This window comes from Bombyx mandarina, chromosome 22, assembly GCF_030267445.1.
Source record: "Bombyx mandarina strain Sakado chromosome 22, ASM3026744v2".
In the NCBI taxonomy this organism is placed as follows: Eukaryota; Metazoa; Arthropoda; class Insecta; order Lepidoptera; family Bombycidae; genus Bombyx; species Bombyx mandarina.
The window spans coordinates 6,785,112-6,840,305 of NC_143228.1; the positions used below are offsets into that span (position 1 = coordinate 6,785,112).

The following is a 55,194-nucleotide window of genomic DNA, read 5'->3' on the forward strand; positions in this document are numbered from 1 at the left end:
ATAATTTCATCTGTAACGCACGATCTCTTCTTATGTAGTACCTATACCAAACTATAACCCAATAATATAACCGTATAACTAAACAAAAACTGGAACTGTTATGCGGAAGTATTAATGCAATAAACCTAATTGCATGTTGTGATGAATAAATAGATAACTGAATAAATTCTGCTCGTGTGCTAGATGTAGGAGACAAAGTTACGAAAATCCAGCTTCGATCTTCATTATTTACGGTTTTAATTACAGCAATATGCCGTAACTAATCGATTTCTATGCAATTTCAATTGGAATAAAACATGACATGATGCGTAGGTACCTATCTACTTTACTTATTTGTATTTTGGTGCCACTACAAAGCTTTGTATCTATTGTGATGGTTGTATCTTTTGAGTTGTAGATGCATTGGAAATTTCTTTAATAGAAAAATATTAAATATAAGGTGGTAAAATGTAGGTAAATTAGTTTTGATTTCCGGGCTCACCAGGATGGGTGGGCGTAGACACAGTCTTGTTTACAACTAACAACAGGACCAATCGTGTAAAAGTAGAATTTTGAAGATAAATTAACTGTTCGAACGCCTTAGGAATAACAACCAGTGCATCTCCCACAAGATCGGAATCGCGACCCTCTAAGATCCGCCAAAAAACTCAGTGGGCCGATACTATGAACTGTCATTAAGCTCTTCGAAGATCAAGGTGACATGTGCTTGGTTTACTGTTAGGGTTCGAACTATGATTAATTAGTCAAACGGCAATTAGCGGCGGCCTTGTTAAGGACGTTATCATGTCGCTAAATAATGCTCACTTCATGTATTTACAAATAGATTAATGACCTGAAACGTTACGAAGATCTATATTTCCTACCTCCGCATTCCAACGGCTACTCTAGAAAATAGAAATTGCAAAATTTGGAGAGTCTATTTGACGGGACATATTACTCCGCTTGCAGATACCGATTGGAAAATTCAGAAACAAATAAAAACAAACATTAAATTTTACTTTCACTTTTTATTTACAATATATTAATATTCTCCTTTTTTTTAAATTTTGTTTTTGTTGTTCAGGCACTAAATAAACATCCACTCCATTTATAGGTATGCTCAATTATAGGTATGCACCTAATCGAAAAGTCAGTGACCTCACTTTTTAAGGACTATATTATTACTAGTGATGAGGTAAATACATAAAACATATTGAATCTAAAATACTCTTCTTTACGCCTTTGGCGATCAGAGATCATAACAGCAAATCGATAATCTCATTATAATATGGCTAACCTAACCTAATCAAGAGCGAAACCTTTTCATCTAAAATTGCACACACAGCACGATACACAAACACGACGATCCTTTTGATATTCCACCAAAGCTCTTATGAAGCTAAAACTACGCACTGCTCAAAAATTAACTAAGCAGTTAGTTACTAAACACATAATCCATTATTCGAAAAATATAGGTTTTTTTTTTTTAAATTATCACACTAGATATATTATTATGATATAATCTAAAGTGACGGTTAAAAAGTGAGGTCAATGAACTTTCGTGATGAATTCAGTAAATCGATTCAAAATTATTGCTGATTTAGTATATATAGCTCCGTATTTCTGAACTCATAATACTGTAATTAATTGAACGACGTTGCCCTATTTATTATGAGCCACTCAGTACTTTATCGTTTAGTTAATTAAAAAACACTCACACAAATTTGTACTTTTCGTTACAATTAAAAAAAAAAAAGGATAAATAATTCGTATCGGTTCGCCAATGTAAATATTTTTTGCGATTTCTGCAAGGTGTAGCTCGATTTTAATAAATAATCGAACAATACGATGCCCGTAAATTTGCATATCAAAATAACGTCATTTATTATCCGACTTTAGTACTGAGCGGTCGGTCGGCATTATGCAAAACATTCAAAATGCAGTCGAACAAACAATAATACTTAATAAATTTTAGGTATATATTCAGATATGTATTCGCAAATTAATTCACGCATCGATTTAATATGTAACTAATATGAATTAACGTGATCCTCAATGTTCGGCAAGTGACAAACTAAGTCCTATGTAAGTATAAAAATATTTATATCTCTTTATTGCCACTGTAATTTGAGATCTACTCAATTACGCTAAAAAACGCTCTAATCTTATACAAACGCGCCAACAATAGTTTAAAACAGGTACTACTTTACAAATGTATATGTCAATTGTAACTAACGCACTATATTAAGGGTGCAACAAAATCTCTATACATATAAAAAAGACTTATAAAAAAAAAGTACATTAACAAACAAAACGACATTCAGAAATGAATACTAGTGGTATGTATGTATATACTAAATCATATGATATACCGAGATACCAAATAATGTTTTACAAACAAATTCAAACTAATACCATTAAGTATTCATACCGTAGATGAACTCATCATTAAGTTAAAATAGATTCTGTAATGTAAGTTCACAGATAAACGACACGGGGTGCAAACATACGTCGTAAATACTATGAAATCGAATGTTTAAACAATAAACAGCAGAAAAAGTTGGCAACGCTAACAATCCGGAATATATTTTAACAAAAGCAACACTGAACATAAACTTGCTGTATTTCTAAAGTCGAAAACAGTTTTGTTTACGTAAACAAATATTCTATTCAATTAAAGTTTTACGACTTAATTACTAGAACACAGTTCTTCCAAGCAGCATATTTATCATATGTCGAAAGGATTTAACAGATTTTACATATTTTCAGTAATATCAACAAATTTATTTTACATAACAATATTGTTTTAATATTTCTTTAGCACATTTCTAAAGTATCGTTACGTTATTTCTCGACACGTAAAAGCCATTTTCAATTACTCATTACATTTACTTAAAGGAGAAACCCCATTTTGGGCCTAAGCGTTACACGAATGGGATATGTACCAAAAAATTCGTCTATTTTGCTTGATTAACCTATTAAAATCTTAGCTTCATTGACAATGGCCAAGTGTAGAAAATAAGTTGAATTAAATTTTTTGTTTTAAACAATCTTTGTAAACATCTGCAACACTTATTTCAATATACGTAACTAGCTCCACAAACGTGCGGATTAGAATTAGAACATCCATAAAATAGGATCGATTTAGTGGAAATCAAGTGTAAAAAATAATTAATACTCTTTTGCTTTAGGATAAATGACTGTTTTTATAGGTATTTTAATCAATGTAAATAGAGTATGGCCATCGAATCGTGACACAACTACTTAAAATGGCGGCAATTCAAAATATCTACAACTGACAACATTAAATATAGCATGAAAGGGTAGTTTTGCATTTTTATATTAATGTGACTATGCCATAGAAAAACACAAATATATCAAATCGTGTTATGTTATCTTTAATGTTGCCAACTGAAGATATTTTGGATTTTGCCGTAAAGCAGTAATGCGTTTCAGTTTGAAGGGCGGGGCAGCCGTTGTAACTATACTGAGACCTTAGAACTTATATCTCAAGGTGGGTGGCGCATTTACGTCGTAGATGTCTATGAGCTCCAGTAACCACTTAACATCAGGTGGGCTGTGAGCTCGTCGATGGGTATCTAAGCAATAAAAAATAAAAATAAAAAAGGCATGAACTAAAATGAAATGAAATGTGATGAGATAATATGGGAGCACGTAATGATTTATATTTTATATAAAAAAGCTATCATATAAATATAGTTTTTCATATAAAAAAGTTTTCATTAAAATTAAAATAAGACTGACCTAAAGGTCTTAGTTACCAGGTCATAAAATCCCTTAAAAAAATCATTTCGTGCGCAGCGCGTTTCGCATTACGTTGTTTTTAATTTTTGGCTTTCGTTCGTTTTCGTAAACAACCTAACGCGCGATTTCTCGTAACAGGTTCCATTTTTATTTTAAAGCAACCTGTTGCTGCAACAGGTTTCGTAAAAAATTACTCATCTTTAGTAGGAAATAGCCTCAAAAATATCGTTTTTATTAAAATATCTCGAACAATAAACATAACCTAAAATGTAAACATTGTCTGATTTTACCAATTTGGCCATTGCTGGGAGACCTGAAAATTGGGCTCATGAAACCTTCTTAGGTATTGTAACTTATGCCCAAATTCTAGCACTGTAACGCCAGGCCCAAGTTTGTATGGATTTCGGGTTTGTCCTTTTATTGTTCTAATACATAATCTGCAAATGAAAAATGCAGTTACGGTGGGATAAATACAGAGTATTATAATTATATATAAATTTTAACAATTCAACGTAACGAGACGAAACGAGATGTACTATTTTAGAATCAGGCACTTTTTTTCTTCAGTTGGCAGTACATTTATATTCGATTATTTTCATAGACGTCTTGGAGGTTTGAGTTTTGGTGATTTGGATCATGTGTCAAGTAAATAAGTCGTAAAGTGATCGTAAATAATCGGGTTGGATCTTGAGCGTTTGTTGTCATTGGTGCGTGGGTAATTTTTATAGCTGTTTGGTTATATGAAGACGAACACGATATCGGGACGATTCATTCTTGTTTGCATCGATTTACATTTTTGGACAGGACGTGTTATAATCGCATCGACAGATCAGACAATATTTTTAATATATTTTAGAGAAAACAACATATCAGCTCTTTGTTTAGGTTTTTTTTTAAATTAAACAATAGCTTCTTTTTTAAATAATAATTAGTAAATTATTAAATAATAATTAGTATGTATGTAAGATCTCAATTACTATTTACAAAAGCTAAAGTTGGAACATCCTTAATGTGTGTTTATCAGAATAATTAGAAAGTTTGACCTCATTAAAAAAACAGTTACGGGCAGTTCTTCAAATCGCGTCCGCGTTTCCATGGACAACTGCGCCAACAACGAACCGTATCCACTTTGACAAGGAAACTGCCTTCTGTCGCGAACCGCGCATCTGTCTTGCTCGCACCCGCCAAGCAACCATGCTTATTCAAAGTAGCTTATTCAAGGTAGCTTCACGATTAATTCTACGGGCGGTAACAAGCATACAAACAATTGACTACAACATTTTTACTGCTCTTGTATAGTCCAGATTCCATATTATACACGAGTGGTTACCGGAGCCCATAGACATCTACAACGTAAATGCCGCCACCCTCCTGGAGTTCTAAGGTCTCAAGGATTGTTACAACGGCTGCCCCACCCTTCAAACCGAAACACATTACTGCTGTAGAAATAGACAGGGTGGCGGTACCTACCCGTGCGAACTCAAGATGTCCTACCATCAATAAAAAATAATCCAGATTCCGTACTATACATGAGACCTTGTATGGAAATATTACACCGTTACTAATTTTTTTTCTGAGCCGGTGCTGTTATTTTTTTTTTTTTTTTGTAACCCATCCCCAATATTATTTCGCCGAACGTTCAAGATCCGAGCCGGTGCTGTTATTATTATGATTATTCTTTTTTTCTAACCGATCCCCGATATTAATTCGCCGAACGCTCAAGATCCGAGCCGGTGCTTTATATTTTTTTTTTTTTTTGTAACCGATCCCCGATATTATTTCGCCGGACGCTCAAGATCCGAGCCGGTGCTGTTATTATTATTATTCTTTTTTGTAACCGATCCTTGATATTATTTCGCCGAACGCTCAAGATCCGAGCCGGTGCTTTATATTTTTTTTTTTTTTGTAACCGATCCCCGATATTATTTCGCCGGACGCTCAAGATCCGAGCCGGTGCTGTTATTATTATTATTATTTTTTTGTAACCGATCCTTGATATTATTTCGCCGAACGCTCAAGATCCGAGCCGGTGCTTTATATTTTTTTTTTTTTTGTAACCGATCCCCGATATTATTTCGCCGGACGCTCAAGATCCGAGCCGGTGCTGTTATTATTATTATTCTTTTTTGTAACCGATCCTTGATATTATTTCGCCGGACGCTCAAGATCTGAGCCGGTGCCGCGGTGCTGTTATTATTATTATTATTTTTTGCAACCGATCCCCGATATTATTTCGCCGGACGCTCAAGATCCGATCCGGTGCTTTTATGGAGGCAGTTTATCTGCTGCGTCACGCGTCCATCACGTGAGCCGGCACGAGGGCAGCCGGCCGCACGACGAGTGCCATCGCCTCTTGTGCTGCCCCGATCCTCCGTCAGACAGTTCCGCAGTCGACATCGTCCGGGAGCCGCCGTCACCCAGCCCTGGAAACGATTAAACAAACGATTAAAAAATTAACGAATCAATCTCAACTCTTTTTTTTCTACCTACTCTCTAGTAACCTCGAGGGGTTATTCTAGATTAACCGAGATGGTAGGTGAGCTCACGGGGCTCAAGCATATTTTTTTTATTGCTTATGATGGGTGGACGAGCTCACAGCCCACATGGTGTTAAGTAAAACGTAAATGCGCCATCCACCTTGAGATATAAGTTCTAAGATCTCAGTATAGTTACAACGGCTGCCCCACCCTTCAAACCGAAACGCATTAGTGTTTCACGGCAGAAATAAGCAGGGCGGTGGTACCTATCTGCGCGGACTCACAAGACGTCCTACCACCAGTAAAGTACAAATTATTCGCTCAATCGAAGAAACTACACACTTTATTTGATTTAGCGATTTAAATTTGAGTCACTAAGAAGTATTTGATACTATGGAAGAAAACAAAATTGGCTCTTACTGCTAGATATATACATACTCTTTTTTTTTCGTACCTTATCTGATAGCCTTGAGAGGGTATGTCAGCGTAACTCTAACGTGTAGGTGAGCTCTCGGCGCTCAAACCTGGAGGCGTTGCTAACACTGGCCCTAGCAAGAGCAGTGCTTCGCAGAATCTATCACCGGATCGAAAACGCGACCCACTGAGAAGATCCGACGAGAAACTCAGTGGACTGTGTCTATGGGTTAATTTACTCGTCGAGCCCTTCGTCGGGAGAGACGGGTTCGACGAGGACGGTGACCGGTAATCTCACAGTGCACTTTTGTATGTATAGACATTATCTTTTTTTTTATTGATCTCACGGCGAACTTGTTTTTTCTATGGGACAGTTTTTCGAATACATGCGTTTAAGACGTTTTTTTATTATAACGCAATCAGTGGTAGGAGATCGCCTAGTATATCGCGAATTCGTCGTTTGTATTCGAGAAACTATGTACATATTCAGCATAATATAAAAGAAGTTTTTATTAAAGCGATTTTTTTCAGTAGCGGGCTCTTTGTTAATAAACTCTATTTGGATTTAATAACACGATTAAACAAGATATTAGTGTTTATTTACTTGTCTTGGGATGTTTCTGACACTTCTACGATATGCAAGCATTACAGTTTTTTTTCATAAATGTTATTTTATTATTATTTGTTATTGTAATTTTTCGGGCGATTGTAGTATATCACTCTTCATGCAACGAACCTAACTGAGAGAACAAACGCGTGCTCGGACTGTTCCAGAAACGCGCGACCCATCGCTCTCTGCAATATCAACAATTTCATTTTTCAAAAAATATTATGTTAGTTTTTGTAATATTTTAATCATAATAATGTATGCTTAAACAACTGTACATTATTACGAAACAAAGATATAAAAATACTGTTAGAGACTAATTGAATATGCAATTTCGAAAAGGGCACATCTCTGAAAAAGTAAAATGTTCAGGAAATGAAAAAAAACTGTTTATTTTCTAAAGCAGTGTAAAATTTAAAATATTAACTTTTGAGATATATTTTAGTGTTAATTGGCAATTGAAAATTACTGGAATTATTATAAAATGGGTGTAGGTACATCTATATGAAAAAATGTATTTGACAAAATATACGACATGTGCCTTTTTCGAAATTGCATAATATTCAATTAAAGGAGTGACCGGCTGTGGCGCCAGTATCTCAAATGAAGCGGAGACTCGACGCTACATACATTGATTAGGTAGGGTAGATAAGTTTATCTTCACTTAATTTAGAAATTGGGGGAGATGGAGGACCTTAGGCCTCCTCGTCTCCCTCTTTTTCTCTGGAGGCGCCGGGGTCCGGACATAGCCCGGTCCGTAAATAGATTCTCCAGCGTTAAAAAAAAAAGGTAGATAAGTTCATGGTCGCCTACTTTGTCTCATCAGATTTATTGTTATTACATTTATTTGTGCATCGTGTTATACATTGCCATATTAGTAATTTTGTAAATATATTGTTACAATTCTCTCATTTTAGAAGAGAATCTTAAATTTTATTAAAATTATAAATTATATAAATTAATTGATATTTTAATCCTGAGCAACGATATTAGTTAATCACGCATTAATATCTTGAACTAGCAATTTGATTATTTTTTTCTGGGAAATTTCCTGTAGTTTGGATCTTCAAATCTATGAAAATCAGCGCGCTATCAATTCTTCTGTTTATAGAATAAGAGTAATTTAATCGTGAACAAATACAGCGCAAACATGCGTGAATAAAGTGAATGATTAAAACGAAGGATTTGTAAATTATAATACACATAAACCTTCCTGGTCAAACAAAATCTATTATTTACATTTCGATAATGGGCGTTACACACGGTAAAGAGTTTCACCAAGATTTTTGTGACGATAGCATAAAATAAAATTAAGTTCATTGTAAGGCCTAAATTATTAGACGCCTGCGTGCTTAGTGCGAGTTTTTTAAAAGCACACTGATGTACCTACTCGTGTTGAACGATTTACGAATTTTTTTCAATGAAATACGTACTTAATCCAATGTTCACAAATGACTTACACAATGAAGGAAGGATAAATCAAATCCGCAACAAATATTATTTGTGTTATTAGTGATAATAGGGCGTATTGTGAACCGACATGAGCAAGTACCATAACTACCTACCTACTACTGCCACAAAGCAGAGATCCGATTCAATTTAAAGCGTGCGAGAGCCTAATTAGAGAATCATGTTTCAAAGTGTGTCTCCGGTAACTACTTAATATATCAATAATAATAAAAATATACATAATAAAAATAATGAAAAAGGATCACAAATAACTGTATTTAGTAGCTCACAGTTTATCCGGTAATTGACTCACGATCCTAAGCTACATTCACTTATGAGATGTACAGTTTGGGAGGTTTAACGACACATTGGACACTTTGCCAAAAAGCGAGATGATTAGCGGTAGGCAGCGGCTTGGCTCTGCCCCTGGCATTGCTGAAGTCCATGGGCGTCGGTAACCACTCGGGTGGGCCGTATGTTCGTCTGCCTACAAGGGCAATAAAAAAAAGTGAGATGACAATTTAGAAAAGCTGCTGGTAACAGGCAAGGTTTGCGGAAAAAGGCCCAAAGGCAGAAGCCCAATGCACTGGTCGGACCAGATACACTCTACTTTCAATACTTCAGTTCATGTTGCCATAAGCTCGGCCAAGGATAGGAAGGGCTGGCGCAGGATAATCCAGGAGAAAGTTATTAAAGGAGCCTGCGACCATCAGCATTTAGGATTATCGACGCAAGGAGGAGGAACGACAAAAGGAAGAGTTTATACCGAGCGGTTCAAATTGCTTGGTAGACAGGCCTTTCTTTTCCTATACTTTTTCTTTTACTATACTTGAGACCTTAGAACTTGTATCTCAAGGTGGATGGCGCATTTACGTTGTGGATGTCTATGGGCTCCAGTAACCACTTAACATCAGGTGGGCTGTGAGCTCGTCCACCAATATAAGCAATAAAAAAAAAAACCTAAGCTGATAGCCTTGAGAGGCTATTTCAGCGTAACCTTAACTAGTAGGTGAGCTCACGGGGCTCAAAGCTGACGACGTTGCTAACACGAACCCTAGCAAGAGCCGTACTTCGCAGAATCTACCAACGGTTCGGGTCGCGACCCACTGAGAAGATCCGGCGAGAAACTCAGTGGGCTGTGTCTGAGGGTGTAGACAGGCCGTTCGAATGTTGTTCTTCGGAACTATAATTAATATGAAGTCTTATTTTGAAAATATCGTTAGGGAGATTCAGGAATCTATCAAATATCTTGTGTTGTACGATAGCTACCGCCATAACAATAAGAGAAGTCTAATAAATAACACTTCTATGAATTTTATTTTGTTCGTGATTATTGATGGTTCTGTATCGTATTTAAAAATTTGCCATTTACGCAAAATTACGTAATTGATTTCAATCGCTGAGTTCATAAAAAACAATACATGTATTTTAGTCACGTCCTAATATTATCACATTTCAGATATTATGTAATAACGATATATCGGTATTTTGTGAAACAGTGAAACTGCTATGGCTTCCGTAAACATTTCGTGGCGTAGACTTTACACAGTCAAAGGAAAGTGCCAACAAATTGACATTATTAACGACTTTTTTTTTACTTTTGCGGCAATTATCATTATTTAGTAAGACAATCCGTTGAATACATTTAGTTAAATAAACCGGGGTTTATGATTTCCATTGTTGAATTGAAATAGGATTAAAAATGGCGGCATTGAAGTTTTTTTTTAATATGTCAACTCGACAAATTCGTTTTACTAGTGGTCCGTCCCGCGGTAGTCGAAATTCGACTTTAATTAATTGAAATTATAAGTTTGAACATTATTATGGTTCTATTATCAAAAAAATATATTTCTATAATCACAAATTTTGCGAAGACTACACTATAGAAAAATGATATTAAAAATAAACAATATTAATCTGTTCGCAATTCGACCATTTGCTACAATTTTTAAGCGGATTTTTTGGCGGGATAGCCAGGAGTGAAGTTGTGTGATTTATTTTATTTTGTCTATTTAGTGTTTCTTCAGGTTTAAATGTGTAATTACGGTGGTTTGTTAACTGTTTAATCTCTGTGAAAGTGCACAAATGTGGGAAAATGAAACAAAGCCGCTAGACGTAACTTCTCGGGATCCTCCAAAAAGTCCACTGAAAAAATATCAGTAAATGACCACCATTTTACTGAGATTATATTTCATCCCATATCATCTCATCTCATTTAATTTCATCCGAGTTAATTATTGTCTCAAATTAATCATCTTTATTTCATTTCACTCCATATTATCATTTTTCATAAAAATAAGAATAAAAATTCAAATAAGACATGACTTAAAGGTCTTAGTTACCCATAGTCAAAAAATTCCTTAAAAAAATACTTTAAGCAATAACAGAAAGGACAATGCCCAAAGTGGGCCAACTTCATGACAAAACTATTTGTACTTGAAAAACTATGCCTTATTTTTTCATGTTGTTTAGTTTATGTATCAACATTTCTTTCACCCTGGCATTGTTTTACAAAAAAATAAATTACTTATTTGATAACATCCCAAAACTGAGTGCCATAGTTTTTAAATTCGCCAATAGACAAAGGGAAAATTAGCCCATACAGCCTTATAGTAAACTTATATGCTGACAAACGAAAGAGTTGTCTGTGACTTGAACAACAAATTTAAAAAATTGCTAATGGTTATAATTCACAGATTTTTTAGTTTATTGTTGTTCAATTCAATATTTATGTATTGTAATAATAATTATTACTTAAAACCATGAATTATTTAATATTTTTAGATATTAATGATTCCATTAGTAAAAATCTCAATGGCCTACCATTACTCTATTCTTATTATATATGATCAGAGAGTTTTGGCAGCAACCCGAGTGAAGCGTCACTTGAAGTTATATTTTATGTTTTTTTAATAACTTATTGTGATGTATAATATACAAATTGGGTGTTGTTTTGTGTATTAAATGTCAATAATCGTTGTTCACGATTATTGAGGCACTGGAATAAAACTGTGGCTAACATAGCAGTGACTGTTTTTTTTTTCAAGATAAAAGGTTGCGGAAATTCACTCTCACTCAATGTGCTATTCATCAAGTTGACGTCAAAACTCCCAAAAAGCAATAAAAAGAAATACACCGGATTTTTATTAACATAAAAAATATATAAAAAATATAACTATGACAGACTAGGCTGTATAGGCTACGCTCTTTGCCTGCTTGTTGGCGAATTTAAAAACAACAACAACAATATCGTTGCCGGCTTCCGGATTTCATTTCATTTTATTATTATTATGAGGATATAATAATAATAAAATGTACATAAGGGCTTATTTCTAGCAACATTAACCACAATTAACTTATTTAATACTGTAAATAATGATGAGAGCGATTATTGATTTCGAAGAAAACAATTAACAACTTAATTTTAGTTGCAGAAAAAAACAGATTTCTCTTAAACCTGGGTGAGAATATAAAAATAGTTTTCTGAATATGAAACGATATTTCTTTGTCTATCAAATTAAGTTAAAATCATCATCACCCGACAACTTTTTTTAGGGGCCCAAACGCCCATAGAAAATGGGCATTGTCCTTTGACAACAAACACAGAGTTTATATATGTGTGTGTGTTAAATACATGGTAGTGTGTGTAATGTTTTTTTTTTTTATTTAATGTATTTTTGGGCATAATTAAAAAAAATATTAGCATTCTGCACTCCTTCTCTATTTTCTCTATAAGTGTTGGAAATTTCATACCCCTTCCGCACAATTTTCGTAAAAAGTTTTGCTTAAGTATTAATTTACAGATTAGTGTAAACCAACCTTGTCGCAGGTCCCTTTCGGTGAAGTATTCCTGCGCCGAAGCGTAATGCCTCTCGACGAGATACGGTATTACAGTCGAAGTGTGAAGCTCGTCGGAACGTCGAGATCTCGGATTCACTAGTTTCTCGCCCGGTTCGAAGGGCGGTGTCGCCTGCACCCATCTGAGGAATTTATGTCAAAATGTTTTTTTTAACACGTTGACCAGGCCATGTAGGTCACCGGTACCCTACGCGGCGCACTGAGGTACCTAATTATATCGATTTTGTGTTACTAAGTTATTTTGTTTGTTATTATATATTTTAGTCTTTTAAGTCTCTTAGAAATAAATTTATTCTCAGTATCTTCACTTTCGTCTTTCTCAGCGTCTATTAGAGATTTCCGGCGCCTTAGTAAGATAATCGAAGAGATAAATCGATATAATTACTTCAGTGCGGTCAACGTGTTAAATCATAAAATTTCTTATCATCATTATTAACGGGAGTCGTTTCGCTTCAAGTTTTACGTGATGTGCTGTCATAATTTGAATTTGATCAAGATTTACGTGATGTATTTCAATGATTCTTTTCTATGAGGTACATATTATTATGAACTGATTTCTGAAATAAATGATTTTATAATTTTAATTTAATTTCATAAACAGATTTTTTTTCTGTAACAGACAACAAAAAACGTTCTTCACAGAAATTCTTTGTATATTTACATTGTATAGCGTCAAGAACACAAACACACAGTTTATTGTTACAATTTTATTGTTACATACTATCCAATTCCGACGGTTTTTAATTGTAACCGTAACATCGAACGTGAAGGACACCCAATCGAAGACAATCTTTTGTTTAGTGCGAGTTTTTTAACGTTCTCGATAGCGTAAAAGTTAGCTCATATTTGTATGGAATGGGATCGTTTGCATACGTTTGCCGTTAGGGGCGCTGTTTCAACTGCATACAAAATTGGGATACCTTTTACGCTATAGAGAACATTAATAAACTCGCACTAAGCACACAGATCTAATGCATTACTTCTATAGCTTTTTATCTTCTTTGGTTTTCGCGAGTCGAATACATAATTAAGACTACATTTACGATCTTAATATAGTGTTTACCATATTTTACATTTGACATAAGTACATAATATATAAACAGTATTCAAATGTCCACGAATAACACCTTAATAGTCCGTGATCACGTAAACTGTAAAGTAACCAAAACATCGGAAATAATAAAAAGAAAATATAGGAAACGCGAAATTGATACGTAAGATTTTGATAAGGGATAAATACTCGTATATTGAGTTGTAACATTTCAGTTAGACCGTATTCGGTATTAATTAACATCGGTCACGCTTCGATTTCTTCACACATTTATTGAAACGATTCACGCGCAAAAAAGAGATATTTCTAGTGGTTGTAGGACTTCTTGTGAGTCCGCACGGGTTAGGTAACAAATACCACCCAGCCTATTTCGGCCGTGAAGCACTAATGCGTTTTGTTTTGAAGCCGTTATACTGTAGAAACTTAGAACTCATGTGTTAAGGTGAATGGCGGCATTTACGTTGTAGAAAAAAAAAAAAACAAAGACATGCCAACTTTTGTGTAATGCGAACCAACTGTACAAAGTTCCGACTCATTTATATATAAATGACGCTCAAACGGATGTAGCACAAACAAAAAAACAACACGCTCATTAATTTTTTAACATTACAAGATTGTACGCGTGTATACAAAGCAATAATCAAATGCTTAACCAAACAAAATTGTTAAACTTTGTTATTCTAATGTCCAAACACATTTTCTTCTCGAAACGATTCAAGTCGATCGCAATGTGATCCACGAACAAACATTAATTTACGAATTTCAAGTACCTATCGTCGTGCATTAAAATGTGTGTTCGGTTTGTTAACGTAGAATAATATTTACATTACGGAATATCCTTGAAATTATGTCATCATTTGCAGCGTGTTCAATGTAAATTATTATTATTCCTACCGTTTTATTGCAGTAAATGAAATCATAGCAGCGTTTTGTTGCGTTAGGAATTCACACACATTTCTGTTCTTTACACTAAATTTACGTTACGAGTTTGTTGATGAGGGGAGTTTTTACATAACGAACATAATTTAGAACCGAATAAAAGTCGCTTCGCGTACGATTTTAAATAAATATTACATATTATTATGTATAACCAATAAAATAAACCTTTTATTGGACCGATGCGAGTCATTTGCGTGATTGCAAATATTTCAATATTTTCATTTCATGTTTATTAATTATACATTAAGAGGGACATTATATTTTGTAAGACTTCGAAAACGCAAATCGTAACAAATAACATAGTGAAGCATTAATTGTAACGATTTTAATAAAAAATCTCGATTAATTATGTCCACCGAAGAATCCTTTTTTTCTTGGTTACATCACTACCCCATTGATGGCGATCTGCAAACAGCTGCAGCTACAGGTTGCAGAGAATGAAATTTTCGAATATAGAGCCGAAATTTTCTGATTCTGATTAATTGTGGGACTCGTCAGACCCACAGACATAATACGAAATACTGGACGAGATAGGGAATTTAACCGATTTTATTTCAAAAACATATCATTCATATCCGATTACACAGACTACACTAGAAATACAAATACAAGAATATCTTGTTATTTCGTATTTATAAACAGAATCTAAAACATACATATTTCAAGCATGTGGTCTGTGTAAATTGATTGAAAAGTCAAATAGGATACGTTTGCTTCCATATTAACTAACATAAAACAGACAAAAAACTGTCACTATGGTGAAAAAAGATATATCATTCATATTATGATGCAATAAATGACGTAATGTGAACACGTCATGGAATTGAACCAGACTTGGTAATTAAGAAAAATAGTAGATGTTACATAACAAAAACTACAGTGGATGATACGTACGCGTGTCTCCTAATCTCGTGGACGGTGGGCCTTAGTGTAGGGTCTCGGTTGAGCATGTGCACGAGCAGAGCGCTGAGAGCGGGGCCCACGCTCGCGGGCGGGGGCGCGGGGGGACCCCGGCTTATCGCCTCCAGCAATCGGTACACGTTGTCACCCTCGAACGGATACCTCCCTGTTGTCATGTTGTACCTATACAATTTAATATCGCACATCTAGTACACTCTATCAACTAAAGACCGACACTTTGATTTTTTCGTTCGAATCGAAAATAAGTTTATCATATATTTTTTTACTAACGGTCAAACGGGTAGGCAAGAGGTAGAACCCTCACGGTATACCTTATGACCAAGCACAAGCAGGTACCACCACGTGGAGGTAGAGTCCTCACGATATACTGGTTGTAAGGCCTTATGACAAAGCACGAGCAGGTACCACCACGTGAAGCGGTAATGCATTCCAGTTTGAAGGGTGGCCCCACCTGCCCTGGTAAAACTGGAATAGCCTCCGAGCCACCAGTAATCCCTCATACATAAAAAAGAAGAGTGGAGATAGTCGTTTTTATTATAGAAATGATACTTAGAAGTCATATCACAAGGTGAGTTGTGAAATGTTCACTGTCTGTGTCCACTGAATGCCCGGTGGCCATTAACTCACTCAACAACAAACAAATATAAAACAAAAAACAAGTTAGCACACAAAGCAGTCAGGCAATCCGATTTGAATATGGTAAAGCTGTTTTTGCGAGTCTATTGAGTAAATCTCTTACATATCAACCCTATAGCACACCTTATTAATGAAAATTAGGGATTCCATCACAATATTAATAATAATAAAAACTGATAGAGCATCATAATGACATTATTAGTTCAAATAGGTATAATTATTTATTTTAGATTTGGCAAATATTTACATTAGTTTCAATTAATTAATACCAGTATTTAATTGTATTTAAATAGATTCAGGTCAGTTCCCACATGAAATGTAAATTTTCCTTTATTATTAGTCATACTATGTTTTATGTGAGTCATGTATGTACTGCAAGTTGAGGAAATCAATTTGTAGGTATAATAGTTGATATATATTGCATGAAGAGATTCCACTATTTAGTGTAGAATAGTTATTCTGAATGCTTAGTTATTCTGAATCCTTATTGACAGACAGGATAACCATTATTCAATACATTAAAAGCTTTGACCTGTGAGGCATGAAGTAAAATCACAATCTTTATGTTACAAATACAATACAGGATATAATACCACCAGATAACACATCATGAAACTTGTTCATCAACATTTGTAAGGGACTTATTTTACATAGTAACATTGATATTTGACCCAGGATCAAAACCATAACATAACCACAGGACTTAAAACTATTTCATATCAATTTTTTAAGGGTATTTGCCACTAAGGATATAAGTCAACTTACAATGTAACTCCACTGCTCCATATATCAACTTTAGTTCCAGAAAATTGTTCAGCACCATTGGCTATCTCTGGAGGCTGGAATGCAGGTGAGCCCTGTCCTGTGTAACATATATCCTCCTGTGAAAACATGTCTAATGCCTGAAAGAATATATTTTTTATATATAATTATCAGGTAAAACTTTAAGATTAATTTAGTTTTAAATAACATTAAGAGAAACTTTTATACTAATTCTGTACTGTCAGAATTGTGATTTAGAATTTTCAACTAGTCTAATTGATTCTTGTAGATTGTCTATGAGATTTATAATTTCCTACATTGTTTACAAACCATATTATTGTATACACTAACAATTCAAATTGAATAATATAAATTTTCTTTAAAATGAAACACATTTAAATATAATTTAAATCAATATTTATGCATAATGGAATAGTCGTCGTGGTCTAAAGGATAATATGCTTAAAATCCCGCCAGCAAGTACCAATTTTTCTAATGAAGTACGTACTTAACTAATATTCACGATTGACTTCCACATTGAAGGAATAGCATCATGTATAAAAATAAAATCCGCAAAATTAAAATTTGCGTGATTACTGGTGCTAGGACCTCTTGTGAGTCCGCATGGGTATGTACCACCGCCCTGCCTATTTCTGCCGTGAAGTAGTAATGTGTTTCAGTTTGAAGGGTGGGGCAGCCATTATAACTATACTGAAACCTTAGAACTTATATCTTAAGGTAGGTAGCGGCATTTACGTTGTAGATGTATATGAGCTCCGATAACCACTTAAAACCAGGTGGGCCGTGAGCTCGTCCACTCACCTCAACAATAAAAAAAAAAAAAAATTATCGACACTGTGACAAAGTTTTATTTATTTATTATATTGATTGGTGAACAAGCTCTCAGTCCGCCATATGTAAAGTGGTCCATTGAGAATATAGACATCACGACACGGATACTACAATCCACTTCAAAGTGGTAGCTCCAATTTTCAAAATCCCCAAATTTTCTTTTCTTATTATCTTTTAAGCATCAAAAACCAATGACGAAAATGGCTCAATCAATAATAACTGTATTAAGGAAACATAAACCTTAAAAAACTCAGTATATATTGTTAACAGTAGTATTCAGTAAACGTGAATATTAAAGGCTGGTCTTAGTTATATTTGTTATTGTAGAGGTCCTTGACCAACAACAATTAAAGATGTTTTACATTTTATTATTTACACTTTATTGTTCACAACCTAGACTAGTGTAGGTCAAACACTTTATAGTTATTTCAATGTCTGTTTATTTTAACATTCTTGTGAATAATAATCATATGTATGTCCTCGTTCATAATTTGCAATCCTTGTATTGATGGTCACAGCTATCACCTACTGAGAACCTTTATGATATTTCCCTACTATCCCGTAAACTCAGCAATATGTAGTACATTACATACTCATCGGACCAGAGTAATCAAGTAAAACCTTGGAAAATTTTACCAACTTTTAAAGTGTGTTAAGTTTCCTGGCAAATTTATTGGAGAATATGTTGTGTTCGTACGTACATTACAAAGCCTCATAGAAGCTTATTGTATTTCTAACCCATCAGTATAATTAATTGATTGGGCACATCACGAAATTGGGTATGACCAACTTCATTTTCAGTTTTCTGATGTAGTATGATCTTAGGGATATCCCAGCATTAGTTGACAGTTGGCAACCTATTAATGTTGTATTTAATTTGTTAATGTTTAAGCAATTAAGTGTTTGCATTGCCTATCAAAATAAACAAATGTATCAAAATAGTTTCCACACTATGAAGAAATCATTAGTTAGTTAAGTTATCAAGATTGTTGGGCATATAACAAACATACCTCAGCAACACCAAAATCGGTGATTTTGAGAGTTTGATCCAGTGTCAGAAGTAAATTTCCTGGTTTAATATCTTTATGTACAACACCCTGCCCATGCAAGTAATCTAATCCGTCCAGCAGCTGTAGAAAGTAATCATGAGCTTGTCTTTGAGGAAACTTTTTACCGGGACTTGACTCCAGCATGTCCTAAAATATAATCTGTTTATTTAGTTAAACAAGATTAAAATACATAGTGTAGGTACAAAAGGCACACACACACACACACAAACACAATGAAAAATCAATAATTCAAATAAAAAGTTACAATTTAAGTAGCGACCTCATGTCTCAAGTTGTGACATCATTCACAATGTGATGTCAATGAACTCTGGTGACCACTTTGTGACCAGGTGGAGAGTGAGGTGATTCACAAATTAACACAATAAAAAATTTCATTTCCATATTGATTAGGACACTAGGATGATGATGACATGTATTTCAAAACTGCAAAATTTCACAACTTCTTTGGCTTTACATATGATATGAATTTCAGCATATTGTAAAACTAGTAGATACTTATTTGTAATATCAAAAACATTAAAATAACCCTTTTTTTTTTCTTAAACTAAAAATTCTGTAGGTAAACATAGTAGTAGTTCTGAAAATATATAACAAATAAAAATTGCCAAAAAGAATTTTTTGTACTATTATGACAACTATGATAATGGGACTGATATTTGTAGCCATTCCTTTTTGTGTATGACGAATGGATAAATAAATAAAGGACTTTGCTTTGTAAATCATTATAAAATCTACTAATTCGTTAGGTTTATTACTGAACAATTTTTAGTTATTACCTCTTCTTTCTGCTTAGGAAATACTATACACTCTATGCTCCAGTGTTTCAAAGAGAATCATTACAAAAATTGTGAAATGAATTTATATGGTGCATTTTAATTATTGTACTGCTGGCAGGGTATTTTTTATTATTATTCATGCAGATAAGCAGCTGGCTGTTCTAAATTCAAGAAAAGGACATCCATTATACAGTACAATTGAGACCAACCATCTGTTTCAATGTAGGTAGCAGCACTCAAATTGTGACACTTATAGACTATGGATGCCACTCAGTGGTTTGTGGCCTAATCTGCCTATCTACAGTAAAAAAGTTCAATTGTATGTTTATCAAAATTACCTGTAATACTCCAACACAGAATTCCATAACAAGATACATCTTTTGTTTCTCATCATTATAGATAACATCGACTAGTTCTATCACATTTTTATGTCTAAGGATTCTTAGTAATTGTATCTCTCTCTGTACATTTTGTTCACCATTTGGTATTCTTCTTAATTTCCTCTTTTTAAGAATTTTTACGGCTCGCCTACATAAAGATTGCGAGTCTAACATTTCTTTGACTTTTCCGTATGAACCTTCTCCTAAAACATCACCCATGACATACTTTCCAACCATTTTACATTTTTTCTTTCTGCTTCTGTATATAATATCAGCACTATCGACTCTATGAAAGCACAAGTTGGTTTGCTCTAAATTAAGATCTAAATCTTCTATCTGCTCATCATCCAGCCATGTCACAGAATGGAGTTCTGGACTTCCATCCAGCATAAAGTTATCGTCGCTCTCTTGCGCTGCAATGACGTTTGATATCTCATACTCCACATTATCACCGTCTGGAAGACTTTCACTACTACTGATTTTCCTACACATTCTTGGATCCATTATCTATCAAAACAACACATTTGTATTATTTTTTTCTGTAAATCTATGCGTATTGCAAGGCCTTCTGTCATGAGATCATAAACACATAACAAACAAAAATTGCATTTATGAACTATGTACATAACACACGCAATAAAATTTTACTAATTTCAATTTACTTTGAAAATAAATTGCTTCACATTTACACTGGTAAATAAATTTTCTCAGTCAGATTACTCATAGTCAAAACCATAGATTATACACTTAATATATTTGAGAGTCAAAACTGCTCAACCAAACTCAATTTCAAATTTTTAATTTTGTATACAACCATTGGCTTCTCGATGTTTTAGCCTCCGACACATAAGACTACATAAAGTGCTCTAAATTTTTATTTAATAAAATAATCCTCTTTGTAATTTACTAACTGTAAATAAATTTTGTATTAAATTATGTATTATAAATAATTAAGAAGCTTACTGGGATTTGTAAAAATCACAAATATTAGAAAAGAATTTAATTCACTAGACGACGACGCTTCTCGAGTTCTCCGAAAAACATCCACAGAAGTACAAATACACCAATACAATGGGGTCTTATTTAATTTCATCCCACCTCGCAGTGACATCGCAAAAGAAAAATATTGCAAGTACGTGTAATATAATTATCATAATCATAATGAGATGGAGGAATAGCTGGGGACCTGGAGGTACTTCGAGCTTCAGCAGGACAGGTAGGCGAACACGGGCTCAGCCAGGATGGGTGTAATTTGCCACAAGTGCACCTTCACCTACAGCATCAGATAGCGGCTGAAGCTAACTGAATTTTCTAAACAGTACAGTGATCTTCCTTTAATTTATTACGGTGGTGTGTGTTATTTGACCTGAATACAGACCTTCGTAATAAGCTTGATCGTCTTGTTAATAACTGGATTCGATTTATTTTTAATCTTCGTAATTACGATCATTTATCTTTCTATCGTGCTGAGCTCAAACTTCTACCGATTCGCCAGCGTCGTAATTTACGTGCACTGACGACTCTTCATTCCTTACTTGTGTCTCCCGACCTACCTTCCTAACTAATAACCTATTTTCAATATCTTCACTCCAGCCATGAGAACTAATTAAGTTTCTGTTAAACTATTCCTTTGAATATTGTATAAATTATATATTTATATATATCTATTTATGTATATACATATGTATATATTTACATAATATTCACATTTATGTATGGTATGTTTCTATTTTTGTGTCGGTACCTATTTGTAATTTAATTTATATTTCATTGCGCCTACCATTAAATTTTACTCTGCATTACCTTTGGTTGACTGGTAGAGATTGTCTTAGGCGTTATGTACATATTATGAATATTACATGCAGTGTATTAAATAAACAAAAATACCTAAATAAATTAAAACTACTTTTACACGAATACAGACTTCAATCATTCGTGACCGCGAAAACTGTGGAGTAATTATTTATTACCTATAATTATAAAAGTCGAAGCCCAATATTGATGAAATTTTCAGAAAATTTCCAAAGTGGCCTAGCGGGTGGCCTTTTAAATTAAGTGGTATCTAATAAATGAGATTTGACATGACACTGGGGAGTGGATAAGTTACACTGTGAAGTTTAGTTTAGAAGTAGCGGTTTAATCAAATTCAAATCAAAAGATCACGCAGTAAAGCCAGGTTAGAGTATTAAAAATATATAGGTATATAATAGGTTGGGGAAAAGGTTTCTTCGCATATTTTAAAAGAAAATTCACAACTTTTTGAAGTGAAAACTTCTTTAGAATCGTTGTGATTTCAAACCGGATGCAACGGAAAAAACGACAGGTAAGAGACACAAATACAAAAGAATGAGACAGAAATATACATACTATTTAATACAGCACCATCTGTGAGATTTTTTAATACTAACGTGTGTATGAAAGCTCTTGTAGTGAATTTTAATTTAGGATTATACGTGAAATTAAAATATCAATTCACAGAGGGCGCTACCTTACAATTATTTAGTAATGACAAAATTTTACATATACTTAAGACGTTTAGGATAATTGTATTTTAATTTTGGAAGGTTTCACTTCTACCACGTGTGAATTGCACACATGTATTTTTTTTAATATATTTTATTTACATTTAACTAAAATATGTAGGTACCATTTTGTTGGATAGCTTTTTGCCATCTTGTAGGTAGAGACATGATCCCATTGCTATAGAAATTTTGGGGCTTCTGATCAAAATACCGCGACAATTGGTTTTGGCAGTCCTCTCGTGATGTTAACCTGACACTGCCTAAAGAATTCTGAAGAGACCGAAACAGGTGGAAAATGTGAAGGTGCAAGGTCAGGACTATACGGCGGTTGCATTAACACCTCCCAGCCAAACTCTCTTAATTTTTGCTGAGTGGCTAAAGATGTGTGAGGTCTAGCGTTAACATGATGAAAAACCACACCGCTTCTGTTGATTAATGCCGCTTTCTCTCAACTTCTTGCTTTAATCTCATCAGTTGTTCGCAGTAGAGTTAAGAATCGATGATCCTGCCTGGTGGTAACAGCTCAATGAATAATGCCCTTCCGATCCCCCAAACACACAACATCACCTCGTTGCGAGTTAACCCGGATTTCGCCACAGTTTGTGAAATTGACCGGCCTTTGACCACGACGTTTTTCGCACTTTCTTGTCGTACGTGGTCCACTTTTCATTACCAGATATCAGCTTCTTCAAAAATGGTTCGGTTTCATTACATCGTAATAAAGAATCACAAATGAGCACACGGGTTATTAGGTTTCTTTCAGTGAGCTCGTGAAGTACCCAAATATCGAGCTTTTTTGTGCACCCAGTTTTTTTCTAATGCGCCAAAATTGTTTTGTGGTCAATTTCCAGTTCTTCAGCTACATCGTACCTATGATGAGCCGATCTTGCTCTACTTTTTCAAAAAGGCATCCATTTTATACGTAATAGGGCAACCAGAGCGACGTGCATCTTCGACATCAAAATTTCCGGATTGAAAACGCTTAAACCGAATTTGTGCTACTCACACAGACACTGCACTAGGTCCATAAACATCGCAAATTTTTTTACGTTGAATTTTTACCTTTTTGTAGTAAAATTTTAAAATGTATCGAATTTCTTCATTAGATTCACTTATCTTGACAGTACGAAAAATAAATAAAAATCACACATTTTCCTAATTTGAATTTGGAACTATCTTCTTTAAAATTAAAATTTTTAATGATACCAAAACCAGCCACATACAAATAAGATTTTATTACAAGTTCATATATACTATAATGCGAAAAGACTTTTTTCCCAACCTATTAGTTACATATTCAGAAATGAGAAATGTTGTGGATCAAAATAAGGTGAAGTACATTTAATTCAATGAATGTTGATGCTTTACGAAATAAAATTTAATTAAATACCTAGTGTCAGTAATTAGTTAGAATTTACTGAAACTTCACGGGCATTTTAAAAAAATCTGAGGACCTACGTCTAGGGACTTTATTTTCTTACACTTTTGTAATTTCGTAGTTTCATAAAGGATAATAAATCAAAACCGTTATACGTTTAAATCCTTCACATAGCTTTGTTGCTAATGGTAGGACGTATCATGACACCGCACATATAAGGCGTCACCATTCTATTCTTACCGTGAAACAATCAGATAGTTTGATTCGAAGAGTAAGACAAGAGTCATAGAATGCATTTGAGACGGTGCACGGCTACCATTAGCTGGTGGCATTAGCCAATAGCTGGTGGTTTGTGACTAATGAAAAAACATCGTCCTCATGTTTCAAAGTGAGAGACGACATTCAGAATGTGCTTCTTTGAGCTCTCTTCTACTGCTTAGTACCAGATGGGTCGTGAAACTGTCTACAATAATAAAAAAAGATTTAACACTGGAGAAGTATATTTCAAACTATAAAAATGTTCTTAAATGCGTTGTCGTGAAATACACATCACGAACTCTGGTATTTCTTGTTCATTTCTTTCTTGAGGAGTGACAGACGCATTAAACAAAGATCGCGCCAATTACGACGATCTTGAAGTTTTTCAATCGGTATTAACTTCTCCAATTGTTCGCACACCGAGTTTCTGCTTTTATTTGTCGTCATACGCGGAGCCGGTCCCATTTCATTGCTGACACGATAAATTGTCTCTCCGTATCTATTGTGAAGAAAAAAATAATTAAGCACAGCGTGTACTGAAACACATACTGAAGCCAAAAACCAATAACTAATTAACAACTAGTCCAAGGAAATCGAAAAAAAAATTGTTCATTTACTAAACTGTGTGTAAATAAATTTGTTATATTGAGCAAAATCATATTACTTAAGCTACTATATCAAGAAAACGCTTACCTATCAATATAACTTTGCATGCCTTCAGCATTCAAATGGGCTGTTTCTAGAGCACCCAAAAATGCATATCTCATTCCAAGTCCTTCCGACATAACTTTATCAATATCCGCTACATCAACAACCTTGTCGTCAACGAGACGCCAAACTTCATCAAGGATTGCGTATCTGAATGAGAAAAACTATTAAAACTTAAACTAATAAAGTTTTATAATAATTTTTTCCCCTCTACGTAAGCTATTGACCTCGAGGGGTTATACTAGCTTCACCGAACATATATTCTAAAATACGCACTCCAATTAGGAACGCCCTAGTCCTAAAACATTCTTAAAATTTATAGATCTCTAAAGATTATTAAATATGCCAGAAAAGTGATGCTCAACGCTCACATTGCATCGAAGCCACAAAAACGTAAGAAGCCATACACTCCAAGCTGTACAAGGGTACAATATACACACTTCTAATAAACACTACAGAAAGGTTAAAAAATTATAGGCATCAAGCCAAAAAGAGCATCCATCTAGATCAATTGTCGTCTGATAAGTCACAGTGAACCTTCTCATCGTCTGTACGGATTAAAAATAATAAACATGGCGCACTAGCCCTAAGCACTGACGACGGTATTGTGGGGCACCCCCTAAGCAGGGAAGGTCCACAGGAAATGAAAAAAAAAACTCGTAAACTAAAATGTATTAGAACAGAACTGTCCATTAGTCAAATGATGATAATGGTCCCTCTAAATTTTACCAATAAAATACAAATAATACTCACTGAATTCGATTCAAAACAAATCCGTCTATTTCCCTGGTCAAAGAAACTGGCTGCTGTCCGATCTCTTCCATAATTTCCCTGGTTTTCTTAGCAACTTCAGGCTTAGTCCAGGGTGCTGGGACAATTTCAACAAGGGGTACGTAATAAGGTGGATTCACCGGATGAGAAACAATGACCTGAAATAATTTGAGTTTTTTTTTAGTGCCTCGATGGGTTGACAACCTCATGGCCCGCTTGTGTTAAGTGGATACAGGAAGCCATAGACTTCAACAACTTATATACTGCAAGGGGGTGGGGGAGGGGGTAATATAATAAATGATAATTCGTAAATAAAAAGGGGAAAAAGCAACACTAATAGTCTAAATACCGGGCGCGGGCAGATTTTTAACATCAAATGGTGACATAGATATTATTATTATATTTTTTTATTTTTTATTGCTTCGATGGATGCATGAGCTCACGGCCCACCTGGTGTTAAGTGGTTTGGAGCCCATAGACATCTACAACGTAAATGCCGCAACTCACCTTGAGACATGAGTTCTAAGTCTCAGCTTTTACAGTATAACGGCTGCCCCGCCCTTAAGGCCAACATGCATTACTGCTTCACGGTAAAAATAGACAGCATCGTGGTATCTACCCATGCGGGCTGTCAAGTAACCTTACGACCAATAGTAAAACAATGTATCTATTAGTCCATAAATTCACTGTCATCTATCATGATTGTTGTTCGCTAGAAGACATCTTTATGGAATGTAATCGTGTTGAACCCATACAAATTTGCCTGTTACATTATTAAAATCTTTTAAGTAATGATAGTAAATTTTGTAAACTAATCAAAATCAAGTTATTTGAAATCGTCATGACTTTACTATTGAATTTCACGACTACGTCACTATACATAAACAGTTTTATTAAACACTAGCGACCCGCCCTCGCTTCGCTTCGGAAACATTAAAACACACATGAAACCAAAAAAAATAAATAAATAAAAATAAAAAAAAAGTAGCCTATGTTCATCAGGGACAATGTCGGCTTCTAATGGAAAAAGAATTTTTCAAATCGGTCCAGTAGTTTCGGAGCCTATTCGAAACAAACAAACAAACAAATCTTTCCTCTTTATAATATTAGTATAGATATAGATATAGATAGCGACCCGCCCTCGCTTCGCTTCGGAAACATTAAAACACACATGAAACCAAAAAAATAAATAAAAAAAAAGTAGCCTATGTTCATCAGGGACAATGTCGGCTTCTAATGGAAAAAGATTTTTTCAAATCGGTCCAGTAGTTTCGGAGCCTATTCGAAACAAACAAACAAACAAATCTTTCCTCTTTATAATATTAGTATAGAATATTTAAAATCTAAAGGCGACGAGCTTCACCTGAGACTTATGTTTCAATCCTTCAGAGAATAATGATGGCAAAGTAGTACTTGTTGAACTTGATAATATCGTGTTATCGTCAACTACGCTGTCGAGATTCTGGAACACCTTTTTTTTAAGGTCAAGATTCTCTGGAACACATTCCTGAACAAATATTGCTCCTTTAACTGCGGTTGCCAGATCTGTAGACCCTGGAATTAATCGAAGATTTAAACAAAAAATAAGGTTTCTTTGTTAATTTCAATATTTTCTAATATGGAGTTCAGTTTCTCAAGAGCTTACTTCATACACAAACTATAGGCTTGTTTGTAAGCCTATAGTTTGTGTATGAATTATGTTCTTATAAAACAGTAAAAACAGCTAAACACATCGATCAGAAGTATTTGTGTTAACGTTTTAGAGCAGAAATCCTTAAGCTATTTTGTGGTTGTTTGCAACGAGTTTTGGCGATGACGATCTTCCTGTTGATGATACAATATGATACATATAAAGACCCACAAAGTGCCGTGGTATATGAGGAATGTAGATGTTTAAGACGATTTAGAATTAGAGCCTATAAGTAATATGTGAAGACAGCGTCAGAACGCTTCATAAAGAAAGCGGCGCGACACAATAGCCTTCTTAACGTGCCGCATCAAATTACACACCTGACCCAGACTACTAGGCCGACCGGTCTAGTCTCAGTGCTCTTACGTATTCCAAGCATCTGCACCGTTTGACACTATTGCTATTGCAAATATTCTTTATCATTCCACGCTGCTCATATTTATTTGAATGACTTTGTCACACCTTCAGAATATAGCGGTTGTTAGAGGTTCAATGCAGCCTTATTAACAAGCCTGATCTTGGAAGCTATAAGCTAAAGATCAACTATCATTACCATTTGCAATCATAGGATCATTCATAACAGCTTGCCAGCTGATCAGACTATTATCATTCTTGTGTTGGGTTCTGCAGCCAAGTCCGCACGGCTTAATACCATCATTTTTCAGTAGCTGAGTAATCATACGTTCCGATTTCGGGTAGAAGTAGTTATGAGGTAATTAAAATCTACCTCTTGTTTTAGGGTAAGGAGTGGCATTCAAAACATGCTGCCTATAATTTATTGAAGTTCTGTTAACGCATTGAGCTGTGGATATGCTTAAAAATTCTTAGTATTTAATTCCAAGATTCTTTACTTTATTCAACTATTCATAACTAATTTCAAATAAAACGAAGGAAGTTTAAAAACAACCATTCATATTGTATAATATGTACATACATACATCGCGCAAACAATTTATCTATTATAGATAACGAACGAATAAAGAACTAATTTACATTGCGATTCACACTCAGTATTGTAATTTTAAGAGGTTCCTTTATCTGATTCTGGATGCGATGCCTTGAGAACTGTGGAGTGGTGTCGGACTGCACCAAATGGTTGAAATACAATTCCTGTTGAGACAGATCCTAAGCAAGGAAAGAGAGCAACGTGATTCCAGACCATTAATCCTTCGTTTAACCATATTGTTTAGATCCTTAGTATTTAGAAAATTTATTCAATGCCGTGTTCAATGTAAGTATAACTCTTAGGCATTGTTCCATAACTATTACAATGTTTTTCCTGTGAAATTTTCAACATTCTTCATATTTTAAAAACAAATATGTATTAACAAAAAATTTAAAGCTGAACTATATTATTTAAGCTTAGGTAAGTAATTGTATTTTAAATTTATAATTAAACTAATTTTTACTATGTAATCTCGCCTATTTTATTTGCGAATTTTTTAACACTTGACAATTTCATTTTCACCGACTTTAAGGTGTTAGTTATTCGTCGACATTTGAATATTGGTCTATCAACCTTTGCCCATAAAAAGAACTAATACCAAGTTACCCTAGTTATATATATGTTACCGGAAATGTATGAAATTAAGGAATTGTATACAAATCCTAGGAAATATGTACAATTCCGATACTATTTAGGAAATGTATAAAATATTGTTTGAAAAACTATTTAATGCATAGATATCCTAGGAAATGTATAAATTTCCTCGGAATTGTATATAATTCCAATATCGTATTAGGAAATGTATAAAGTAAATGCTTTCTGTAATAAAACACGTTGTTAATAATATTTTTTTAATATAACACTTATTGAGACAATCGGGTAACAGTCATACCGTAAAATAATAATAATATATTCATATTATCTTACTAATTAAAACTTCTAAAATCAACTATCTATAAACTTTTAACGTATCACAAAATCAACTTATATTTATTGTTATAAAATCAAATTTTCATTTGGCAAGTAATCAGTCTGATAATTAAATAATTATAAATGTCAAAGTATAAAAGTAAATCTTTATATTATACTAGCTGACCCGGCAAACGTTGTGTTGCCTTAAATAAGATTTCTAGGGAAATTCTAGTCTAATATATAAAATTCTCACAAACCTCATTCAACCACATAATATAGTAAGCGGCACGTAAGTTGGCAAAGTTTTGGTGTAGTGGGGGTAATGTCGCACATAGTGTACATTGCAACAAAAAAATTGTCACTTTTATTGCCCGCATATATGTTAATTTTATTTTATTAAATTTTTTATTTGCCATAATTTATTTTTAAGCCTGTGTGTTTAGAAGAAAGTTAAAGAAAAGAGAGGAATTCGTGAAGTGTATTAGGTGTTATAAATAAAATATAATTAAAAGTTAAAAATTTTATTTAAAAAAATATACTTAATATTAAAAATTATGTGTCGCCGTCGTCACTATCATTTTCTAATAGTGATACCCCTTGGATTAAATTTATGGTAGCACCTGAGCTGGTGGAAGGAGTTGGTTCCTCATCGTCGACATAACGAAGAGTCGCTGTCGTCACTGGCGTAAATAATAAAACGCTCAGTGACTGAATCGAATATAATTATGGTCATTGGTATTTGGTCCTGCCATTGCAAGCAAATTTAAAACAATAACACTCGTAACAAAAACTAAATTTAAAACAGTAATAACAACTCGTAACAAAAACTCAATATAAACAAAGGGTTCCTACAACTTTAGTAGGCGCATGTGTAACCGGGAGCGAACGGAACGTGGACGCGGTGCGGGAGGGGAGGGTCGACTGACTTACCAATCGCGCGCTCGGAACGGTGCTACGTCTTTCCCCGCGTCCCGCTTGACAACCAAAGAGACCTAAAAAACGACTTCTGCGCATCTAGCGACTCTTGCCAAGCTACGTGCCGGGGACTATACCTCATTATAACCAAGAAAAAAAATAAAAAATAAAAAATAAAAAATGTTTGGGGCGACAGCCCTTATCACTTAGGGGTATGAAATATAGATAGTAGCCGATTCTCAGACCTACTGAACATACTATTGATACACAAATAAAACCAAAAAAACATGGCTGGCAAGCTACGATTGATACACAAATAAAACCAAAGAAACATGGCTGAAAAATGTACAGTGAGTAAGACAGGAGACCGGCTTCGTCCTCATCCCTACTACGTGATGTTTGCTGGATGAGAGGCGACACCTGGCGGGGATAACTGATCGATTGAATTAAAAAAAAAATCATAATTAAAGGAACTTGAAATTATAAACTCTGAATAAGAATTTATCGTACTACAATTATAATATTTGATTGCCATCTTGCAACCTTATTGCGGATCTGTGCATAGAATAAAAAAAATAAAAATCGGGTGGAAAAATAGGGGTTGATCGTATAAGAGTGAAAATTGAGAGTAATATATATTTTTTTTATTTTAAGTCATGACAAAATAAAAAATAAAATCTTGCCAAAAAATTTAAAATTTATAATTAACAAATAAAAATAGGGGTTGATCGTAGAGGGGTGAAAATTTCAGAGTAATATGATTTTTTTATTCTAAGTCATGACAAAATAAAAACAAAATTCTTGCATAAAAATTTAGTTTTTAATTAGCAAATAAAAAATAAGGGTTCATCGTAGAATGGTGAAAATTGAGGATTGTATGTTGTATCATAAAAAAATAGAAATTAAAAATTTTGTCTAAAAAATAAAAAAATAAAATTTAGGGGTGGACTACCCCTAACATTTAGGGGGATGAAAAATAGATGTTGGCCGATTCTCATAGATACCGGATAAGCACAAAAAATTTCATCAAAATCGGTCAAGCCGTTTCGGAGGAGTATGGCAACGAAAACTGTGACACGAGAATTTTATATATTAGATTACTTTGTCAGCCCATATAGCTATTTATTTTTGCAGGGTAAGCTCGAATGGCATTTGGAAGTAGATAATACTTTGTTTTTTAAAACACAGACATCTTGATGTAGCACAGTTTTTCTTGCAAAGGCACTTCTTAAATCCCTGGCCGGTTCCAGTGGATTGCAAGTTGGAACTGACCGTAGTGCAAGACTCGTCCCGCTGTCCCCGCGTACCCACCAATATCTTAAATGTTTTACATTTCCGATTGCTATTTAGGAAATGTATAGATTTCCTAGGAAATGTGTAATGTGTAAGTATAATATAATTTATTTCACACATTTCCGTGCGATTTTAGGAATTACATACATTTCCTAGGAATTGTATACAATGACGGATTACATACATTTCCGTTAACATATACATTACTTGAAAAAAGCACCCTGCTCGACCAACACTATACGCCCTCTGTAATAAAACTTATTTCTTTTCCTTACTCGACATTTACTTTGGTATCAACCCTGTTATTTTTTTTTCTTTTTTTATGCCAATGTAAAAAGTTTCTTAACTCACTCACTGGTCCATACATTAATAGTACTATAACAACGTTACGATGCCAGCTTTGGCTATGCGTATATGTTGTTATTATGCATGTGCATGGTAGATGAGAAATTCAATTCTGTAGGATAAGAAGAAGTGGTCCTAATTTAGCTTGCAACATTTGGCCTAAAAACACACGACCAAAAATCGCAAATTAAATAAAACCTATTGAAATTCGTTCCGGATAGGATTTCCATAAAATGCGCTCTTAAGGGAAGCCTAAATTGCAAAAGGAGTACCTATAACCATATTTAAAGTCTATCGGATGGATAGTTTCGATCTTTTCTCGAGTGAGTGGTATTTCGTTTTTATACATAAACTAGCTGACCCGGCAAACATTGTTTGCTATATATAAGATTTCTAGGGAATTTCTAGTGTAGAAAAAAAAACGAACTTATTGTAAGTGTGTAAGGATGTGGTAAATGAGTGAAAGAGTTATGTAGTGCTGTGAACGATGAGGGAATATATAATAAAAATAACAAAACCTCATTAAACCACATAATACCTCATTATAACAAAAAAAAAAGTCCAAATAAAAAAAATATGTTAGGGGTGGACAACCCTAATCACTTAGGGGTATGAAAAATAGATAGTAGATTCACAGGCTTACTGAATATGCATAAAAAAATTCATGAGAATCGGTCAAGCGGTTTCGGAGGAGTATGGGAACGAATATTATGACACGAGAATTTTATATATTAGATCTATATTTTCATAATTATTTGTGTGTATTATTTTTCGCGTCTCAATTATATAAAATCGATAACCACTAAAATCGGGTAAATCGTGACCAAATCTTACTAAGATAATACATAATTATTTTACAGCTGTCGTGACACTAATAAAACGAAAACATTCGATATTATCAACGACAGTTAAATATTTTTAACTTGTTACATAATAGTTGTTATCTTAATGGTAACATGGAAGCAAATAACAAAACACAGATATCGAAACTTGTCCGTTATAGTAAAAAAATATAAACGAAATTATGTGCACTGTATTAACAGTGGCAGGCAATTGTTAAACATTAAACAAAGTAGCTAAAAGTCAAGGTGTACGAAAGAAACCTTGAAATATATCGTATAGGTATTGAATTCGGTTAGGTATTGATTATTGTAATTGCAGTCGATTCAATAAGACAAAAAATATATCAAAGAAATCAGTCATGGTCGAAGAGTGAAATGGGAAAGTACATCAGTCCTTTCCCGAAAGCAAACGTTTCAATTTAGATCAATTTAGTAGTGTATTTTTGATTTACGGAGTGAAAAAAAATTATAATTGACGGATGAAGTAATTTTGAATTTAAAAGCCGGTTGACCTCTTTCATTGAAAACTAGTTTTCATTCAAAGGAAATACCTAATTTCTCAAGACACGTAGGTATGATGCAATGCACATAAACCAAGTCTTAACAGCGTAGGTATACATATACTGAAATAATTTTCAGACTTTTATTAAGAAGGAAGCACAGGCTCAACCAGGAGGGGCGGAATTTACTAGCAGGTGTCCGAGCGCCTCTGAAGAAGACGGAACAGCTCAAGAGCGTCTGCTTCACGAATACATCTACTACCGGATCGGAATCGCGACCCGCTGAGAAGATCCGTCGAGAAACTCGGGGGGCTGTATTTATTTCTAGGGTTTTTCAAGGCACTCACCTTTTATACATTGAAATTGTTCGCTAGCTTTGAGCTCGCCTCGTAACAGACCATCGTTTTCAAGGGTATGCAATTGGTATTTGATGTCCTCAATGGCATCGGTAATCTGTTTTGCGACTACATCATATACAGTAACCTGATAACCAACTGAGGCAAACAACATCGCCCATGATCTCCCGATTAAGCCACTGAAAATCAAAAAACAGTATTATATTAAATTTAAACTCCATTGAATTCCATACTTGATAATGTCCCGTTGTAGTATTTTAGTTTTTAAATTTCAATAAAATTTCTTTTAGTATACTCAACAGGTCGAGTACAGTAATGTACTTAAATATATAATAAGATGATTATTAAACCACACAAAACTAAAATACATTTTACATATAGATGAACCGGTACTATAAACTCAAACATCATTGTCACTCTCCCCAGTTTACTAAAAGCTTCAAACTAATGCAGTTTGGCGTTTTTTTTTTACTCTAACGTCTTTTGATATTTTTCCATCGCGCGTCACAAGTACCTACATGTTGCTAAATTATTTTATGCATTTCATCTAATAACTGGCAACAATATTTTTTAAACAATAGTTGGATTCTTTCAATTTTTTTATCTATCAAAATTTTTACTCTGAACTAATGACCTCTCGTTAAAAGATACGAATTTATGTTGTTGGTTATCATCATCGAAAGTTTTAATTGACCTCTCGTAATAATATAATACTACAAAATCGGAATTATTTAATTCTGTGATTGCAACAAAATAAAATATTGGTTCCACCAATAGGTACGTGAGGACTAGCCGTAACTTGCGTATATACTTATGTATGTTTCAATGTACAGGTGTGTTATATTTACCTATAAGAATGCATAACACTTTACCGAAATCTTCATAACAATAAGAACAATATGATTTATTGTAAAATTACAATATTTAACAAGGCGTTGACATGCTTCAAAAGTAACTCGGACTAAAAAAACTTAAAAATATAAAATGAAAAATTCCATGTCGAATCATTCTTAGAATGAATCTGAGTACTGAAGTAGGTGGTATAAATTTTAAGGTCAATTTTTACAAGTAAATAATTACGCGATTGAATAATAACTGACTTTGATTGACTCGGTGGTGTAGTGTTTAGCACCCCTCAAGGTCGTGGGTTCGATTCCCACACCAGGCAAACATTGGTGTGATGAACAGGTTTGCTTACTCTTTGCCTGAGTGATTATTGTCTATATAATATATTTAAATATATGTATATGTTCTTTCTCTGTTGCAATACATACTTTAAAAAGTTTAATATATTTTCTTTATATTTTTAAAATATTTATAGTATTGTTTTCATAACAATAGGTTACTATTTATATATTTTTATAACAATAGGTCACTGAACTCGCCTAAGCCTACACTATGGCTGAAAATTTATATTGTGTTTAAACAGTTAATTATAGATGTACGAATGTTTTTTTTTCTGTGCGTCCTGGGAATATTAACCCAAATACGAGTTTCGATTAATGGTGATATCGTCGTCCTCACCCTGTAGTATAAGCAAACCTTTCAAAATTCATCCACTTGGTATTAATAGCATTATTAAATTATAAATATATTTCATCTGTTAATAAATATAGTCCATTTTGTTCCTTTAGATGGGTGCATGATCTGCCGGATCATCTTGTATTAGGTAGTTACTGTAAACCATACGCGTCACAATTTGAATGTTACCTAACCTTTAGATGTACTAGAGATTGAAGTCTCAATTGCATTCTATATATACCTAACGGATAAGAATTATCATAGAAAACATTATACCTGCCTGCGAGATTTGCAGCCAGCTATAGTTGTACCGTTCGATATAAACAAGCATGCTTCTTTCCCTTTAGCCTACCGACGCTTCTTCTCCGAATGATATGAGTGTGACATACGAGCAAATGGACCAGATGAAATATTAAGGGTTCTGTTTTCTATCCACAGAATCTTAATACAAATGTTAACGTGAAAAAAAGTAATATGTGACGTGATATGTGACGGCTAAATAGACCTGAAGCTGTGAAGATTACCCAACCGGATATTTCCAATTTGGAATTACGAAACTTAAATTTTCCTCACCTTCCAACGATCCCGATCTTTTCCGACTTGAATTTAGATGCCATGATTACTGTAGATGCGACCGTACCGCACGACAAACCTCTCGTGAATGAAGCCCACTTCACGCCAGATATGAAGCAAAATATTATGAACGCGACAAACTAGTTATCGCTAACGATACAAGGCTGCCTTGTACGAAGACGCCAAGTGCCGCTTAACATTTAGAAAGGAAGGAAAATTGTTTCTTTATTTACATGCATCTTAATAACATTTATTTATTTCTACTACTCACCATATAAACTTACACTCTCAGATATAGATACATTCAATCATACAAAAAAATTACGTGAAAAAAAGATTTATTTTACTTATTATTTTGAAGTAGCTGTAGGTGAGTGGGTTATCGACTATTATTATATTAACTAGTACTTGAACTCACAGAGAAAAAAACGTGAATACTGCCACCCACATTGAGATAGTTAAGGTGTCAGTTGTGTTGTTTGACAGCTATTCCATAAAATGAGTGCTTCTCGGTAAAAACAGCCAGAATGGAGATATAAAATGCAGGATGCGTCATGATAATCGCCTTATCGTTGCCGCCGCTGACTACTCCCCGAATCCTGATCACGCAGGAGCCAGTCGCCGTCGACGCCCTTGATACGTCCTTACGGATCCATCAGATCCAATAACCCTTGCATTAGACACCTTTGGCTCTAACACTAAGAGCAGGGACCCCGGTAACCGTACTCGTCGAGCTCGGCAAAGAGTTCGACATGCAACCAAACCTAAACATCAGCCCGCTGAGTTTTTTGCCGGATCTTCTCAGTGGGTCGCGATTTCGATCCGATAGTTAGTTAGTAGTAGGTACTCTTGAGTTGTTAGGTCTCCTTTGGAGGCGCACGGGTAGCTGTTAGCAAATCCCAGTCCTCCTGACTGAGCCCTTGCTCGCCCACCTGCCCTGGTAAAACTGGAAAGGCCTCCGAGCCACCAGTAATCGCTCAAACTTAAAAAAAATGCAGGACGATGGTATTTCCAGGGTAATCTTATGACACAATTTATGATTAACATCTTGGAAGTCATTTGACCACCTGTTATTAACTCATTATTAAACCAGATTTGACACAGAGGCAACCCGTAACTAGATTAATAATGTAAATCGTTGAAATTCGTTCAAATCTACCAGATTTAAACGAGCCTAAAATATTCGATGCACTTTCTTTAGCATCTGTACACACTTTCAATACTTGAAAATGAGTAAAATGTTTAGAAAAAATGTCCTCAAAATATAAAAAAAAACTGTGTCACAACCCTGAAGTTAAATATCTATTGTAGTGTTGTTTAAGGAAAGTCATTTGTAAAACATAGCTGATCTTTTGGTTTAAATGTCAGAAAACAAGTTTACTTCTATGAGTTTATTCAATTTTTTTATTAACGACGACTATGATATCTCATAATAAGAAAAGTATAACCAACTAAAAATCATGTCGCATTTAAGACAACTTAAACACGGCGCTGTGTGAATGAAAGAGTACATTTTACATAACATGTGAAATTTTTAGTGATTTTGAACCCTTTTTTCTGCTTAGGCGGCTGAATAAGGCCCCGACTCGCAGGGCGAAGTAGTTACCGAAGCACATAGACATCCAAAAAGTAATAATTTTTTTTATTGCCCTTGTAGGCAGACGAGCATACAGCCCTCTTGATGGCGAGTGATTACCGCCGCCCATGGACTTCAGCAATCCCAGGGGCAGAGCCAAACCGCTGCTTATCGCTTACTACTCTTCACAAGCCTCGTTTGAATAAGGACATGTCATTTTTTATTTTACTTTTATTGCTTAAATGGGCGGACGAACTCACAGCCCACCTGGTGTTAAGTGGTTACTGGAGCCCATAGACATCTACCACGCAAATGCACCACCCACCTTGAGATATAAGTTCTAAGGTCTCAGTATAGTTACAACGGCCCACCCTTCAAACCGAAACGCATCACTGCTTCACGGCAGAAATAGGTAGGGCGGTGGTACCTACCCGTGCGGACTCAAAAGGTCCTACCACCAGTAAGTGTGTCAGTGTAAGGGGTCAGCGAAACCTGTTGTTATGATCGCGATAACCCATCCTCTCTTTCACGGGCTCTGTGTCGGATGTTCAGCTGAGGATACAGGGAAGCGTAGTAGTCTTAATAGGTAGTCTTTAACGTCTTGGTCATGAGGGAAATAAATAAATAAAATATATATGTACCATCTTTTTATACTTAAGACGTGAAGTGCTTAATAAGTCTCTTACTATTCTAATTCTAATAATATATAGAAAGTTCACGATGAAAACAATTATTTTATATATTTACAAAAATTGAGACAAATTTTACGATAGCTATAACAATAAAACAATTTACTTCAATTCACTGGTTAAAGCAACTAGACTTTACAATTTTACAAAAAAATAATCAAAATAATGACAATCTTGACAGCTACTAACAAACCTCAAACCAACACAGTAAGTAAAAAATAATCAAAATGGAAAAAGATTACAGTTATTTTTGCCATAAAAAATCTATATCTCATAATAATTTACTACTACTCTCTAAAAATACAATCAAACGAAAATTGAACAAAGTTAATTGGAAGTCTACAATTTTAAATGGTTTTCATTTTTGCTGCTAAATTGCTCCAAACGGCCATTTGAGGTTTTATTAATTCTGTACGAGGATATTAAGGAATTTACCATCTATGTTAGTTACCAAACTTGAGAACAGATCTAAAAAAAACACAAATCACCAACGTATGTGTCGGATTACTGTTAGTTTTAAATAAAAACTGAACGAAACTAATAAGTATTATACAAAACTAATATGTATGTCTACAATATTTATTCGCATGCTGTTCCTGCAATTGCATCTTTTGCACTAATACTGTAAATGCTATAGTTCACTTCATTGGGATCGAGGGTCTTGTACAGGAACCGTGGGAGTTTGTCGACCAGGATCCACATTAAGCCTTCGTCATCAATCTACAATGCGTAAGAGTGTTCGGTTAGGTAAAAACTGTTAACTTTTTTTTCCTACCTAAGTTGATGGTCTTGAGAGACTATTTCAGCGTAACCTTAACTAGTGGATGAGCTCAAGCCTGACGATGTTGCTAACACTAGCCTTAGCGAGAGCAGTGCTTCGCAGAATCTACCACCGGATCGGAAAAGCGACCCACTGAGAAGATCCGGTGAGAAACTCAGCGAGCTGTGTCTATGGTTTAATTTACTCGCCGATCCCTTCGTGGCAAGCAACGGATTCGACGAGTACGATGACCGGTGCTTGGGGGACCTAAACGCACCATTAGTAGTTCGACTGTTCACGTGAAAATAATTCTGTGTCACTAATGCTCAGAAGATTCGGGGGTAGGTATACCACATGCATTATTCTAAGTAGTATTATAGTATCCCTAACTTATCATCCTACTATTACTCTTAGTACTTGTGTAAGGGATGTTCAAAAGCCCTACGGTAATCAGCAGTCTGCTATTTCTGCCACCATGTATTTAAGTATTTTACTTTGAAAGCTAGGCCAGCGCTATTACAGTAAAAGCGATTTGGGTCTCGAGCTATATATGCCAATAAAAGAGAGTGTGATTTGTTATATTACATAATTCAAAATCTTAATCGTCTTACCTTTAAGTCGTTTGGAAATTCGTAAAGTTTGGGATCACTGAATATCAGTACGTTGTTCTCAGGAGTGTAAGGTTTATTAGAATTCCAGCATCCCACACCATCCCGGTTTACCTAAATATATAAATAAGGATTATTTTAAAATATGAAAGTATTTCCCTAAGCTTTGGTAACTTCCGTTTTTTTGGTTAAAGTTATGTAACTGATAAAACAGTTTTATTTTCTGAGTGGTATCAATTGAGTTATTTACATCAATACATTAATTTCTATTTTGCCGCGTTTTATTAACTTAATTTATTGTTCTTTCTGTTTGGAATCAGTATTTATTATTCATCATTTATAAGAATTTTTAGGTAAGTTGGAAATATTTAACATAACCCAGAAATATGTATCTTCGTAAACAATTGAAGAGGCATGCAATATCCCAGTTTCCAGTGGTCGTGAACATCGTCTGCATATTTGCACAAAGAAGTATATGCATTTAGTTTTACTTCCAAGAAAAGAACTGGCAATCATACATATGTAATACGAAAATAAACAACACGAACAAATTTCTTGAGGAACGAAATGTTAGCTACCCAATCTTTAAAACTTTAAACAACAATATATGTATATTCTATTGCAACTCACCTGGCCATAGAACAATACTTGAGTATTGGGATCATAAAAACTGGCCGAGGCCTGCGTTCCTTGTCCTCTGTCTCCAAGAAGCTGCGGAATCAAAATTGACAATTAGTAAAATCTCTTAAAGTTCTCCAATGTATGGCTCGAGGATTGTTGAACATACTGTAAGGTCTGACAGTGAGTGAAAATGCCAAGATTATCTCAAATATATGTTCTATATAAGCAACGTGATGACCATACGAGAAATATTACATAAGAGAAGATGCATGATACAGTACGAACCCTCAGAATTAAACAAACAAAACAAGAATAGTTAAAATTAAATTTTGTTCAGTATGTAGTATTGTAGAATGAGTAAGTATATCAGAGGAAGTGTGAAAGTAGCTCCGGTAATCAACAAATTAAAGAGCGGACGGTTAGCGTGGTATGGACATGTGATGCGTAGAGAGAAGATGCATGTGACTAGGAGGTGTATGGAAATGGCAGTGCAAGGTAGAGGGGGAAAAGGTCGACCAAAGAAGATATGGATGGAGTGTGTGAATGACGATATGAGAGAGAGAGAGAGGACTGCGTGTTGAGATGACAGCTGATAGAAGAGAATGGTAGAGAAAAATTAGCTCTGCCGATCCCACCTAGTGGGATAAGGTGGAGAAAAAAAAAGAAGAAGATAGTACAATCTATGTGCCTATAGAGTTATTACTAATGCGATTGTCTTTGTGAACTATTCCTATTAATGGCAAACATTTACAATCTGGTCAGTCTCGATACATTTACTAAAACATTATGCAATCAAACCGAAAGGCATTGAGTACCTTGAAATCGTGGAATGCTTCTTGTTTGTCAATATGTGTGTAATTACGTAGAAGCTCCGTAGAGACGCAAAACTCTTTGGTGCTTGAGAATGCATGGAAGAACATTGTTCGGAATCTGTAATAAGAATAATAAATATTAACGCAATAGCTTCAATGACCTTCTGTTGCAACCATTACCTATAAGAACATCATTATTCACAACCCTAAATGGGAGGACGCTTCAATGCCATTCAGCATTTTTTTATTTCTTAACATCTGCATTAACGAACTTACGGCCCACCTGGTGTTAAGTGGTTATCAAAGCCTATATACATTAACAGGATAAATACCACCACCTACCTTGAGAGATATGTTCTGAGGTCGTAAGGTCGTCGTTTAAGGGCAATAAAAAAAACCGAATCACTGCTTCACGGCAGAAATAGACAGGGTGGCGGTACTTAAGTGTGCGGACTCACAAGACTTCCTACTACCTGTAATTACGCAAATTGTAATTTTAAGGGTTTTGATTTGTATTACACGACGTTGTTGGTTCACCGCAGTAATCAATAGTAAACATTTGTTTATTTTATTTTATTTATTTTATTTAATATATTTTGTACACACAGCTGTTGGAAGAAACACGACAATAAGGATACAGATTGCAAGGGCACTTTAGTACTTATTTCAGTACTTATTTCATTAGAAAAATTGGTATCCGCCTACGAGATTCGAACACCATTGCATTGTTGTACGTATTCGCCGGGCATCTTATCGTTTAGATCACAATGATTTTCTCTCAAATCTACTAAGCGATGTTCAACAAAAATGTACATTGCTGAACTATGAAACCATAAAGAGGGCCGGGTGAAAGAGATAGCGTGAGGCTAAGCCTTTTGAAACCATTTTTAAAAGGTCAACCAACTATAACAACGAATTAATTTCAATCCTATGACTATTTTCTGTTTCGCTATACTGTAAAAATGCATTAAATGAAATAATTCTAATGAAGTAAACATAATTGTAAACAAAATTAGAAATTCTCGACTTTTTGTTTTTAAAGCCTTTAAACCTTATTATAATTGTAAACGCTACGGTTAATTTTGTCATTGTTTCGCATTTTCAGCTCGACGCAAGTTTCGACCTCGGTACGAGCATGCTTTTGTTTTCAGGTCATTGTCATAAGCTAGTATGAATCTATTACGAAAGTTTAAGCGTCTGCAATTCAATAAAAATTCAAGACAATAATCATAGACAAGAATAGAAGATTATTATGAAGTATTAAAATTTCTTAATATTTAATAATATACTTTTATGATTAACGACATTCGAATCGAATACAATATGGATTTGATTTTTATGTCCAATGACTTAAGTTTGAATTTGTCTTAACTTCGACAGCTTTGCATACAAAAGCATTGAGCACAAATAATTGTTATCTACATAGTATATATACATATACGTACATATACATACATACATACATAACGTCCACATTCTATTCTATAGTAAACGGATTTAATAAACAGATACAGTGTACGAAATCTTAATTGTGTTGTTTTTCTTAGAATTTGAATACTCTAAAAAGAAGAAACTAAAAGAATTCGAAAGTTAAAAATTAATTTGCTCTAAATTTTTCCAGTAAAATATGGAATCATTTTTAACGCTTAAATTTTTATTGCTTGTTGTAGAATGATGTCGATTAAGTTTAACGTTATTGTTCATTTATTTTTAACTAGCTTCATTTTCTGTATCAATTCATTCTGTTGCAGATGTAGTTTAAATAGTGTGTTAGGACCTTAATATGTGATTGAAACGTGACTTAATTAAAGTCGACGTGTATAAATCAAGGCCCGAATGAGCGTGTGAAACGTTCACTTGTTCTCGGCTTTTACAAAGGTGTAAATAAAATACTAAGCAGTTACGTAACATCTCACTAAGCATAATTTTATTTCATGTATTTATAATAACTACCGATGAATTAGAAAATTAATTGGATCTGAGTGGAAGTTGATCAAAAGTAACAGAGTAAAATAAAGTTAAGCGTCAAAAGAATATTTTCAGCTATCATTTATCTATGATTTATCGAATTCTTAGAAACACTACACATTATTGTAAGAGATAATAGAGATGTGTCTGTATATCAAAACTATTTACTAGAAAATACGATATAAATGATATTTTTCTGGTCTAGTTGGTTCTTAGTTGCATTTGAATAACTGTTGATTTTGATTAAATTTGATTGCTCATAAGGTATGACTGTGCGTATACATACGTGTGGTAAAATTATAGAAAAAAATTGTGTATTGTTTTATCTGACTACGATATAATAATTTAGTAAACATATATTTTTTTGTACAAATTGGAGTAATATAAATGAACCTAGAGCTAAATAATTCCTAATATAATAAGATAAGGCGATGACTAAAAACGTAATGGAAAATTTGTATTTTCATTACCGCATTTTCCTTCTTTTTTTTTCATGCGCGGGTGAAAGATGTTACGATTCACCTGTTGTTAAATATTTGATGGGAGCCCACAGACATCACAACTGAATGCCACCACACACCTTGAGACATGAGATCGAAGTCTCAATTATATTTTATAACGGCTGGACAGCACTTTAAGCTGGAATACGTACCTGCTCCGCGGCAGGTGGTAGGAGGGATGATTGTACCTGCCCGCTCGTGCTTACAATACGCCCTACCACAAGTAATTAAATAGATTTACAAAATTTAAACTTTGAAATTTACTTTGAAAGTTGAACATATTTTCATAATCGAATGGCTTGTACACTCTGCGCCATATACAAAAGGATAAAAAGATAGATGGTTCTATGAAATACATTCAAACGATTTAAATGCCTTTTTATCAAACAATTAATACAGTATTTATATTGCATGATTACTGCATTTTCTTTTAAAACAAACAGGGTTAGACATTAAAATACGTTCACTCGCGAATATTATAAATTAAAACTCATGAATGTCGATACAGCTTATCTAGCTTCATCATTTACTAATGTAAAGGAAGTCCTGACTATAAATCGTTCACACTTACCCGTTCTCTCGAGGTTCAGATAGCGCTAATGCAAATACTCCATCAGTCCACTGGAATTCCACGCCGCCCACACGATACGACCCAGCCAGCGGTTCGAAGTGGAAGAAATGATGAGTCACTCTCCAAGAGTCGTTTTGTTTTAAACTGTACACTACTACACCATAGCCCCCTAGATCCGGGATATACGCAAACGCGTCAGCACAAGTGTTTTGATCGACATCGACGACCTACAAATACGGAATGCATTTTAGTAAATAGACTGTTTTTATTGCTTAGATGGGTGGAAGAGCTCACAGCCCACCTGGTGTTAAGTGGTTACTGGAGCCCATAGATATCGTAATGTACGTAACGTAAATGCGCCACCCACCTTGAGATATAAGTTCCAAGGTCTCAGTATAGTTACGACGGCTGCCCCACCCTTCAAACCGAAACACATTACTGCTTCACGGCAGAAATAGGCAGGGTGGTGGTACCTACCCATGCGGACTCACAAGAGGTCCTACCACCAGTAAACTAGAAGACTAGACTAGAAATAGAATAGGCATCTGATTAAGTTACTACTACTACTGAAAGGCCGTTTAGTTTTTTCACGAATATGTACTACTGTGCTGTTTTTTGCATCACATTAGTCACTCGTTTCGGCTTGAGGAGTGGGATAGCCGTTATACAAAGAAAGCATCGGCAGGACCGTGAGCGTCATCTGTTATTGTCATGGTGTGCAACCTCTTTGGCAGGACATACGACCTACAATGACGAGACATAGACTAAGAGGGAAACTTGACATTGTGACAATGTCACTTATCTAGACTGGACAAGACATATGAACGAAGAGGACCATTCAAGTGGGTGGTCGTAAGACCGTTCAGTTATCGACATTAACAAAAACAATGATACATTTAAAATAATAAAAAGCATCATGATATTCATTCATTTGTTCGCATTTATTTGAACGAAACTAAAATAAGGTAATCAATTCTTTCAATAGATGCAACTCGTTTTCTTTAGAACGATACGTCATTGCGTCATTGAAGTCCAAGTTCAAGGGTGCTTGTTTGTTATAAAGGAAAACGTGAAACGCAATTCTGTATTGAGCAAAAACTTACTTTGTCATTGGTTCGTAACTCGTTGTTCTGAAGTGTGATTTTTATAAGATAAACTCCTTTATTAGCACAATATATATCGTTTATCTTGTAACTTAATGAGGTATATAAGCAACATTGCTTATTTATTTATAGTTTCTGAATAGGCGCAGAAAGAGAGTGTCGCTATTTTTGCTTTCCGAACACATTTACTTTTTTTTTTATTGCCCTTGTAGGCAGACGAGCACACGTTCCACCTGATGGTGAGTGGTTACCGTCGCCCACGGACTTCAGCAATGCCAGGGGCAGAGCCAAGCCGCTGCCTACCGCTTAATACTCTCCACAAGCCTCGTTTGAAGAAGGACATGTCATAGCGCTCGGGAAACACCGTGGAGGGGAGCTCATTCCATAGCCGGAAGGTACGTGGCAAAAAAGACCTCTGGAAACGCACTGTGGATGAACGCAGTGGCTCCATGTAGTATGGATGAACTCTACTCCGGTGGTGGGCGGTGCGATAGTAAAAACGAGATGATGGAATCATCTCAAATAATTCATCTCATAGTTATAATACATACATTTTATATTGAGATTAAGGTCAATATATACTTACGATATTAGCAAAGAATGAATCCTCTTTCATGTCCTCTAGCTTAAAGAAGTATCTATGAAGCAGTTGATCAGTTTTCAAATCGAATATCACGATAGATGGTCTGACAATTTGATTTCCTGCACCTTAAAAATAATAGAACCAAAAATTATCAAAATGCATAAATTAATTACATTCATAATGATAAGTTTATGAGTCTAAAGCTAATCTTAACATTTATTTACAATTTTATTTTTTTGCTATTAATTAACGAATAAAAGCAAATTTAACTAATTGTACGTTCATATAGAAATAATTTACATTTATTTTATTTTTATGTAATAATAAAAATGAGAAACACCCTTTATTAGACAAGACCCAACAATTACTTACTGTAATTAAGATTATTTTAAATATTTATATTAGATAATATAACTTAGACAGGATTAAATAATTTATAGATTATGATATGTATCAAAATAACAGCATCTTTGTTTTTCGTATCTAATCGCTGGTAGCTTAACAGGCTATTAAGCTACCCGGATTAGTAACAGCATAATTTTTTTTATTGCTTAGATGGTTGGACGAGCTCACAGCCCACCTGATGTTACGTGGTTAATGGAGCCTATAGACATCTACAACGTAAATACGCCTCCCACCTTGAGACATAAGTTCTAAGGTCTCAGTATAGTAACAACGGCTGCCTCACGCTTCAAACCGAAACGCATTACTGCTACACGGCAGAAATAGGCGGGTTGATGGTACCTACCCGTGCGGATTCACAAAAGGTCCTGCCACCAGTAAGAACCTACAAATATGATACCAGTATGAAACATACAAATACTTTTTTTCCTACCAAGTGCAAATACAAATAACCACCGGGCGCCAGTATTGATTCAAGCACGCATAACACCCCGTTCAGGCAGAAAAAGACTTATTTTCATATTTTAATTCAATTTAATTTGTTCTTATTTATTTATTATTTAACTAAATAACACAATTTTATTAACATAGATGTTTCATTAGTGGGTGGAAACAAAATAATATTGATGCGTCGCTAGAACTATGTACTTTTAGTATCCGAACAAAATATTACATTTGAATTTGGAATCTGTCATTTTTATATGATTGCTCATTGAGTTTTCTCATTTTGGCGCCAATACATTGTACAATATTTTTTGATATTAAAATGGAGTAGGGTGACAAGGAGAACCGAATCACTGTGATTACATTGCACAAAGTAGGTATGGAGCCAAATGCAATTCTTAAAACTCTCCATACGCTTGGTATTAGTAAAATGTTTGTGTACCGGACTATTAATAGGTGCAATGAGACCTCCTCTGTTTGTGACAGAAAAAGATCTGATATATACGATATTAACAAGAGTGTCAAACTAAGGAGAAGCCTATCTTTATAAAACAGAAGACAAGGGAGACTTGAACCTCATATCCCAAAAGCAACAGGTTACTTGTTATTAAAGAATCGGTAATAATTTAAGCTGTCGTAAGTAATAGAGATTACTATTGCTTATGCCACATCAAAATGTACCACAAAACAAAAATCTAAAGCCAGACACGGGCGTGTATTAAAATCTACATATTTCAAGCATTAGTTTGTGACTATTCACAATAACACGTAGAAATACAACCAAAGGTTTAATACCTTTCACATAAAACTGGATTTCTACGTTCAAACGCTGCTATTTACAATAATCCATATAGATATAACGGTAACTTGAACTTGTTGTCATGCTAATCTTACAGTAATGGAATTCAACTTGTTAGGAACCATAAATTGCAAGGAGGATAACGGGAAATGCAAATGTTGAAAATTTATTATGTATTTTAATCCCTATTCCATAAAAACGATTTTACAAGGATTTTCATCAGGGTCGTAAATACATTAGCAAATATTCACATGATTCTGTCGCTATTTATAAAATAAGTGGCTTTCGAGGATCTCCAAAGTCAACTAAAAGTATATTCTAAAGATAGCTCTGAAGCTCTTAGTATATAATATGCACAAGTACCTACATTTACTTTCTACTAAAATTTAGACTTCATACGATTCGCGATACGAAGTACGGAAGTTTTGTTCTCAGAGTATATACCTACGTATGTTTATTGTATGAATTACACGTAAGCTCGGATTGCTCTCAAACTTTGAACGTGATATAGTTACTGGTGGTAGGACCTCATGTGAGTCCGCACGGGTAGGTACCACCACCGCGCCTATTTCTGCCGTGAAGCAGTAATGCGTTTCGGCTTGAAGGGTGGGGCAGCCGTTGTAACTATACCGAGACCTTATAACTTATATCTCAAGGTGGGTGGCGCATTTACGTTGTAAATGTCTATGGGCTCCAGTAACCACTTAACACCAGGTGGGCTGTGAGCTCGCCCACCCATCTAAGCAATAAAAATAAATTTGTATGCTTTGATACGATTATGAAAGAGCAATGTTTAATTTCAAAATGGCAATGCTCTTTCATCGAACATGAATTGTTGACTGGCCTAAAAAAAACCTATGACGTATTATCGAATTAAGATCTGTAAGTTTATGGATATTCGTTGTTTGGGTTTTCTTTAAATGTGAACATTATATCATTTATATTAATATAGCATTACGATCGATAACTCTTATTCTTATGAGCCCACAGACGTCCACAGCTTGACATAGTTGAAGAACATTAAAATAATAAATGTTTACTTACCCCAAATATCAGCAAGACCAGTATCCATAACCCAAAGTCTGTCACAAGGGTCAATGTAAATTCTAAACACTGAAATAATAGTTTTATTTGATGGCAAATTCTTTGCTGAATCCGGAATGAAGTTGTCTTTTAGCGATGGATACGGCTTTAGAAGTTGATCTGAGGTACCATTCAAATCAACATAATTCAACGAAGAAGCGACACCATTCTTCCACTTGGGCACCGTTACAAACAATTTGTTTTTCCATCGCCCTAAGCCCAAAGGCAAATTATTCGCTGGTACAAAGTCACCACTTTTGATGGCATTCTCACGTTCAGCCGGTGTGTTCCATTCGTAATCTACTTCTTTCCAGGCAAATCGTAGCTGTGGAGTAGCAGCCTCACATGATGCCACTACTAAAGCAATGGCAAACGCCAGTAGTTTCATCGTCTGCAACAAATATTCGTATTCGTTCATATTCTTAGTCTGGCCATAAATACTGTTACAATTAAAAATAAACAAAATTTTACATTTGAATTTGGAATCTGTCATTTTTATATGATTGCTCATTGAGTTCTCATTTTGGCGCCAATACATTGTACAATATTTTGCGATATTAAAATGGAGTGGAGTGATAAACAGAACCGAATCGCTGTGATTGCATTACACAAAGTAGGTATGGAGCTAAATGCAATTTTTAAAACTCTCCATACGTTTGGTAATAGTAAAATGTTTGTGTACCGGGCTATTAATAGGTGCAATGAGACCTCCTCTGTTTGTGACAAAAAAGATCTGGCCGTCCACGTAGTGTTCGTACGAAAAAGGTGGTCAAAGCAGTAAGGGAAAGAATTCGAAGAAATCCTGTCCGAAAGCAAAAGATTTTATCTCGGGAGATGAAGATAGCACCTAGAACCATGTCGCGTATTTTAAAAGATGACTTAGGACTTGCAGCCTATAAGAGACGTACTGGTCATTTCTTAACTGGTAATTTAAAATAGATAGAATAGGGTGGTAAAATCGAAACAACTACTGAAGCGGTACGCAAAGGGAGGTCATAGAAAAATTTTGTTTATGGATGAGAATTTTTTTATAATTGAGCAACATTTTAACGAACAAAATGACCGTATTTATGCTCAAAGCTCTAAGGAAGCTTCCCAATTAGTCGACAGAGTGCAACGTGGGCACTATCCGCCTTCAGTGATGGTTTGGTGGGTTAGCTATGAAGGTGTGACTGAGCCATACTTTTGTGAAAAAGGTATCAAAACATGGGCACAAGTGTATCAAGATTCCATTCTTGTCAAGGTAGTGAAGCCCCTTAACAACACTATGTTCAATAATCAAGAATGGTCCTTCCAGCAAGACTCGGCGCCAGGTCATAAAGCTCGATCTACGCAGTCTTGGTTGGAAACGAACGTTTCGGACTTCATCAGAGCTGAAGACTGGCCGTCTTCTAGTCCCGATCTTAATCCGCTGGATTATGATTTATGGTCAGTTTTAGAGAGTACGGCTTGCTCTAAACGCCATGATAATTTGGAATCCCAAAACAAGCCGTACGATTGGCAGTGAAAATTTTTCCCATGGAAAGAGTGCGTGCTTCTATTGATAACTGGCCTCAACGTTTAAAGGACTGTATTGCAGCCAATGAAGACCACTTCGAATAAGCTTTTTATACTTTAAATTGTTTTATATTTATGTATTAAACTAACACACTGTAAAAGTAATAAATGTTATTTGCAATAGAATTTATTTTTATTTTTAATTGTAACAGTATTTATGGCCAGACTAAGTATTCTTTGTTTAAAATAATTGTGGTCCTTTTGACGGGAACACGAGAAGAAAATTTGAGTGAATTGATTTTATTTATCAATTTTGTGTTTCTTTAGGTTTAAATATATAGTTATAATAACGGTAGTTTATTTATTCGTACGTAACTTCTCGGGTTCTTCAAAAGAGTCTAGTGAAAAAGTTTCATTAAATAACCACCATTTTACTGAGACTTTATTCCATCCCATCTCATCTCGTTTATTTTGATTTAATCGCAATTGATTAAAGTATGAAATGAATCAAGTTCATATCATTTCGCTTCATATCTTTTTTAATATAACAGAATATAAGAAGAAATTAGACTGGATTTGAAGATCTCGTTATTAGGCCATAATTATTTTTTAAATAGTATATAAATAAAATAATCTTTCACCATCTGAAATTTACAGAAAATGCGCTTGATTTTAAAAGCCTTTGAATAATGAGAACTTGTCCACATTGTATTCAAAACTTCCGTCGTTTGTAACAACCTTATGGCGTGATAGCTTTGACAATTAATAAAAGGTTTTACCACAATATAAGCTAACCTTCGAAAATAAATATTTTATTTACCGATTTCTTGTTACTCTTAACAAATTCCAAAATATATTGTTACGCAAATACATACCCACTACATATGATAGATTTTAAGAGCATAAGTTTTGTTAAACAGTCACAAGTGAATAACAATTGATTATGACACTATTTCACCAAATACTGTGCATCATAATATTTCAAAGGTAAAATGTGGTAATATGATAATGACAGAACAATACCACAATTGTGAAGCAGAGCATCGCACAATAATGACTGCTTCACGTTTTTGTTGATAGCGATGATCTGATTGAGAAACGACAAGTTAAGCACTTCAACCATTTCTAACTTATCGGAGTAGATCAAGCCTGTTACGTATTCAGGCATCATGAGAACTATGACAAAGTTACGTAAATATGACTAAAAGACGTGCATTTGCTTTTGTTGATTATCATAATGTACATTGGCGTGCGATTGTTGTGACGGCAAGCTAATTATGATGCTCCAACCGGATTTTCAAATTACTTCCGAATGATTTTAATGAATACAACGTAACGCAAGTGAAGAGAATGTAGCAAAACTAGCAAGTCACTAGTTTTTGCGACAACCTACCAAGGTCAAATATTTGCTTTGATTTGATGGTGACAGTGTTTGTGCAAATAATACCCAATGATATTTCTCGATTACGGGAAATCAACACGTAAATTTCGTCTTCAAGCGATAAGGACGTTATTTGCAGTTAACAAATGACAAACGTAAAAACATTGTAATTCATGTTTAGGTACACAAGAATTTCTTAGGTTTTCTGAAGTCATAGACATGACAAAAACAGGCTTCGCTTAATAATGTTTTTGTTTATTTGCTACAGCTGAAAAAATTTCGTGTACATGCTTTTTATTATTATTTCGATTTATTTGTAGATGCAGTCATTGTCCCCCTAGCGTTAAATAGTTACCGGAACTACTGAATGACACAACCTGATTTAAGATGTGAGGTTGAAATCTCAAGTGTATGGTAGAACAGCTGGTAAATCACTCATGCGGTACAACGGGCATCATTATCATACCTAACTGCGCGGGCTCCCGATATAATTAACGTTTTCGTAGCTAACGGTAAAAGAAAATCCAAAAAATATTGAAAGCACAAACTATGTGTTTCTCTTACTGAATAAAATCGGAAAATTTATAGATGGACCTACGAACAATAACTCTTGTTATTCAGATTGATATATTACCCACAAATGTCGTAAGTTGCAATTTTACTTTATATAAGAGCAATACAAATACATGAATCTAACCGGTTTAACTATTAACTTCCGTTATATTTACAAGTCCAATCGTCCTGTTACATTATTTCGATGCATTGTATATCCGCTAGAATACATAATATATCGATGATTATTTGTGAATTCATTTTAATTAAAATCAAGGTTAATATTTTTAACATTGACTGTTAAATGGTTTTTTTAACCTAGAATTGTTTATTTGTCATTGTTTCCGTTATCAGAATATATTATAATATTAAGTTCTCTGTTAATTGCGTTAATATGATTCACTTCTTATATCATGCACTTATTATTACATAATATATTTTAGTCTCTACAAACAACAGTAAAATAAGTGTATTTTTAATACGCTTTTTAGCTTCAGACGTATGTATGTTAGTAATGGTTTCTTTGAACATGATTTTGACCCACTTCAAACCGTTGGATTAACTCGAAATTTGGTATACTTATTAAGAACCGATGACAATTCAATATTTAAAAAAATAATAATTAAAAACTCAATCCGTGCTAGTCCCTCACTTGAAGTATTCAGGAAGGCATTAAAGGAGCACTATCTATCAATTTAGTATTACTTATATGTATTTATTTTATGTATTTCATTATATATGTACGTGTATGTATATGTTTACGTTATTTATGTGTATATGTATATATGTAATCTGATATATTATGTATTAGTGTTTTTATTTTTATTTTTATTATTGTTATTGTTTAGATTGTAAATTGTAAATTGATTAGATTGTATTCTTCTACCCACTCATTTCAAGCTTTCCTTCGTTAAGAACGGTTAGCTGGTAGAAAACTCAATTATTGAGTTAAGCTCGCCATTTTCATATCTTATCGCAATTACTGTAATATTAACTGTGTGTACAATAAAGAATAAAGAAAGAAAAAATTGAAATTCAACTAAAAAATTAAAAATAAATAATAGTTTAAAAAAACTAACAAAATACGCTTTTATAGAAAATCTAACTAAAAAATTTTTATTGTAAGAAAGCGTGGGGCACTTTTCAGTATATTATCAAAATAACCCTTCTACTCATATCTGTTCATAAAATATTTATAACTACTGATACCATGCACCCACGCTTTTTTTACAATAAAATCATTTTTTCTTAAACTATTTTTAATTCAAATTTATTTAAAAAAAAATCTATTTTTTAGTTGGGTTTTCTCTAAAGCGTATTTTGTTAGTTTTTTTTAACTATTATTTATTATTTTAAAAATGTCAAATCTTGAGATGGAAGTAATCGGAAACATTAATATAAATTTTCTATTCAGCGAATAAATTTTTGCTATCAAATGTCAACAATAAAACGAAAAGTAAATTACAAAACATATTGTATTGATTAAAAAAAACTTACTTATGAAAGAGTGTACAATGAAGAATACAGGCAGGGTCAGTCTACGACCGGTTCGGCGGGACCACAAGCACAGACTAAAGCAATACGAGGTCTCGCAATCGCTTTTATATATAGAACAACTTTGGTAAATAATAAAATGCACTCATCTCAGCTAAGATTTCAGAAGGGGTGGAACACGACTTCGGTATTAGACAAATACAGATTTGATACAGATTTTGAAAATCTAGACGCCATATCTATCTCGATACTTAATGAATGAGAGGTGACCTTTATTTTTATTTTTTTTATTGCCCTTGTAGGCAGACGAGCATATGACCCACCCGATGGTGAATGATTACCGTCGCCCATGGACTTCAGCAATGCCAGGGGCAGAGCCAAGCCACTGCCTACCGTACTTATACCGATTTATATACCAATTTATTACCGACTATAAAATAAGAACTTTTATAATTCTTCAAAAAAAATTTTTTTCTTATTCATTATTTGAATCGAGAACATTTCATATTCATGACTTTATTGTCATCGATTAGGTACGCCACTATATACATATTTTTCTAAAGTGTGTTAAGCTAACAACATAAGCTATTTAAGCGATAATAAAATGAAATAATATGTATCGTGTGCAGTGTATGTACCATTATATCGTCTATGCAATAAGCAATGTTTGAAAATCGATTGCGTAGTTTAACGTTGTGAATTCGGCTCGGGTCTAGTAGAATCAAGGCCTGCTCCCCGTGACCGATGTATCCGCTGTACATTCGTCCAATTCAATTATACCATCACAAATGTGAAAAACAGAGGATATGCAACGCCAACAAATGTAAGCATTGCGTAAACTCACATTTTATTACTACACTATAAATTCAATGCATATCAATTTTATCAACAAGGATATTCGTTCTTAAGTTTTTATATTTATTTTTCATATGATTTGAATAATAAACGAATTCGAATAATGATTTATGTAACTTTTTGTAAATTTTTTTCTGCATGGAGATAAAACATTTTATAAAAAAGGCAAAAAAAAAAGGTCAATTTGTAATAAAAAAACGAAACGCTCGATAAATAACTACTTCACATCAAATAAACAAAAACCAAATTTATTAAAACGTGTTATGGTTTCAAGTACAAATAAGCATATGAAAAGCCTTTTATTTGTTAATAGTTATACATAATTATGTAATTATTGTAAATAGTACGTTAATAGTCAATTTTATAGTTAGTTTCATCGAGAAATTCACTATATTGTTTATTTTTTATCGTAAGCATATTGTTTATTTTGTCCTTGCTAAGTATTTATAAAGATTAACACATTTTTATGAATTTACAATGAATTTGCTGAACAAAAAAATTTACATTTACAACTAAACAGGATTCTGAAATCAAAAGTTTAGTCGCCAAAATCCCCACAATTGTATCAAAGCAAAATAACTTGTCTGCGTGTGAATTGTGTCATTTATTGTATAACCGAATTTTTTACTCACAATTCATCTTATACCTTTAAACGAGCAATTCTTGTATATACCTATATATATATACAAGTAAAGTACAATCTAAATCTCGGAAACGGCTCCAACGATTTTCATAAAATTTAGTATACAGGGGATTTCGGGGGCGATAAATCGATCTAGCTACAATTTATTTTCAGAAAATGTTGTTTTGTTCGTGTTTTCAATAATCAACTTTATCGATAATGAACTTTATGACTCTTCCCGACATCTATTGGCGAATAAAAATACTATTTTTCTTAATTGAGAGCAACTAACTGCTTTAAAGAAACAACAAGAGGGCGTTATCAAAAAAAAAAACACAGAGCAAAGCTCGGTCATCGTCTAGTTATAATAATGCACTGTAGACTGAAGATATTAAAATGCATCCATTGGTTAAATTAACTTTTTCTAGCTAGGTACTTGGAATCTTTTAGCATTTATGCGTTTCAGTTGTAGTTGTAGTTCAAATGTAGGACAAACTGTGACCGAAACACAACGAAACATCGATGCTATGTCTCAGTAATATAACCAGATCAGTGAGCTTAGTGCAAGTTTTTTAACGTTCTCGATAGCGTAAAAGTTAATTCAAATGTGTATAAAGTTGGAGCGTTTGCCTACGTTTGCCGCTATAAGCGCTGTTCCAACTGCTTAATGAATTAACTGTTGCGCTATCGAGAACGTTATTAAACGCGCACTAAGCACACTGTTCCGCGGTCTCATCTGCTTTTGATCTCGCCAAGTTATTAATACTAGAGGTCCCGCAGTAGTCAAAATTCGACTATAATTAATTGG

General features: G+C 34.2%; 3 protein-coding genes across 5 annotated transcripts; all 3 read right to left on the minus strand.

The window, feature by feature from the left end:
• Positions 1-987: 987 nt before the first annotated feature.
• Lkb1 (Lkb1/serine/threonine kinase 11) lies at positions 988-20,747 on the minus strand. Of its 2 annotated transcripts, XM_089736825.1 has the most exons (7): positions 19,895-20,745; positions 18,721-18,906; positions 16,862-16,998; positions 15,434-15,622; positions 12,511-12,671; positions 7,372-7,430; positions 988-6,167 (listed from the first exon to the last, which is right to left on the minus strand). In XM_089736825.1, the coding sequence occupies exons 1-6, from the start codon at positions 20,438-20,440 to the stop codon at positions 7,372-7,374; spliced, it is 1,278 nt and encodes a 425-aa protein (XP_089592951.1). In that variant the 5' UTR covers positions 20,441-20,745; the 3' UTR covers positions 988-6,167. The 2 variants fall into 2 exon arrangements, with proteins under 2 accessions (XP_089592951.1, XP_028027515.1); XM_028171714.2 differs by lacking the exon at positions 7,372-7,430 and having other exon boundaries at positions 19,895-20,747.
• Positions 20,748-24,318: 3,571 nt separating this feature from the next.
• Positions 24,319-35,625, minus strand: Had1 (beta Hydroxy acid dehydrogenase 1). Of its 2 annotated transcripts, none has more exons than XM_028171717.2 (6): positions 35,467-35,625; positions 33,364-33,551; positions 26,937-27,127; positions 25,556-25,731; positions 24,788-24,952; positions 24,319-24,593 (listed from the first exon to the last, which is right to left on the minus strand). In XM_028171717.2, exons 1-6 carry the CDS (start codon positions 35,508-35,510, stop codon positions 24,386-24,388), a joined length of 972 nt encoding a protein of 323 aa, XP_028027518.2. In that variant the 5' UTR covers positions 35,511-35,625; the 3' UTR covers positions 24,319-24,385. The 2 variants fall into 2 exon arrangements, with proteins under 2 accessions (XP_028027518.2, XP_089592953.1); XM_089736827.1 differs by lacking the exon at positions 35,467-35,625 and adding an exon at positions 35,170-35,226.
• A 2,051-nt stretch (positions 35,626-37,676) lies between these two features.
• Positions 37,677-53,016, minus strand: Y-c (yellow-c). Its single transcript, XM_028171716.2, has 8 exons — positions 52,913-53,016; positions 47,947-48,376; positions 45,261-45,382; positions 43,572-43,798; positions 40,536-40,650; positions 39,730-39,810; positions 39,103-39,213; positions 37,677-38,451 (listed from the first exon to the last, which is right to left on the minus strand). Exons 2-8 carry the CDS (start codon positions 48,371-48,373, stop codon positions 38,311-38,313), a joined length of 1,224 nt encoding a protein of 407 aa, XP_028027517.2. The 5' UTR covers positions 48,374-48,376; positions 52,913-53,016; the 3' UTR covers positions 37,677-38,310.
• Positions 53,017-55,194: the final 2,178 nt, after the last annotated feature.

Excerpts from the sequence above, each read along its gene's own strand:
- Lkb1 (XM_028171714.2), bottom strand. The coding sequence starts at position 20,440 with ATGGATCCAAGAATGTGTAGGAAAATCAGTAGTAGTGAAAGTCTTCCA. Across the intron at positions 16,999-18,720 it reads CCGATTTTGGTGTTGCTGAG|GCATTAGACATGTTTTCACA; the intron begins GTATGTTTGTTA and ends ATATTCTTTCAG. Across the intron at positions 15,623-16,861 it reads TGGAGCAGTGGAGTTACATT|GTACAACATGACAACAGGGA; the intron begins GTAAGTTGACTT and ends TAAATTGTATAG.
- Had1 (XM_028171717.2), bottom strand. The coding sequence starts at position 35,510 with ATGGCATCTAAATTCAAGTCGGAAAAGATCGGGATCGTTGGAAG. Across the intron at positions 24,953-25,555 it reads TTTGTTTTGAATCGAATTCA|ATACGCAATCCTTGATGAAG; the intron begins GTGAGTATTATT and ends TTTCTCATTCAG. Across the intron at positions 24,594-24,787 it reads ATGCAAAGTTATATTGATAG|ATACGGAGAGACAATTTATC; the intron begins GTAAGCGTTTTC and ends TCTTCACAATAG.
- Y-c (XM_028171716.2), bottom strand. The coding sequence starts at position 48,373 with ATGAAACTACTGGCGTTTGCCATTGCTTTAGTAGTGGCATCATGTGAG. Across the intron at positions 43,799-45,260 it reads ATTCATTCTTTGCTAATATC|GTCGTCGATGTCGATCAAAA; the intron begins GTAAGTATATAT and ends CCGTATTTGTAG. Across the intron at positions 39,214-39,729 it reads AAGTATTGTTCTATGGCCAG|GTAAACCGGGATGGTGTGGG; the intron begins GTGAGTTGCAAT and ends TTATATATTTAG.